General features: G+C 32.5%; 5 protein-coding genes across 5 annotated transcripts; 1 reads left to right on the top strand and 4 right to left on the bottom strand.

The window, feature by feature from the left end:
- The first annotated feature begins 41,018 nt into the window (after positions 1 to 41,018).
- On the top strand, positions 41,019 to 53,344 carry LOC139497130 (uncharacterized). Its single transcript, XM_071285220.1, has 3 exons — positions 41,019 to 41,325; positions 47,958 to 48,294; positions 50,806 to 53,344. Exons 2-3 carry the CDS (start codon positions 48,228 to 48,230, stop codon positions 52,833 to 52,835), a joined length of 2,097 nt encoding a protein of 698 aa, XP_071141321.1. The 5' UTR covers positions 41,019 to 41,325; positions 47,958 to 48,227; the 3' UTR covers positions 52,836 to 53,344.
- Positions 53,345 to 55,056: 1,712 nt separating this feature from the next.
- LOC139497129 (uncharacterized) lies at positions 55,057 to 59,710 on the bottom strand. Its single transcript, XM_071285219.1, has 3 exons — positions 58,861 to 59,710; positions 56,702 to 56,885; positions 55,057 to 55,208 (listed from the first exon to the last, which is right to left on the bottom strand). The coding sequence occupies exon 1, from the start codon at positions 59,639 to 59,641 to the stop codon at positions 58,892 to 58,894; it is 750 nt and encodes a 249-aa protein (XP_071141320.1). The 5' UTR covers positions 59,642 to 59,710; the 3' UTR covers positions 55,057 to 55,208; positions 56,702 to 56,885; positions 58,861 to 58,891.
- LOC139497422 (integrase/recombinase xerD homolog) lies at positions 55,648 to 56,592 on the bottom strand. Its single transcript, XM_071285642.1, has one exon. The coding sequence runs from the start codon at positions 56,590 to 56,592 to the stop codon at positions 55,648 to 55,650; it is 945 nt and encodes a 314-aa protein (XP_071141743.1).
- Positions 56,830 to 57,663, bottom strand: LOC139497421 (uncharacterized). Its single transcript, XM_071285640.1, has 2 exons — positions 57,165 to 57,663; positions 56,830 to 56,885 (listed from the first exon to the last, which is right to left on the bottom strand). Exons 1-2 carry the CDS (start codon positions 57,661 to 57,663, stop codon positions 56,830 to 56,832), a joined length of 555 nt encoding a protein of 184 aa, XP_071141741.1.
- Positions 59,711 to 63,259: 3,549 nt separating the features above from the next.
- On the bottom strand, positions 63,260 to 65,584 carry LOC139497420 (uncharacterized). Its single transcript, XM_071285639.1, has 2 exons — positions 64,351 to 65,584; positions 63,260 to 63,270 (listed from the first exon to the last, which is right to left on the bottom strand). Exons 1-2 carry the CDS (start codon positions 65,582 to 65,584, stop codon positions 63,260 to 63,262), a joined length of 1,245 nt encoding a protein of 414 aa, XP_071141740.1.
- Positions 65,585 to 72,089: the final 6,505 nt, after the last annotated feature.

The raw sequence follows: 72,089 nt of genomic DNA, 5'->3' as shown, positions 1-72,089 counted from the left end.
CATCAAACCAAGTTAAACCCGCCATTTTGTCTTCTTCTTAGTGCCACGTAGCGAGTCCATCTTCGAAAGCCAAGGATTATAAAACACTCCCCTCCTCTTGGGAGATTAAGTCAACATTTGTGATAACAATGTTGCGCCATCTATCGGTTAATGCCCATTCCGAATACATTATTCTTAATCAATGGAAGCATTTGAACTCTCTTCAGGGTAGATATGAAACACGGTAGAGTGTACAAACTTGACGAAGCAGGAAACGAATATATACGTTGAAACATTTGTGCAAGAAATATACATAGGAACCTCTATAAGTTAATAAAAAACATTTAAATTGTCATTAAATATCGTCGTATGTTTTGGGATGTTACGACTTGTTAGACAATCAGCACGTGGCAGTTGTTTACCTATCATGTTATATGCGCTTTTTGATTGAATGCAGTCAGTTACAACAGCAATCAATGACAATCTTTACCTTGTGTCTCCGAAATTCTATCTCACTCCGCCAAGGGTGGAGAGGAGGGGAGTTGATAGTATCCTTTGGTTCGCGAGGATATAAAAAATCATAAATATGGCAGTTTGTATCAAATAGTCTATTTCTATGTATGTTTGTGTTTGTGCTTTGTTGCACTTCAGGGTTGCATTATTTTCCCTTTAGGATTTGAGTGTTTCCTTCGGATTTTGTTTGAAACCCGGATTGTTTCCACCTCAATTTATTTATGTCTTTTGAACAGCGGTATACTACAGTTATTTTAATTTGACCTGGATCATTTAGATGATATTAAAATGCCACTCATTACTAGATAAAGAAAGATCATAATTGTCATGTCTCATTTCTGTAATTCACTTTGGACTTTTTCTTTAAAATCGTTTCTGTTTTATTAGACATGGAAACATTTATTGTTCGCGATTAAACAATCTATCAAAAAAGTACATTGCTCTCATATGTGAAAACGAAGATCGGCTTTCATTTTTAATTGGGATCTATATTTAAGAAATATAGGCGTATTAAACTTTAGGTTTTGATAGAATATTAAAAAAGAAGATATCGAATAAATCGTGACAAGGCAGCATCACAACGACACAAATAACATTAACAAAAAGATGCATTATACATATGTCTGATAACAAAAATTCCGCACAAATAATAGCAAATATACAGCGTGCATTACGATTGGTTACATTAAACGTCGTTTACTTGTTTTGCTATAATTGTATTTTCTGCTGGTCTTCAATAGTTGACTTTTTTTTATCATCCCTATAGTGCTTTTTGGAAAGTTTCACTAGAACATGTACATACTTTTCTTAACGTTTGATATCGTACTGCACAAGATACTCATTCTCACAATGAATGTCTATCTGAAAAAGAAATCAAAGTAATACATGATGAAGACACATTCTTATATCGATGCTTATTATGGATTTTTAATTCAAAATTTTGAAAGATAAAAAAGAAGTGGCTCTCTAAATCAGCCGTCATGAGCAGATTGCATTGGTTGTTGATTTGCACAACTAGCGAAAATATGATTAATTTTCATTTATTTATGTTGAGTATTTTGTCACTCTTGATAAAGAATACTTAAATAAATAATTATATCTTCTAATATAAATCATGTAAATCCAAAATGAATTTTAAGTGATATGATTGCATAGGTAAAACAAACACTCTGTCATCTAGGATCACTCAAAGATTGAACCATTAAAGCTCATAACGAAAACAAAATCGTAACAACGTGAATATGCATTCCATAAACTTTAGGTTGTTGATATCAATGAACAATGTAATGTATTGTGTAAACTCGATAGAAATGAGTTGCTTATTCCTAACTGAAAAATATGTAAATAACTTTTTTTCTGACAACCAAATTTCCGCTTGATAGCAGTAAATAAATAACGTGCCATTCTCATAAAACAATGTTAAATTTATTACGATTTAAAATTCCAATAAGGCCAACAAAAGTATGCTACAAAAAGTCTCCATTACAACGTTATTTGTCTTTTAAAAGGCGTGGGTGACTTTGATTTTGAAGTAGCAGATAGCGTTGGTCTAGATATTTGTTGACATGTGCCAATTTTGAGATAAGTATGTAGCTTATGTAAAAGAGGACTCATATCAAGTTACTTTTATATTAGAATGTGTTTGAATTTACCATTTATGATATGTAGCACAACCCCTTTATTTCTTTTTTTCTCATCGGAAAGCATGTTATAAGAGCTATATCCTCACATTTTATCTGAAGTTATATCAAATAGTTTAATTTTCATCACACAAAATTTTATTTTTCGTGCATACACTATACAAAATCTGACAATTTTGCACAACATGTAGCTTGAAAAAAAAGTCGGTGACCCATTCTTTATATTATATTCTTATCTAAGCTTGATAAAAGGTTTATTTTGACAAAATATAAAAAATCTATCAATTTTAATTAAGACACCCCAGCCATCTTTAGTAATAAATCCTCGAAACTTACGGAATGTCTAGTAAATGTTTATCTAACAAAAAAAGTTTTAAGTACTTTTACGCTTTACATTGCTTGCAAAAGTGTTATTCAGAAAAGAGTTTATCTTAAATTGTAGGTGATTTTTGAATCGTAGTAAAATTTCCCATCACACATTGGTACAAAGAGATTATATGTTATAATTTAGTAGCTGTTTTACAACAACGTTTACAAGTTTTCGTAGGTATACTGCATCTAGTATGGGTTATGTATTTTGCATATTTTCTGTGGTATTAGTTTATTGATTGAAGCCTCTGGATAACATAACTAAAAGATCATATATCAGCAAAACATCATTTTTAATGATAGACCAGAACTAGGCAAAGGGTGAATTTCGTAACAATGGCAGATTTAAAAAAAAAAAAAAACAACATATGAAATCTTTGAGCAAAATTTCGATTTGAATTTTTTGTCTTTCAAGTAATATTAAAGTATATGCACATTACATCATGAGAATGCTTCAACTGAACTTCGATGAATGATCGATACATTCTAATCGAATGACAATACAAAATAACACGACAGTTTTCATTTTGATGTTTTATCCCTTTATCCATTAATTCAACTTATTTACTTTTATTGTTGTATATAAAGTTGAAAAAAAGCTAACATTTCCTTTTTGTTAGAAAATAATAGAATAGATAGAAAGGTTGTTTTGTTTTCAGTTCGAAAGGGCTGTTTGTTGCCATTTTACTAAACTTAAATAAATATGGTGTGTTTTGAAGTGGAAACACAGTGGTTGTAACCATAGTTGAGATGCTGTGTTATACTTTCAGCAAACTTACAATTGTTTTGAATGAACGACAGATTTTTAGTGGCCAGAAATTGTTGCCACATTTGTTTGTGTTTGTGTAGTTTACGCTTTAAACATTCATTTAAGATACCAGTGAATTCGTTCTTTTGTATGTCAACCTTCTTCTGTAATCTATAATTCTAGTGTATAGGCCCTTCAATTAATTGCAATACTAAATCAGATATTACAATTTTCATGCGGAATCGATATAGCTGGCAGGCAATATGGTTCTGTTAATTTGTATAAAATGCTGATAGATGTTTTTAATGGTCAACTCACAAAATTAGATTCACTCTCTTAATTTGCCTTATTTCATGTGTGGATTACAACAGGATCTTTTGTTTTTCTACCTTATTGATTATGTCGTAAAGTAGATCTTGATCTGGTAACCAATGTGGTATTTTATTCGGCTTCTAGGTTGGTTTCTTTAATTTTTTGCAATTTTGTAGTTTCAGTTGTTCTACGATAAATGATTTTTTTTATCATCCAAACATTGCCTCATACTTCAGTTTTTTATATGGTTTCAATAGTACATTACATAATTACACCAACGCTCAAAATCTTGCTGCACCAGATACGCATTCCCTCAAATACATGATGATTTCGAATTTTTATAACAACATTTTGAAAGTTAACATATTAGTGGTTGTCTTAATCTGTCATTATTAGCCGACATACTTAATTGTTGTTGCTCACGCCTAGCAGCAAATATAATTATTTTTCTGGTTCTGATTTCGAAAATTTTGTTTCTTCTGATAAAACGAAAATACCGATTATTTCAAATATAATAAGATTTTAAAGCACTTCGAGAGATATCGTTTATATTCAAACATTTTTTTAAAGTATAGATCTAAAATCAATTTAAAGTGGTAGGTTTCCAAAGTAAAACAAACAATCTGTCAATTCGGATTCTTCAAAGATTAATTAATCAAAATTCATAACGAAAAAAATCGTAACAACGAGAATATACATTCCATCAATGTGGTTGGTATCGCTGACCAATGCAATATATAGTGTAAAATCGATAACAATGATTTAGTCAATGTCCCCAAAAAAATCTGGACCTTGATAAACCCTTTCGTAATCTGGATAAGAATATTGGATATGTTTTTCTAACGAACTTTTAAGTCACATACAAAACTCCGTTGGTCATTTGGTAAATATTAAAGTATTAAGAGTTTGAACATTTTTATTTGTAAATACCATTCATTGTTTCTTTCAAGATAACTTTGATTTCATTTGTGAACACCCATTAATTCTTTTATTTGTATTATAGAAAGAACTATAAGCATATATCATAAATAAGGTTTTGATAGTTGTTTGTTATCAGGAAAGGATATATCAAATAAGTGTTCCCGAAGCACCATCCATGCGTAACAAATAACCAATAGATGTATGATACAACCAAGATTCCCCAAAAAATAATTTCAAATTAAAAAACGTGCCATTCTAATACAAACAATATTGAGTTTTTCATTTCGCCCTAAAAAAAACATTATTTTTTTTCCCTGTGAAATTTTAATCGAATAGTAATTTAGATATTAAGTATTAACCGCAAAAAAAAAGTAATGGGAACTAAGATTTTTTCATAGAAAAATACAGTCATGAAGCATGTTATGACTATTAACATTTAAACATGAAGGTCTTCATATAACATAATGCAAATTTGTAATCATCTTTCTTTTCCTGATTAAGGGACCATTCGACATTTGGAAATTGATCTACATTAAAAAAAACCTCCTATTTTGCACAATGTTTAGACAAAATAGATACCAGAAATAGTTTTATCTAAATACGATATTATGAATAAACTTGTATAATGATAAACTACTTTAGCTAACAAAACATCTTTTACAGGTTATTTGAGCGAAATTTTTAATTACATTGGAGACGTATTAAGATTTGGAATAAAATTTTATCAGACAAAGTTTCAAGCAGGCTATTTCAATGTAGCATTGAATTGATCTGATATTCGTTCATTCGTTTACAGTCAAGGTATGTTATTGATATCTTTTGGACATTATTTGTTTAAGCAAACAGAAAACTAATTCATTACGTTGAAAAGATAGTTCAGATGCTGTAGAATATTTTGCGAAAATAAAGGCATGACGTTAAAACGACGAATACAAGAATTCAACCTAGTTTAAACATAACTAATATAGAACAATGGTGTTGATTAAAAATTACACCATTCCAAATCCTTTTGAAATCACAAAATAAAATTACCAATGATTAACAAATTCCGGGTATAATTTAATACCGGTACAAATATTATCTGGTATTCCTGTTACTTCTGTTTATTCCTCCTCTATTAGGAGAACGTGGAATTATTGCAGCAGCTGTTTTAAATTTATGTAACACTATCATAGAACACTATTTATGAAAGTCTGTTTTCTTACACCCCAATAGCACTATATATTTGTTTAATTTAGCCGAAAGGTCAATTTTGTTTATATTAAGTTTATTATTGTAAAAAAAACCAGGACAGGACAGAGTAACGATTATAAAATAACAATATGTATAAAAGTTAGTGGTGCTTAGTTCCTGGATATTTGTGTGCAACGCTTTAACATTAGTATTTGTGTCTGTATTTATCGTCACATTTGCAGTTTTGTTAAATCTAATTTGAATACATTGATTAGGAATGTTAGGAAAGAAGATATATTTAAAGATATATTTAAAGATAGCTTATGTTTTAAAATTTATTCATTTGAATATTAACACTGTATACATTCTTATGTACTATAGCTTCTGTTTTTTTTTTATATTAGTTTAATTGTTTTAAAGTAACGACGATTTAAAAGGTCACGTTATTGTTTGTCAATATAGAGTGGAGGAGCAGTATCGGAAAGTTGCAGACTCGTAGCACGAATTTAATGACTCTTATACAATTTCGACTACATATGCACCCGGATCGCTTCCAGCATATTTTTTGTAAATGGAGATTATCTACTACTACAATGAACTCTATCACTTTGCAACCAAAGCATTAGTCATTTTTGCCACATTATAAGCGAATAAATGTGTATAGTTTTCATATCAAACCACACAGAAATTCCCATAATTGCACTCACAAGATGCTCACAGTGTGAAACAGAAAACGTACTTATTTCTTATTAAATTTTGTCTGTTCACACAAAATGTCATACAAAAAAGGCAACTAACCAGGTCTATTTAAATTTTTGTTCCCACATTGTTGTCAAATATAATGGAATTTAACACAACTGTAACGGTAAGAGGTTAAGCTAGCTATAAAACAAGGTTTTTTCCACCATGTTCTACAGTAGAAAAATCCTGTAATAAGTCAGGAATGTGACCGTTGTTTTCAAGCCGTTTGATGTATTTGATCTTATAGTTGTACCATTCAATTAGATTAGGAAATTTTCCTTGGAGTTGGATATATTTGTTATTTGACTTTTTATCTTCATCCATTCACATTAACAGTTGAACTCAAATTATCAAACCTTTTTATTATTAGTGTTTCGCTTACGCAACCTGCCAAACAAGTTTGAAATTAGAATAGGTAAATTTCAGGGCTTAATTTTATGACGTTAACTAATTTTGAAGTGGTTTTTTTTACAAAAAAAAGATATACCTTGATTATATAAACTTTTTACAGTGTTAAACACTTGGAATATTATTTTATCATTATGGAAAGAAAACATGAAAATGTGGTATGATGGCCGATAGAAACCACTTCACAAGATACCAAATCACACAGAAAATAACAACTACAGCTCATCATACAGCCTTTAACAATGAGGAAAACCCATACCACATAGTCAACTATAAGAGGCCCCGAACTGACTTATGTAAAATAACTCAAACGAGAAAACTAACGGCCTTATTTATGTACAAAATGAACGATAAACAAATATGTAACACATCAACAATTGACCACAACTGAGTTACAGGCTCTTGATTTTGGACAAGCACATACATAATATGACCGGTTAAAACATTTTAGCAGACGCCCAACAATCCCATTAACATGGGACAGTAGTGTAATAGTACAACATATGAACCAACTGAATATATTCAATTTATAAAAGTACTCACAAACAAAATTATAAACAAAAAGGTATAGATGCTTATGCAGTTTTCAGAAATGTATTTTTGAACGCATACGAAACTAAAATAAATGCTAAAAACAGCACATTTTTAAGTGATGTAGAAAAACAAATATGATCATGAAAAGTAAGATATATATTACTTTTATGAATAGGAAAATTTTGTAAAATTTCATAATGTATCTGAACACATGGTAATTAACTAAAACAGCATGCGTACTTAAAACGAAGGTACTGTCGTTGTCTCCAAACTCAGTGATGCATAATTAATCAAATGAGTGTTCAATTAGAATGTCGAGACTTACAATATTTCGCTAAAGTCTAAGCAGATTTTGGAGAACGGTCAAAAAAATATTGTGTTTTTAAGGTTAAGGTCAATGATAACTAATTTCTAATCTTAAGAAACAAAACCGGATAAAACTACAATTCCCGTCATCAAGTGACAATATATTTAGCAAACCGCGTTTGTGTTAACTATGAGGTGTCAAACTAACTATGTCTCATACATATGCATTCAATGGTTTAAGTCCCTGGTTATTTAGTGACTTACCCACAGGGATACTTGGCCAATTGCTGAGTGATTTGTCATTACAGCAAAAAACGTTTACGAAAGATATTTTTTGAGAAAAATGAAAAAGAACCCAACTAAAAACAAACAAAAAACAAGAAACATATGAACAAACTATCAGTTAAAAAGGACTGAACTCATCATATCGTTACAAAGCAAAACACGATTATGATTTTTATATGAATTTGGTTAAATATACTTACCATGAAATTACATTTATATTATATAGAATATGTTTGCTTTCACAACATGTTCTCATCGCAATTAACTAGGTGATTAAAAATTACATCCATGAGATGTACTCACCTACGTCATAGTTCATCTGTGTAACATACACTAACTTTAGTTTTAATTTTTGCGTTCAAGAGAACGCATGATTCTCGTCGATAAGGATTTTTAACAGTTTACTGTTGAAAATCCTTATGTTTTATAAAAGACATTATTTGTTTTCGGAATATCGGTATACGATTAATTTAATGTGAATCAGAATATAGCGCTTCTGTCAAGTTTCTGATATGATCGTTTTCGTCAATTTTACAGCTTACGAGTCTGGAAATACAACGACCTAGAAAATTACCTTTGTTTAGCCGCCATTTTCAAACATTAAATCGGGTCCGAGGAAAGGCAGAATTTAGCTGTCAAAATCGGACATGTTACGTGAGTGCTACGTTTTTAAAAAAGATATATATATAAACGGATGTTTATTTATTTATTTATTTTTTCACGCTGGCCGGATTTTTCACTGCATTAGAGCAATGCTACGAAACGGGTCGATTGTTTACAATTTGCAGTCTGTACACGAGAATGTGTAAACACATCACTATATTAAAATCAGAATAGGTATTTTGACTAGATCTGATTATTTTAATGTGGATAACGTCCGTATGGGAGCGTATACCACTATTGTGACTAGAACCTCAATTGGTTCAATAAATTTCAATCAGAAAAGGGAATCTGCCCATTTCTGATTGTTTTATTTGGATAACGTTCCATACAGGGAGCGTAGACCAACAGTGATACTGTTTTAACAGTTGATGAATACATACAATCAGAATAGGGATTTTGCCCACAACTGATGATGTTTATTTGGTTAACCTTCCATTTAGGGAACATAAACCATATTTATTGAAAATAAAACGTGCTCAATGGATCACTATAGAATTAAAATAGAATAGGGAGTTTGCCCAAGTCTATTTGATTAATGTTGACGTGTTTCATAAGGAAACATAGGAACTAGAACAACATGCATGATTTGGGATCTGTAAGTTGCATTCTTTCTACTAAAATACAGATTTGATATCTTGCATAAAATTTAATCATAACTATTTATTGATTGCACATTGATATTTATGGACCATAGACGATTGCACGTAAATGATTGTTGCAAATAAAATAAATTACAATCAGACTAGTGAATTTTAGTGCAGGTCTATCTGACTTTTGTAGACATCCTTCCATCCAGGGAACATTATGTCTACTTTTATTATATTTTAAAACAACACAAGCATAGCTAATATTTGGTTACACATTGTTTTTTTTTGTGATGAACCAACAGTTCAGTCAATTTACATAATTGCTCATATTGATAATATATTGAAAATGTGTCTGGAAATAGTCAAGACAGATATTAAACACACTTAAATAATACATTGTTATCTAGTACAATACAAATGTGATTGCAGTTTAAGCATATCAATACATACTTCTTTTAAATAATTCTCCAATTCTCTAACAGACGTGGAGTCAGTAAGAATGGAAGACTGTTCTAGATACAGTTGATAGCTTGTGACATTTCTCTTTTAACTAATATTTAATTTTCAAGGTTACTTATGACATGAGAACATGAATATTATAAGTATGAACTGCTTTAACCAATTGTTTGTTTTTGTTGGCAGTAAGGAAACAAAGACTTTTATATGTTTTTATGTAAACATTAGATTGTCTATTAAATAAAGAGTTTAGGGGATGCCATGATGCATTTCACAAAGACTCATTCAAGATAATGGCTTATATTTTGATTACATAATTCAGAGTGTACATTGCCAATGCATATAATATAATATGTACTAATTCTGTTTTGTGTTGAGTACACAAAAGAGAGGTGGTAACATAAGACTTAAGGGACTATTTTACCCTCACTATATGGGAATCACTGTCAGATTATACATATATCTTCCAATCATGAAAGCGAAATGAGTTTGGATGCTCGTTTAAGGATAGAAAATTATGCCTTAATTTACATCTTAAGTTTTCTAAGCAATGCCAACAGATGGGCAAGTTTCTGCTATAAGGGATTCATTCATTGGGTCTGTTTTATTCTTAATGTGAGATTGGTAGAACCCAACAGTTTATACAACGGCTACACATTGTTTTTCCTAGAGTTACATATTGATTCAGAATTCTGAAATATAGAGGACTCAAATATGCTGATTTATAGAAACAAGATTATCATTAATTTAGATTTTGTAAAAATTAGTAAAATATTGGTAAAATAAATAAATAAGATTTAAAGCATTGTGGATGCAGTACTTATTTAAAATGCTAGACATGGTCTAGGAAATTGAAGTAGTTCACAAGATTTGAAAAAATGAACTATCTATTATACATCTCTTTATATAAACCTTTTATTTAGCCAGTCTTTACGAGATGCAGAAAAAAGAAGAGATATTTTGGGAGTAACACATGATGTACCAATATATACATATAATATATATGCATTTCAATTGGTTCTCAAATTTTAGCACCAGTGTAGAAGCAGTTAATCTAACAGCAAAATGCAGGAAAAGCATTTTATTTAAAAGACTGATTAATAGTTAGCAAATAACATTCAATAGTCTTATAGTACATGGAAGTAAAATATAATATGATAATTCCATGATTATATCAAATCAAATGCGAGACATTTTCTTAATACCTAAATTTAAAATGTCACTGTTTATTTTTATTTTTGCTCATTATAAGCATTAAGTTAAAAAAAAAATCTAGTCTGGTCAAGTCAAGTTATGTCTTATCTACATGCAGGAAGGTTTCCGAATGCATGTGATTTTAATCTTTGAATTGATGGTATTCACTATTCAATTTTCATATCAACAGCCAATTATCAAACAATATTTTTTAGTCCGTTAACGTTTTCTGCAGAACTTTGCAGAATAATATAAATATATAGCATAGAGTTAGTATCTTATGCAAGAATATGCTACACAAAATTGAAATGTGTTTATTTTTAACAATTACTTTGAATTTTGATTCAATACTGTTTTGAAAGATGTGATTATTTAAATCACATTAATTTTGTTTTTGTCAAATCTGTGGACAAATGCAAAATTCTTTTAAGTGACTTTTAGTTAACCAAATGACTGGGTTGAAGTCACAAAATACTACCAAAAGCTTTTTGGTTGATATATATTGAATCATATCAGAATGTACACTTAAGTCTGCAAGTTAGTACAAGTGTTTTCCATATTGCCAACAAGTGTTTTTCTTTAAATACAATTATAGAACTATATTTGACAAGTTGCATGTTAGTATTTCTGATAGCGAAATAATTTCTGAAACAAATAAAAACAATTGTCAAGAGCAACAGTACAAGAGTTGTTCATTATGTCAAATTTTTGTTTCTTTAAATTTGGAACATATAATTTATAATTGTTTTAATTCTAGACAGTTAACCATTGTGAAATGTTAATTAGAAATATCAAAACATTTTTTTTAGACAGATTTTTCATAGCTGGAGAAAATCATCTGTTAGCATTTTTTTGAATTATAAGGACAACAATCATGGCTTTAATTCAGCTTAATATCCAAATGCTCTGTGGAAGCAGTATATCATTGGAAAACATGTATACTTAAACTTTTCCACTGATTTGTCCATTTCTGTATTTTTACACTTGAGTAGTCCAATACGAAACAAAAATATTGTTCATGGTTGAACTGGTAGACATTGTATTCAAAGGTTCTACCACTCATAGAAATTTTATCAGATTTTTAAATTTAGTCAGTTTAGAAAATTGTCATTCTATAATAGTACAATACTTCTCTTGATAAAAATATTTTATTCTAAATCTATAAAATATCAAAGGGAGTAGTATATCTAGCAGAGAAGCATATTCTCAGGGAGACTATAACTTTAAAAAAAGTTTAAAGATTAATCCAGATTTAGCATAATCATGAAACAACTTTGGTTTGAGTCTTTATTGAACTTTGTTTGTATGAAGGACACTTATTTACAAAGTATATTTTAATTGATTATAATTCTTTAATTAAGAAGAAAAGAATTTATTTCGAAAGATGTGATATTGATCAGGTTATCAAAAGACGACAGCAATCATATATTATCTGTTATTACAGTAATATAGAGAAAACAATGGAAAGTTAAAGAAAGGTAATAATGTTTCCAAATAAACTTAAGTTTCAAAGTTGAAAGTAAATGAAATTAAGGTTGGATTAGTTCTTGTCGATTTGTACAAGCAACAAGAACAACCTATTCAGAAATAAATGCTTATTTACTGTTGCATAAATATTACAACACATTTAGCTCATAATGAAGGAGCTTTAATATAATTATTTCTATACTGACCTGCAGATTATTTTTTCATCAGATATAGAAAAATGGGGTATATATACATATGAGTGCCAATGAGACAACTCTACATCAAGTCTATTAATTTTGCATACTTGTATTTATACAATCTGCAAAGTTTGTCATTGATACATATAGTTATGCAGCATAGCTTCATTGTATAATGAATCCAGTAATTTCGGTTTTTTAACTAATTTCTGTATTTACAAAATTTAATGGAGTCACTTTTTACAAGAATTGACATAATTTTTTATATGTTAAAATTGTATATGTGTGAGAGAATTTATCCTCCACCAAATCACTGTGCTTAAACGGCTGTGGGTAACTTAAGTTACCCACAGCCCAAGATGGAGCCGCCTTGCGTCGGTTAGATACTTTTCTTCTATAGAATAACAATACCACGAATGCATCAATTAAACAACTGAATTTAAAAGTTGTATTAATCGTTTAGGGAAACCCCTAAACTGGAAAGGTGATTAAATTCTACAAAATAAAGGATCACAGCACGATTTTAAAAAACACTTAGGCTCTCCGTAACTTCAAAACAACTTGTCCGTAACTTTTTTCATCATACCAATAGAGATGTCCGTAACTTTCAAAGAATCGACATACGCGGATGTAATGTTTAAACTGATGATAGAGATTGCATCGAATACATATTCACAAAACGAAGTAGATGTCTAGTATGATATAATTCATTTTATCGATGGAAGACAAAATTAGGAAAAATATGAAAAAAATCACGATAAATCCGCAAAAACTCGGGTATCATTTTGTATAACGTCGGGGTACCCGAATCGTCTAGTTCGGAAGGTTGTTTCCGATCATAGAAGATAAACTGTTGAAACATCATTGTTCGTTTTTATTTTTGAACAAGTAGACTACACAAGTATTTTTTACACATACATGTAGCATGTATACACTTACTGATTTTCTGTTAGCAACGACAAGGGTAGCGTGAATCCGGGATTTTGGAGGGGAACCCAAATTGGCCAGGCATGCAGTGGATAGACTATACGAGACTTAAGTGCACAAACTTTTCCCGTCTTTTTGAAAAAGCCAAAAACACTTTTCTCTCATCCCCACAAAAACAAATCCCATCAGCATTGACAGTAAAATAAAAGGGGTGTCAATCTAGACACACTCGGACGTTGCGCACGGTGATATTGCGGCACCCTGGCCAAGATTTACAGTAAACGGGAAAACTAAAAAAAAGGACATTTTATATAAATGAATAAACCTAGTTTCACAGCTAGCTGCATATTTCATTTGTATGCAAGTTGCATTAAATCTCATTAAACTGAATAAAACTAAAAGACACAATAGGTAAAAGTCAGTGACAATAAAAGGAAAAGACCAGTCAACATAGTGTAAGGCAGCAACCATTTGATTTTCTGGGGGGGGGGGGGGGGGGGGGGGGGGGGGGGGGGGGGGGGGCTATGGTTTTTTTTTCTGGACAAGTCGAAAACAATTTTTTTCTTTCGATTTTAGCATTACATATAACGTAACGGTACCCAAATTGCACCGAGTACCCAAATTGCACCTATTTAGCAAAACTAGCAGCCAAAATCTTACAAGATTTTCTAGAGACTAAACAATTTGTTTTTTTTATGATTTGATACTAAGCACATCTTTCAACATAGGTAAAACTATTTAGATATGCACAAAACGTTCACAGTATCTATCAACAGATGAAGTATTTACTGAAAAAGCAAAATGTACTGAAACGTCGCCATGCGACGTCATCAAAACGTCATCTTTTTAAAATGAGAAAATACAATATGTTACAAGTATCCATTTAAAAAATAATTAAGAGTAAGCATGGACTAATATCCAATTGTTCAAAATATTTAAAGAAATTAAACAAAAAGCTCTGTTATTAGACTTTTGACTATGTGAATTTAAGCATGGAAGCAATTTGGATACTCCTCATTTCAGAATCATTGATGGTTTGGAGGTCAGTTTAGACCAATTTTTCTATGATTCCATATGGAATAAAAATCAAATTGGTGTACCTTTATAATAAAGAAGGATAGGGCTACAAAATAAACACAGAATGGACATTTTTGTTTTCATCATAAAAAAACGTAGATGAAAAAACTGTCAAAATAGGTGCAATTTGGGTACCGTCACGTTAGTGGCAGCTGAGGGTGAAACAAACAATTTTTTTTTCTCAGAATCAAAAACAAATTATTTTTTCTCCAAACCCAGAAAATCAAATGGTTGCTGCCTAACAATTCGACATAGTATATAAAAATATAAATAACTACGTAGGACAACAGGGTAATTTAATAGTCTAACAACCCCTGATAACATACAAAGAGAGAAAAAAAAACATACTAGGAAACATATTCATAAAATCATAACACTATAACTAACTGGTGGGATGTATAAATAGCCGCGTCAAAGAGTATTCATCAAAATACACATAGAAATAAACAGAGGTGAAGGTAAACCGCAAACATATAATTAAACTCAAAACATTAAAGAGTATGGAAAAGCCTTGGTCTGACAAGCGAAAAACGTCGATAAGACGCACATCAGTAAATAAAAGTTCAAACCATAACCAGGATGGAGTACCACAAACCCCACATAAAACGTCTGTGGTGTAAGTATGATGCGTTAATAAAATCCCATTTGGTGGTGAATGAGTAGTATAAACGGCCGCGAAGGTTACAAATATGATGTTAATTGTCTTCTAATTGTTGAAATTATAATTCTTAAAATTTTAAATCAAAAGTTACCCACATCTAAAAATAAAGTTACGGACAGTCTTCTTAGTTTCGATCAAAAAGTTACGGACATCTTATGCATTTTTTAAAGTTGACCTTGCGCTTTAGTGAACTCTATATTAACAAATTTATGGTAATTGTTAGTCATTTCTTTATTCAATAATCCTATAAATATTTACATTCTGCATGAAAAACGTCGCAAAAGGTACATTTTGTATGAATTAAATATCAACGAGTTTAGAGTCCGCCATCTTGGGCTGTGGGTAACTTAAGTTACCCACAGCCGTTTAAGCACAGTGCAAATGAAATACTGCTTGTTAATCAGTAAATATTCTATATAATATAAATGTAATTTCATGGTAAGTATATTTAACCAAATTCATATAAAATGGTAATTTTTGAAATCTCAAGAAGAGATTTTATATGAATTTATAGTGTTAAATATACTTACCACAATCCACCACCACCCCTGGAATAAATTCAGTTTTTTGTTCACTTAATTGAAATTAATCAATTAAACGACAAATTAAAACTAAAGCTAGTGTATGTTACACAGGTGAACTATGACGTAGGTGAGTACATCTCATGGATGTAATTTTTAATCACCTAGTTAATTGCGATGAGAACATGTTGTGAAAGCAAACATATTCTATATAATATAAATGTAATTTCATGGTAAGTATATTTAACCCAATAAATTCATATAAAATCTCTTCTTGAGATTTCAAAAATTACCATTTTTTTCAAAATAATGAACGGAAAAAAATATAATACATGTATACAGAAACGAACGACAACCACTGAATTACAGGCTAGGCCTTTCCAATTGAAGGTTATCAATAATGCATTTCGAATGCACACAATAATATTTTTTTTGAACAAAAAAATATCGTTTCTGAGAAAATCTACAGTGGAAGTCGATAAGTTTTAATTTCTTCATGATATTCATTATCTAGATCACTCGAATAAAAGATATATGTTAATATTATCATGATTATTGCGCCCGTCTGTCTGTCAATTATTTCTTTTACGAAGCAAAATCCTACTCTATTTTGATCCATTTAGTCGCGCCATCGCATGTTGTGGTTTTTGTGAGACAACCGTTAACAAGAATTGCAATGAGTATGTCTGCTGTAAACAGTCAAAATTGGAGCAAACATCAACATCAATAACTGTCTTAAAATGTCTTCAGTTTCACACGGAACATTTTATTCAGTTTTACAAAATAACAGACTATTTGACCTTACTATTAGAATGGGTGTTTTTTCCCTTTCTTTCCATATTACAAAATTAGCTCAATCTACCTTTCCAATATATTTAAGAAAGATATCATAAACAAATCTTAATGTGATGTGGATTATAGAGCTTGTTGATTAAGATTCATATAAACAAATTGTTCCTGTAGATAAAAATTCATTCATCACAATTATCAACTTAACATAGTACAGTGTAACAAGTGTAATCCGACACACTGGTGGACCAGAAAAAAACCAATGTTGGATTTAGCAGGGTTTCGGAATACTAAGGTTTTTTCTACAATGATAGGCATATCATTGGACCATGAAAATGTGTCGGTTAAAACTGGATGTTGGAATAAAGGCAACAGTTCTATACCGCTGTTCGAAATTCATAAATCGTTAGAGAAAAAACAAAACCCAGTTACAAACCAAAACCGAGGGAAAGGCATCAAATATAAGAAAACTACGACACAACAGGAACACAACATTGAAATGCAACACACACAGAAACGAACTATAATATAATAATGGACATTTCCCTGGCTTGGTACAGGGCATTTTAAGATAAAAATGGTTGGTTGAACCTGGTTTTGTGGCATGTCAAACCTACCGCTTTGATGGCAATGTTAATTATACAATAAAAATGACAACATTACATGATGGGACTAAAATACAAATAAATTGGAGAAAATATAGGAAAGAGAAACACAACGAGTTGGGATACTCAGGTGTCGGATTAGGCAGGTTACACTGTAGCAAGATTTTTAAGTATTGTCCTAATCAGTACTTTTATCATTACTCTTTTATGATTTGAATCATATCATAACAGAAACTGATGGCCTACGTCCTGTCAAAATACCAGTTTGAGACATTTTTATCACAAAGATCGGAATAAACATAGAAACAGATATTTTATTCGCCATTTGAATAAGGACTTTCCTTCTTGAATTTTCCTAGGAGTTCAGTTTTTTTTGTAACTTTACATTTTTGTATAAACCAGCTGAGTCCAAACAATATGTTTTACATCATGTTCTCCAAAACAAACAAGAGAATATAAAACATAGCTAAACCGCATATGCACTTTCATTACAAGATTTAAGGGATGCAAGATTAAATGAATTAAATACTTGCTCTTAGAACGAAAATAACCGAAAAAGAAATTGATGATGGTATAGCAAGAGTAAAATCTTTAAGCTTACAGGAATTTAGAAACACTAAATCACATTTAAAATCTTCAATAAAACGTTAAACTGTACACATTAACCCACAATCCCAGAAATAACGAAGCGTTCAATACAATAAATAATAATTTGCCATTTTACAGAGCGGTCAGAGGATCTTGAAAATATTTCATTCGCATAAGATAATTAAACGAACACGGCAACCGAAATCGTTAAAGCAGTTGCAGATCCACACCACACTGCAAACCGAAAATAATCAACCGAAGTTACAGAAATGAGGACAACCGTGAAGCGTTTTTTCCCTCCCCTATACCAAAAATAGGAAATGTGGTTTGTTTGCACAAGAGACCAAACGACACAGAAATTTACAAATATAGGTCAATGTAATGCTTCATCAATAAACAAAGCTCATACCGCATACGAAGCAGCTTTAAAAAGCCCCGACATGACAAATGTAAACTAATTCAAATGATAAGTAACGGCCTGGTATTATACAAAATAATAGACGAACACAACTATGTGACACAAGAACAAACAACAACAAGTAAATCATAGGTCTATTTGCGGAAACAATTGATTGTTCTTCCCTCGCCGGGATTCAAACTAATTTGATAAATAATTTAGCTAATCTGCAATAAATTCCTTCTTCATGCCTGATATATCATGTGATACAACTCTAGATTCAATTTATGTCACTTCCTTCCTTATGTCGTAACTAAAACCTCCTACCTTTTTCACAAATGCGACCTACCGAACATCTTATAACCGGGTTTGTAATAATATGAGAAACACGACGGGTGCCATATATGGAGCAGCTTGCCCTTCTGGAGCACCTGATATCACCAGTTTCGTGTTGCGTAGTCTTTAGTTTTCTATGTTCTGTCTAATGTTCTCTTATTTGTCTGTTTGTCTTTTCCTTTTTTAGCCATGGCTTTGCCCGTCTGTTTAAGTTCTACTGTCCCTTTGGTATCTTAAGCCCGTCCTTTGTGTTGTTATTATTACCTTATTTATGTTTGTAAACATGTCAAAGTAACGTAAACATCAATACGTGAAGTTTGTATCATACTCATCCAATACTCCGTCTTATAAACGTCGAAGGTTTGCATTGTTAATGAAAAACGAATGTAATACTAAAGACAATATCGTGGTAAATATGAATAGTTAAATTATATAAGAAACACATCTAAATGAATATTGTATTTCTTGTGTGAAAGAATACTTTTCTAATATAACATGTACTCTAATGGTTTTCTGCTCTACATGTACCGTTTCTTTCATGATAATGTTATATATATTTGAATTCAACATGGTTGTACCGAAACTTGACATCAAATATTTGATTGTTTGTGTCCATTTCCTGAATTTATAAAATACATCTGATTTATTAAACCATAGCGTGTCAGGTGATGTCGGCCACTTTAACGTGTATGTGGCTTTTTCTTAAAAGGTAAACTCAACCTCTTCGTCAATTATATTGTAACTTTCTATGAACCACTACTCTTCATCGTTTTTATTTTTCTTTGTCTTTCGTCGTTGACAAATTTGTTTGATTTATAGTGAGTGAGACTATAACTCAGAGTTTACTGCTGTACCCATATTTGTCACTATAATGTCTGTTTGATATGCTCACATTTTGTGCCAATATAATAAAAAGTATCTTCTTTTTTATTCCTTCTTTGACAATCTTAATCACTAAATAGCAATTTGTTGGAGTCAACATAATAACCAAACTTAATTTCAATAACTGTCCAAAGGGAAACTATTTAAACTAAAAAGAACATCAAAAATATATATCCCTCATGTTTCACTAGTATATATATTGCTAGTATTTGATTAGTTTCTAAAGACTAGCTGATAGTATAATACTGCTGATATATTGAATTGTAGTTGCAGTGTTTTGTTATGTATATTGTATCAGTATGTACTGTAGGAATAAAATAACAGCGCGAATAAAGATTCAATCGGTAAATCGCACAATAAAGACTTCTCGGATATTTCCCAATTTACACAGCTACATCATTTTAAATCAATACGTTATAGTTTTTTTTAGACGAACAATTATCAAACCTGCCTTGATTTTATTATAGACCCTTTTGTTTGTAAACAAAATTTCTATGAGGTAACAGTTAATTCCTTTCATTCGTATGCAACGATACTGAGATAATTTTAATGAGGAACACAGCTCCTGTGAAAACCATGACACTGGTCTGTAATCATAACATTAATGAATGAACTGAACATTTTTATGCAAGCTGATTACGAGATGATTACGAGAATGTCCCTTCTCTTTTACGTTATGGGGTGACATATTATACCCTGTTTCGTAGGAAAAACTATTTTGGAGTCCGAAAGTTTGACACAAGCTTCAAACTCGTTTCCATGTCCATTTAAAACCTACAGGACTACTCAAAGGACACTCAGAGTTCAGATGAGGACAGGAAAAAATCATACCTGTTGTGTATGTCACCTTGTGCAGCTAGCACTATTTTGGTTTGAAAACAACTTGTTAATTGTAACAAAATGTCTTATTATTTACCCACTAACACACGAACTTTAAGACTTTCAACTTTGATTTTGAATGTATAAATTGCACAGTTAGTTGCAGGGAGTGATATTAAAAATTGGAAAAAACTCGTTTATGCTGGACAACCTAAATGATTGATTAGCCTGGTATTATTATATTCATGCCCTCATTTGAATTTCATACTCACCGCTCTGTAATGCTGAGCCTCAATGTAGACATAAACAAATATATTTTGAAAATAACATTCAAAAACATACATTGTTTTCAAATTAATTTCACATCTAAGAAAAGCTTTGTTATAGTTGTAAGATGACATGTTTCGTCGGATACAATTTTGGAAGCATGCCCTCGTTGATATTTTTTCAAATGTACAATAAGAAAATCCACGCAACTTTTCATCTCGCGTATCTGGATTTATACGGAAAGTTTCTGCTGTACATTGCTCAGTAGACACTTGCTGGAGTTTATAAAGTAACAACAATCTTTGGTATATACTTAAATGACTTAGACGCATTTTCGAAAATCACAATTCTAGTAGAATCCTCTCAACTCCTCTAAATTTTAGGGATAGTAATGGAAAAATTATATACATTAAAAATAAAAAAATATCAGTATTAAGTAAGACAGATCACTTTTCCATGGAGAAATCACCTTTGATTGTTTAATTCGGACAAGAAATGAAAAGTACAGACCAATTTTAAGATTATTAAATTATAGGTATTTTGGGGTCATTTTGTCGATTTGATAGATATCCAATTGTTGGACATATTACGAGTAAATTATTCTACAATCAAAGAGGGTCAATATAATTTGTTTTTACTGTTTTTGCACATGGTTAGATAGATATTTAAAATTCTGAAGTTTTTTTTAGATAAAAAATGTATGATGAATTAAATCTGAAGTCTCAAAAGTTCATTTTTTTTCATTTTTTACCCAAAATCTTAACTTTTAGACGTGCAAAATTGACCAATTTAAGCATAAAATCATTTGTAACATGATTTTCTTAGGAAAATATCATATAAAATCGGTATCTTTTAACGTATTTCTATCAAATGTGTATCATTCAAAGTCTCAATTCAAATATTTTTATTAAAAAAAAAATTTGTGTTTTTTTTCACTAAAAATTGCATAAAATTGTCTTTATTTTAAGGGAAATCTAAGATTTTTTTTTTCAAAATTTTTGAGTTGATTTTTTTATCTTCATATGTTATTACAAATATTTTGTGACAATAAAATGAATATATTACTGTAAAAATAAGTGACAAAAATATTTTTTTGTTACCATGGCAACCAATATAATGCAAAAATAAAAAATTGAAATTTCATATTTTTCCAGGACAGCAATACTTTTTCTTTAATATTTCTACTAGTTTTAAGATACATATGACACGTCGACTTGATTGACTGTATGGAGTGCACCTAAATATGTAACAGAAAGAAAAAAACAGGCTAGAAGGGTATCAATGGAAGTGAATACAACTGTTGTTCTAATACTGTCAATATGAACTCATTAAATAAGAGAAAAATACCAGTGAAAAATGACACAGTTGAATTTTGATAACAAGAAGTAAAGAAGTTATGACATTATAAGTCAATATCTAAGAATGTTATAACATTTACGATAATCAGAAATGCTTCATTTGTGTCGTCTAGGTTTTCTCAAAGGGATTAATACCACATCTCCTTATTTTATAGGTTAAAGAAATAACAGCTCAAATATTATATAATTAACTCCAGGCATCAAGCTACGGCATTGAACTATATTTTATTCTTCAAGAACACTTTCAACAGATTTCTTTTGATTAGAAAGCAGATTGTCTTTCTTCTCTTTAAGCAACTGTTTTCTTCTTTCATTGGATACTAGTTCATTGTCGTCATTACAGGCCAATAACAAATCGGTTTTTTTATTCAGAATTTTCACAAAATTCTACATTAACTGTTCTGAATTAAATTTCTTTTTATCTTTAGAAAAGAAAAAGAGTTTGTGTTCAACATTTGGAAGGATAATCACAAGTTTGTAAAATGTAATTTGAGCTTTTAAGGCGGATTCTTTTTCATTTTCAGTCCTACATTTCTGGAGCATTTCAGTTACATCTTGGACTGTGTTGCATGGCTGTAAATTGAGCATTTGAAGTGTATCTAATGCAGTCTGTTTATTTTTTATACTTTGAGCATCTTTCCTTGCCTTTTCGGTTTCCTTTTCTTTTAACTTTTCAAGACGGTTTTGTTTTAATTGAATTTTACGCTCATGCCATTTACTGATAAATTCAGGCGCTCGTTTCATAGCTAAAGTAATTTTAGCATTTTTAATTTCAGGATCCATTAAATCAAGCCATTCGACAGTTTTGTTGTTAACCCACATTAAAGTAGCCTCTATGTGTTCAATGGATGCATTTGGTTTAAAGTGGCGAATCTGCTTAAAATCGGCAAAGTTCTTTTCACTTGTACGATTGTGTTTTGGAACCGTTAAAGATTCTTCACGTATTGTTTCGTTATCAGTACCATGACAACCTTCGGGTAACTGATTTTTTAAGAGGCGAGACACAGTAAGATACAGATGAGTGGACATTAAACTGGCTGATTCTGAAATCACATCTGTATCTGGTAATACATGGTTTAAAAATACGGCATCAAAGATGTCATCTTTGCATGGCGGAACTTCAGGGAACAAAACAGTTTCACCTGATATTAAGTCACTTGGATCTTTTGACCACTGTTTTAAATTTATTTGTAATTGTAGAAAATGTTGATTTAAATCCAAAATGTGTGTTGCAACTGTTTTGCTATCAATAAGCCTCAGAAATGGAGTGGTAATAATTTGTCCAATAGTTGCCACCGATAAAATCTCCTGAAATATCGTTTTATCTTGAAGATCAGATAGCACAGACTTTTGAAGCATATTAAGGGATGATGATGACGATTTTGAGAAAAAATCAATAATATCATTTCTGTGATAAATCACAGCACCTGCATTTTCAAAAATGATATTGAATCTAGTATGTTCAAATCTTTTCAATCTACAAGTTTTTCCTTTCGAAAAGAGATAAGTTTTTGAAATCTTCTGGGCAGCCAGACGATGCATTACCACCGGACACCAAAGCACTGCAAACAGTACGTATGCATCTAACAGCTGCACTGTCCTTGTCAGACCAACTTGAAAATGTTGGAAGTTGACTTCTTCCAAGTTTACCAGTGCCATCTGTTATAATTTTTTCGTATTCTTTTAAAGCTTTATTGATACTATCTCCCATATTCGCCAAAAGGTGCAAGTGACAAAACCATTGATGTATTTCAGCCGCTTTTTCTTGTTCATTTTCTGACATTGTATCCCAGTTACTTTCAAATTTTTGCAAAAGCTCACTCCTCATTTTAACAAATTCATCATAGAAATTTTTATTAACTATATGTTGATCAGACATCATGTTTTTAATACTAAGCATTAATTTTGCATAATTTTCTTTTTTTTTTATATCTTCATTTGATTGTGAAACTAAATTCGCTATCTCCAAAAAATTTTCTTTAATTGTTTCGACCTGAGTCTGTGTGTCACCTCGCACGTTTTCATTCATAGCCAACGATAAGTTTGCCTGGGGAGTTGTAATTTGAAAGCCCAAAAAGTGTCTCTGTGCGTCCGATGTACCATCAAAATGTAATGTGTTCGAATTTTGACTGCGTAATAATACTTCACCAATTTGCATTTTTGCTAGTAAGTTAGATTCCAAAATCATTCTTCGATTAGAAGATTCAGACGGAAGTTTCAATTCATCAACCCCCAATAAATGTTTTAGCACTGAGTTTATAGTTTGGCCGATATGTTTAACTCCTACACCAAAAGAATGCAAGTCTTGAACCACTTGACGGACAGCTGGAAGGTACTTCCCATCGGAAAATGTATTAATAGAAATTTGATCATCAAGAAGAACAGTGACCTGTTCCGTCAAACTAGCAATGTTCCTGTCTCTTTCGGAAACTTCTTTTGGAGTTTTGATATCAGTTGTTTTTGTTCCGAGTCGTTTTGTTTTAATTCATTATTTTGTCTCTTATAGTAAGTTAAGTTTTTTACCGTCTTCCTTTTTTCGGCTTCAACAGTTTTGGATTTGTCTATATCAAGTTTTAATTAAGGTCTTTCCTTTTACTAAAGGGAAAGACCTTACTGTATTTCTTCTGATTATTATTATTCTTCTTGTTCCGCCAAACTTTGACAAAATTTCCCTCCGTAACCGTAAGACGTGTCGCTTTCATGTTCACACTTTGTATCGGTGTCATGAATACCTATCCGGAACTCACCCTGTGAGTCGAAATATTTTGTCGGTTCGGAGTTATCCCTCCGAAACCCAAAAACCTTGTTATCGTTCCAACACCGTAACCGTAATAGGTAGAAAAAAAATGAAGGGTGAAATTTGTTCAGGACCAGACCCCGGTTCTTCTTTACATTTGGATCGAAAAGATTCAACGACTCATTGGTAGGGTTATGCCCCTATGAAAATTAACCGGTGTCGGTTGGCCACCAAAACTCAGAAACCGTAAGTCGTAGACACCTAGGATCTTCACCAATCATCATCAATTTATGTATCTTTGAAAAATATCTCAAGGTCAAATTTGTATGTTGACCTTGACCTTTGACCTAACACCTTGTTATGGGATAATCTCAGAAACCATTATACTTACAGAAGTTTTAAATAGTGGAAAATGTTTGGGTCATTACGGCGCAACTTTGTTACATTTTGACCAAAGAGATTTGACCTTTCTATAAGGGGCATAAAACCTGTTTTAGGTTTCTGGAAAGACAAAATCATCTTTTACTATATAACCAAAGGTCCTAGACCCTTAAGGTCTTCAGTAATGGCATTGGGGACCAATGACCTTGACAAAGGTCAAAAGGTCAAAGGTCAAGGTCATGTCCCAGATAGCGAATTTAGTGTTTTTAACCTTATTTAAAGGATTTTTAGTGTGTTTTCGAGCTTTTTAAGGTTGACCTTGACCTTTTCAATACATTCTACGTCTGTTGGAACATGTATTTTACATTAAAAAAGGAAAGACCTCTCAATTGTTCAAGAACAATTGACAGTTTAATTTCTTTATTTCATTCTTCTGTGAACAAATTACTTTTTTGTGGTAGCTTTCACGTTTTTGAAATTTTCTAAGTTCGTGATAGTTGAATCGATTATCAGTTTCCTCCAGCTTAGCACTTTGAGTTTTGTACTTTGATTCAATTCGGAATAACTTTGATTTTAACGAATGTATTGTATGATCATTGTTATTGCATTCTCTTACAAGAACATCTATTTCTGTTTGCAGTTCATATATTTCGTCAAGTGCCATTTCATATTGCAATTTAAAGTCAGCAGCAATTTCAGATGAAATTTCTAATTCAGATTCCATATTTTGCATTTCAGTTCCTACTTTTGATAATTCAATTTGAAATTTCTTAAATGTGTCTAACTTTCTTTTCGTGGCGTTCAAGTTTGGTTGTTTTGTACTGCTGGTATTTGTCGGTAGAATAAAATTTGAATTTAAAAGGTGCTCTAAGTCATAATTTTTCTGATTTTTTTGTAATTTATCTCGCAGTTCAGTGAGTTTCTTATATTTTTGTCTAAGAGCAGCTACAGATGATGGTGGAGATTCCAGTTTGAAGTTTGGTAAAATGTGCTTGTAAATTTCATGTATAGTATGGTGCTTGGACATAGCAGTAAACATGGACAAGAAATCTCTATTTGTCATTCGACCATTAACAGTAAATTTAACATTACAGTTTGTATAAAGTAGGGATACTTTCTGGTTCAGTAGGTCAGAAGATTTGTCACATCGGGAAACAACTTTTAACATGTGCCGTTTCAAAGAATCAACTCTGGGAACATGTATATCTGGCCAAATAATCTCAAGTGCAGTAATAATATTGTTTGGTGACAAATTCAAAAATTCATTTCTCTCGAAAATTGCAGATAATAGTAAATAGGTTATTTCCATTTTGTTTGTGCAAATGCCTATTTCATCTACTTGTAAATCTGTCAAAGCAAAAGAAATGAGAAAATATTTAGATGTAATATATTTTGGTTTTCGTATCTAATAAATAATTGTTATTCAATTTTTTGCAGACCAGATTATAATTATAATTTATTTTATCGCATTATATTTTACTTTCTAACAAGATGCATGCAGAATTGAAGATTCTATCCTGTCTAGATTTTACATAGGATAAATACGGATTTTATTTTCATACCATGCAAGCCAAAAGCCTGTCCAGATTATAGCACAAATACCAATACCAACAACAATGAGAATTGGGGGAGAGTTGCTAGATTTTAAATCAAACACAATTTTCAACGCTTTAGCAATTCATATACATTTAAAGATTTTTCGTTGAAAAGGACATATTACGGACACATTATCATTTCAAGATAAATCTCCAGCAGAAAGTGTAACTTTTTGAAAATAGTATTTTTTAATTTTATTTTGTTGGACTGCTGCCATGTGTTCCTTTTTTATTGATTTTTTTTATGTTTTTCTCCTTGGAATTAAGTTGCTTGTCTATGATGAGTGTAACTTAAGATTTGATTTTGTTCATAGTTTATTCTCATTATTTTCATCATTGACTGGTTACAGATATATTAGCATGCCTATTGACAGACATTGAACTGAAAAAAATCTTTATTTAACTGTATCTCCAGCAAAAATTGTAACTATTTGCAATTATAATTTTTATACACGTTTATTGTGTTGAACTATCCCCATGTATTCTTGGGGGGGGGGGGGAGGGGGGGTGATATTAGTGTGTATATTACAGGTGGCTGGACGGGAGGGGTCATTACATTCGTTAGTATTTTTTATTTTGTTTGCTGTTTTTTTTTCTCTCTATTATATAACTTTAGATTTCGTGTCCGTTTTTCTCCATTCTTTTGAGTTTTTATATTTCAACACCCCATTATTCTCTAATCTTTATTTTTTGTTTTAGCTTTTCCCTCTTTTCTTTTGATTCACAAATGTTTTAAGCCCTTTATTCTGCATCGAAGATCAACCAGTTTTTTTGAGGGGTTCTTGTTGCTTAGAATTTTTTTTGTGAAATATTGTATGTCTGTTGTTTTTTTTTCTTTTTGAGTCATGTGATTTTGATGATTTTGAATGTCCACCTATTATCTTTTGGAGTCATGTCGTTGCCAGTGTTTTGGTGATTTTGAATGTCCACCTATTATCTTTTGGAGTCATGTCGTTGCCAGTGTTTTGGTGATTTTGAATGTCCACCTATTATCTTTTGGAGTCATGTCGTTGCCAGTGTTTTGGTGATTTTGAATGTCCACCTATTATATTTTGGAGTCATGTCGTTGCCAGTGTTATGGTGATTTTGAATGTCCACCTATTATCTTTTGGAGTCATGTCGTTGCCAGTGTTTTGGTGATTTTGAATGTCCACCTATTATCCTTTTGAGTCATGTCGTTGCCAGTGTTTTGGTGATTTTAAATGTCCATCTATTATCTTTTTGAGTCATGTCGTAGCTAGTGTTATGGTGATTTTGAATGTCCACCTATTATCTTTTTGAGTCATGTCGTTGCCAGTGTTTTGGTGATTTTAAATGTCCACCTATTATCTTTTTGAGTCATGTCGTTGCCAGTGTTATGGTGATTTTGAATGTCCACCTATTATCTTTTGGAGTCATGTCGTTGTCAGTGTTTTGGTGATTTTGAATGTCCACTTATTATCTTTTGGAGTCATGTCGTTGCCAGTGTTATGGTGATTTTGAATATCCACCTATTATCTTTTGGAGTCATGTCGTTGCCAGTGTTATGGTGATTTTGAATGTCCACCTATTATCTTTTGGAGTCATGTCGTTGTCAGTGTTTTGGTGATTTTAAATGTCCATCTATTATCTTTTGGAGTCATGTCGTTGCCAGTGTTATGGTGATTTTAAATGTCCACCTATTATCTTTTTAAGTCATGTCGTTGCCAGTGTTATGGTGATTTTGAATGTCCACCTATTATCTTTTGGAGTCATGTCGTTGTCAGTGTTTTGGTGATTTTAAATGTCCATCTATTATCTCTTGGAGTCATGTCGTTGCCAGTGTTATGGTGATTTTGAATGTCCACCTATTATCTTTTTGAGTCATGTCGTTGCCAGTGTTATGGTGATTTTGAATGTCCACCTATTATCTTTTGGAGTCATGTCGTTGCCAGTGTTATGGTGATTTTGAATGTCCACCTATTATCTTTTTGAGTCATGTCGTTGCCAGTGTTATGGTGATTTTGAATATCCATCTATTATCTTTTGGAGTCATGTCGTTGCCAGTGTTATGGTGATTTTGAATGTCCACCTATTATCTTTCGCCTCTCTAACATATTATAAACAAGAATATGTTCCAAGTACACGGATGACTCATCCGCACTATCCTTTTCTATATTCAGTGGACCGTGAACATAGGGGGAAAATCTCTAAGTTGGCATTAAAATTAGAAATATCCCATTGTCGGGAACATGTGTACTAAGTTTCAAGTTGAATAGATTTCACCTTCATCAAAAACAAGCTCGACCAAAATTTTTAACCTGAAACGGGACAGACGGGCGGACGAACGAATGGATGAACGGACGGACGGACGGGCGCACAGACCAGAAAACACAATGCACATACATGGGACATAAAAACGTTATAGTTAACCAATGAACTATGCAACGACTTTCTGCTCAAAGTATCGAAACGGACTTAATTTGCAAAAAAAAGCACAATGGACCATTGAACTATCTAAATAACGTCATATGGCAAAATTGCTGGATTGACATGGCCACGTTACTATTATTCAAATCAAGAGATTAAGTTCACCTGTTTAAAGTATCAACAATATACCACATGAAAAATATTTTATATTGAACAATAGACCATGAACCATGAGCAGCAAATAAAAGCTGCAAGACGGACAAATGTACTTACAAACACTCCTTGGATGACATTGAGCTATAGCTTTTCATTATCTAGCATTTGAATTCACTGCTGTATAAAAGTGAAAGGTATAGCTAGCTACAAAATCATTTGTTTTCCACTAATTTCGAATTTGAAAGTTGTTTTCCATTCATTTGAAGTTTTTGTGCTTTGGATTTTCCCATATGATAACAGACTTTCTATTTTGAATTCGATTTTCATTTCATTTCATTTTGTTGTTGTTTTTACTTTTGCATGATGGAACCCATGCAAACCATAGTTTGACAAACATATTTTTCTTCGACTTCAGGCTTTGGGTCAACACTTTTGTCACCCTTAGTGACGATAAGGCATAAAGATTTATTCAAACAATTGCTGTCTAACAGAAAATTTTATTAACTTAATATTCAAACATGAAACATTTGTACAATCAATACTACAGTACATATTTATGTAGAACAATTTTAACTTATATTCAAAATTAGAATTGATTGGGGTTCATGTGGCTTATTCATGTTAGTCTTAAGTTTTTCTTTAATATGTCTTGTGTAATTTTATATGCATGTTGTCCTTTTTTAAGCCATGGTGTTGTCAAATTAGTTTTGATGAGCTTGAATGTCCCTCTGGTATCTTTTGCCAATGAGACAATTCTCCACATGAAACAAAGACATGGACATTTAGAGGCCACCATACGGACTGCAACAAAAAGCAAACCCCGTATTGCATCGTCAGCTGTAAAAGGCCTAAAAAAAGCTGATATAAAACAGATCAAACGAGAAAAGTAACATCCTACATGTCCTAGATTATGTACAACATAATGTACGAAAAACGAATTTTACACAGCAACAAACAAAAATAACTGAATTACAGGTTCCTGTTGTTTGACAACCACATACATATTGTCACGGGGTAAAGCTCGATTGAAGGCGCAAGCCCTTCCCCTAAATTGGGACACCGGTGTAACTGTTCATTATAAAAATCAGTTTAAAAGGCGTAACTTATCAGATGAATACACACGAAATACATCTAATAAAAACACAAAACAACAGATTGTTCAAAGTCAATAACACCTAAAACAATTTACTATGCAACTTAGACAATGATATCAATCAGTACACATTCAACATCCAATGGATTTAGTGTTAAGACGTCACAAACAGTCAGAGAAAAACATAACAGTGTTCAATACCAATTATCAGATTGTAGAGCCATGCATGTGCATATGTATATAAAATGAATATTTATTTTAGTTTGAATTTACTGAAAACGAAATTGATATTAATAACAATAAAAACAATATTCAAAGATATAATTACAATGTTAAATCGGTTACTCTGAAGAATACGTGTATTTCCGGGCTCGGTTCACAACATCTCATTAAAATAAGGATGTACTATCCCGTTTGAAATATGTTTGTACATGTACAACTAATCTTACAAATTAAATCTGTATATTTCTGGACGAATAAGATACAGTTTTGAAGTATTTGTAATTTGTGATAACGAGATCACTGACTTTATAATGTACAAGAAATATATTACGTTCACTGAAATATCAAACTCAACAACAATCACTTGGCATAGTGATCGAGTGCTTAAATATAATCACCGGAAATTATTTAAAAGAGTATAGTTTGTTTGTTTAGTATATAAAACTAAACATATATGTTGCTTTTCTTTTTTTCTCAGTATAAATGTGCTTTATTATAGGAAACACCTATATTGATATTTCGTATTATAGTAATTGTTTTTTTGACAAATTATATCAATATTCAAACATTAACTTTTCGGCTCTTTAATTTTTCATTATCTTTGATAAATTTTTAAGGAAATACATGATATTTTCAAATCTATATGAGTTAACCACAATTTGCAGACAAAATAAACATGAATTTAAAAGCAAGTAATACACATCTAAGGAACACATTAAACGTAGCAACCTCTTTAAAAAAAATAGACAAAGTTAAACAACATGTACATACACTTATTATACGTTATGTTAAACTGTCAAACTCGAATTATAGAGAACAACTTCGAAATTACGTAGACCTGGGTTTGAAGTCATAAAACTTTGCTCAGTGCTCGGAGTACAAAAATCATGCTCGAAACATGAAATCCAGCATTTTGAATGGTTGATTTTGGAGTACGAGTACAACAAACTGACTCGAAAGTTTAATGACTTCAAGGCCAGAACGATTAAAAAATATGACAGCAACCATTTTGACATTGTACTATAACCACATGAATTACAGAAAAGGTTTGTCACATCAAAGTTAAACTACAATGTTATTAGATTTCACCGTTAAATATCTATATTTGTTACATCATTTATCACTAAACTATATCCAACATTTTCTGTATCCCTCTTAAATGTTACCATTTATTTAAAGAGTCATTGGCCAAGTCTTTATCAATATCATGATAATTAAGGGTACTCGTTAATCAAATTTGTGACCAACAAATCAACTATTTTAAAAACAAATTTTACAACCAAAATATGATTCTTTTAATGTTTTATTTAAGTCTTCAATGTTAAGAAATCGCTCAGTTATGCGTCAATTTCCATCAAATGTGCGTGTCTCCCGTATATTTTACTTCGTCCAAGTGGTACGGAACATAAAAGTAATATCTATGATTTCAGTATCTTTGTCTTATAGTTTCGTATGCACATTGGATTTTACACGTTCTTCATATTCATACTATTGGAAAATATAATTATCAAAACAAATCGTTTAAAAAAAACCCAAATAAACAGAAACATCTGACTTCAACAAAGCTTAGGAGTTGATCATGTGCTTTCATTACACCAAAGTATTTGCATGTTTATCCGTCAATTTCGAAAACTAGTTACAGAGACATAAATATAAGATAGATTGTTTTATACACATGCAGTCATGTCCAAGCATGTAAAAACGACTAATCATAAATGACATTTCAAAGACTGAAACTTATGTTATGTTTTTAGTATAACATCTGAAGATGATATTTTGTTAAAAGCTTTTTGAAAGGCACATATTGCAGATGTCGTTAGTATTACTTGATTTATTACACTTGACTGGGCGGAATTTAACCGGTTCGCTAAATAGATACAAGTCTACCTATTGACTGTTGCTTTAAGATAAACTCATCAACAAAATGTCCACTAAATCGTCCTATAGCATACAATGAGTTATTTTCATTTCCGTTTGGTGACACTTATATAGGTGATTAAAAAATCAATAATAATTATAACGGCAATCATCCTTATCACACACATCTTCAAATAGACTGTCATTATGCAAATCAAAACGTAAGCTCCGCCCGATTAGCTGAAATAACATTGGAAGTACAGATATAGATTTGCCTATTTTGCTTAATGACACTGACATTATTTGTCAACAGCAATTTAAATAATTACCAATTGAAAGCGAGTCGATTAAGTCTAAACTCTTGTTGCGCAAATCAACTTTGGTATCGGTTGTTTTTACGCGACTTATATGGTTAGATTTAAATGAGCGTGATGGCAGAATCTTGATCATGTAAGAAGACATTTATCAATAATGAACAATATTGGAAATGACAAAAATGTAACACATTTGCTTTAAATAAGATAATGAAGAAAGAAAATGTCAAATGCCAAAAATCTAAATAATCAGTTTTCTAAATGGTGTCTACTTTTTAAATGAATAGTTAAATTTCATAATATCATCTGTGTAAAAACTGCAAATGTATATCGTTGGTATGGATTTCATAAAAACTTAAACAATACAGAAAGTTACATCACCATTACTATTCTGAATACTATGCAAAGCGTCATAACGTAGCACAATAATGATGGCGTCCTTGAAATATTCGAGTTTAGGAATCTCACCTTTCAGGCTAAACATTTAACTCTCTAAAATACTGCAACCATTTACCAAGGAAATTGCGATAAGAAACACAGGATCTAAAATATCGTTTCTACTGGGAGGTAAGGATTCAGGACAAATCAATCAGACCTAAGGAACCATATAAATATGGAAAATGTACGATGTTGATTTAAAATATGAACAATCAATACACGATGTGTGATAAGCATTACACAGACAATGAACACACGATAAGTGAAAGGCATACAAGAGGGGCGAAATATACCAGAGGGACAGTAAAACTCATCAATAAAAAAAAAAATGACAACGCCATGGCTGAAATTGAAAAAGATAAACAGACAAACAATAGTACAACTGACACAACATAGAAAACTAAAGAATAAGCAACACGAACCCCACCATAACATGTACAATGAACACATAATGAGCGAAAGGTTCAACATGGACACTGAACACACGATGAGTGAAAAGCATTACATGGACAATGAACACACGATAAGTGAAAGACTTAAGCGGATTATGTAAAAGGTGAATAGTTAAAAAAAATATTTTATGGTTCAATAAATTCAAAATAAATTAATGCCATTCATTATAGATTATAAAAATGAGGCCCAAAGAACTTTTTTATATTATTTATATTAAAAATAACAACGTACACACATGTTGGTGTATGAAATCACAACGTCAGAGTGGGCGTGTGGCCATAAAAATTGACAACATTGAAAATAAAGTAATACTTTCAACCAATCAATAGACAGTAAATACACCAAATTTATTTACAATGCTATCATCAGTAATGTTTTCATACCTACCGTCTGATACACAAATGGTGTCTTGATTCTTTAGGATTTCACATATTTCACCTCCTTTACAAAAATTGTCTCTACACGGGTTGAAAATCGGATCCTGAAATTTGTAATTTTATGTACCTATTACATAAATAAGCTAATAGTCAATAAATTGATAACATTCCTGTGTACAGTATATACCAACTCATAAGTTGTTTAAGTTCTTCATTTGTATGGTTTATAATCAACCTGTTTACAGTCTTTATTGGGATGATTTATGGTCATCAATTTCATATTGGATTGCTCCTCAAAACTTGTTGTGGTTTGAGCGGTTCTAATGAGTATAAAGGAGCAACCATTTCAATTCAAAACTGGCGGGAAGGGTTATCGTTTTTTGTCTGAGTCATGTTTATCAACAAAAGAAATATAACAGCAGTAGAAATATATAATATAATAGAGAAGGGCAACGATGAATGTATCAAAAAGACAACAACCTACCATAAATAAAAAGGTTAAAGGCGTCTAATGCGTCTTCCACGCACTTACAAATCTTCTTCTTGAATGTGTACAATAAATGATACGTGTTCAGTGAAATGGACGCAACACAAACGTCGGAAACATACTAATTAACCAAAATGAAAAAAAAACAAAACAAACACACAACATTATCAAATGCTAGGGGTTCCACACTTGGGACTGGCGCAAAAACATGCATCGCTAGTTCATAATCTTCCTATAATTCTCTATCAACTGTTGAATAAACAAATACACAGCAAAGCTCACCGTTCTACTCTATTTTAAAGACACAGCTACATGCCTCTGTAATCCTCTATTGGTGGAACTTGCAGAATGTGTTATATGTGAAACACGACTCAATATCGTAAATAAGAGCAGTTCTTTAATAATAATCAAACACAACACATCAGAGTCAAATTGTATTCAATTGAATTTTAATTTACCAGTGGCTTATAATGTAAATAACTTTTTTTATTTATTTGATTTTTATTTATTTTTTGTATACATTTCAGCGCTTTTCGTTTATTTGCCATAATAGTTATCAAAGGTATAAGTATTACAAGACGGGCGTTAAATTTTGGGTACTAGTAGAGACAAAGCAGAATTTTTATCGATTTTCATGATTTCTTTTCAGAAACATTGTCATCTACAAAAAGATCAACTAAACATCAGGTTGTTTTCTGTAAAAGTGTTTTTATTCTTCCACGTTTCAGAACATTTATCTGACAGATTTGTGGACATCAGAGTCGAATTATTTTTTATTCAATTTAAATTTCCCAATGGCTAATGCAATGAATGTTTTTTTTTTATTTATGTTTCGTAAACATTACATCACTTTTCGATTATTTGCCATAAAGGTTACAAAACGGGCGTTCAATTGTCATGTGCGGTACTAATATAGCTAACGTATAAAAACAATTTCTTTTAATGAAAACTTTCAGAAATATTGTAATCGATCAAAAGATCAACTAACCATCAGGTTGTTTTCTGTGATATTGTGTTTCTTCTTTGATGTCGGAATGCTATTAAATATTGGAGAATTTTTGTTGGTGGTCGATCTTTTGTATTTCTTGTTGAATTTATTGAAAAGGATTTTCTTATTCGACATGAACTAGAAGTGTACATGTTGACTTACCGATATCATGATAATTGTTTTAAATCTGGTTGACATATTTCCCTCGTCTCATTTTAGTAGGATATTATTATAATGATTTCGTAATAACAAAAGCCCTAATTTTAGCAACAGAGACTTTTTATAAATTATTCGTTGAATATTTATTCAGTTTAATCCATTAGAATAGGCTTGTGGGGTCTTAAATCAAAACAAGTGAAATAAATGTATTGCATGGCATTCATTTATCTATTCATTTATTTGAATGTTTAACTCACCCCTCTGTAATTTTGAGTCTCAACGTAGATGTAACCGTTTTGAGTTATAAAATTGCCTTCAGAGTATTCTCTTGGTTTCATATTGATTTCACATCTAAGAGAAGCTCTGTTATAGTTGTAAGAATGACATCGTGTTCGCCGGATACATTTTTGGAAGCATGCTCTCGGTGATATATTTTCAAATTTGCGATAAGTAAATCCACGCAACTGAACATTTCGTTTATCTGGATTTATCCGGAAAGTTTCTGCTGTACATTGCTCAGCAGACACTTGCAGGAGTTTATAAAGTAACAAAATTCCTTGGTAAAAACTAATATGCATTGTCTTCAATATGATTCGAGAAAAGCCCTCTGAAGTCTTCAACTTTCAAGACCTTCTATGACTGTGCATATCTATCAAGTAATGATCTGTAATATAAAATTTGAATTTCAAATAACGTATCACATGCCGTTATATTTATCAAATCATTTGTGTTTTGTGAAACAATAGCTTAGAAAATAAATAATTCACAGAAAATAAGAATACTGGAACAAATGTCAATATTCTAACATATAACACTTTAATTAATTTTACGAACAGAGCGTTCATCATAGAAATCTTATCAATCATTTCATTTTCAAACAAATTCAATCGCATTCAACCGACTCGCTCATAAACATAAACTATATCAGATCGATTCGATAATTCTTTCTCTGTGGTCGCAAGTATGAGGCAATATATGAAAATGACAACCTAGGCTTACAACATCAAATTGTATCTTTTTATAACTCGTCCAGTTTTCCAGCATTTGAAGGTTTATACTTGCACTGTTCAGTGTAGTGTTCCGTCATAATCCAGAATTTTATCAAATACTAATAAAACGTCATAACCGGATAGATGTCTGAAAGTACATGTCACGCATGGGTGACTAGTTACATATTCATCAACGGTGTTTTACATTCAGTCCAAAGTAACTTCATCAATACGTACATTTGGTTCAGAAAAACTCTCACACGCCATTTGACCTGCATTTCACGTCACTGTACTAGTTGACGACTAAACATTTATGACCTTTAAAATCTTAGATTCCGATTTTCGAGCATCGCAACAATCATTCATAATGTAAAGAAGAATCTTAGCAAATCAGATCTGACATACCATAGAAATAATTAGCAGGAGTTTCTTTTTTTAGTATATCGGCACTTTTCATTGTAAAATATTTCTACTTTTTGAGTGTTGATAGTATCAATATTAAAGTTGCATAATCTGTGAAATTCAGATTTACCGATTTGACTTAAGTTTGCATATTTTGCAAAATATCAAAAAGTCAAAAATTAACATCAAACAATGGATTCGTTAATATATACCAGAATTTAGTAACTATTCTGTGACTGCCAATTAACCACCGAGATAAAAATAATCGTATCCCCAATTTGATAAAAAAAAAATTATAAATGCAAAGTCCCCTCTACCTATTATAGTTTTAGATTTAAAAAAATATGTGATTGATAGCGACAAAAAAAAAAAAAAAAAATTTCTGACAAAACGAACAAAACGAAACGAAAAAGCGAAAACACGAAATACAGCAAAATGAAAAGAAATTAAACGAAATAAATATTTATTTTCTAATTACATGAGTTATGAATTGAATATTTGCCAAATTTCTTATAATGCAAATTCTCGACCATTATAATTTCAAGAGAGGGGGAGAGTCTTTTTGCATAAAAAAATGTAATTCTCAATATTATAGGGGTGAAATCATAGATTGTTTTGTAAGGTCAAATTCAATTATCTATTTTCAATTGTATTTTATTTGGGTGCAACAGTATTTGAAGGTAGATTTCTGGGGTGGAAGGGCAAAAAAAGGAAAAAAGGGGGAGGGTATTTTTGGCGCGATCAGATCAAGTGATGTCCCAGGTAAAACTCTAATTAATGAAAAAAATACTTCCCGAACGTTTATCCCAAAACTATCTATTTTCAATAATATTTGAATTGAAATAGTTTGGCTTTGCTTCAAAAATAGATTTGAAAAAGCCATGTTATAATCTGATAGTTTTTAGATCTTATTCAATAACATTCACTGTTATATAATGTCGATAACATTATTTTCCAACCTCTGTTTGAAGAAAGACAACTCCGGATGGATGTGTGTTCATTTTATTCCGTAACAAATCAATGTTATCTTCATTATGTTTTTCGTTATTTTTTTGTACATGAATTAGAGCTTTATTGATTGTAACATTTATTTTCTCGTTAATGGCTTTGGATAGCTGTGCTTGTTGGCAATGCAGTGATGTAAATCAGTTTGTTTGTGCAACAGAACAATTTTTACAAATCTAATCACGCTAAGATATGGATAAACTATTCTGGTCTGCCATTGCACATATATCAATAGGTCAAATGTATCATATTGAAAGTGAACTCAAAATCAAGGTTTGCTAACAATTATAAACAACGAACGAACATCACAAATCAATTGTGTAAGCTAAATGATGTAATAAAATAGAAGTATCGAAGTTTATTTTTTTATGTCCAGTGACAAATGTAAAACAAAAAAGAATGATGTAGTATACTATAATTGCAAACTAGACAACTCTTCCACAAAGAACAAACTGACACAGAAATTAACAACTGAAGGTCAGTGTACGGCCGCCAGGAATGGGCAAAGCCCATAAACCATAGTCAGCTATAATAGGTTTGGAGCTAGCATGTCAGTTAACTGCTAGTAGTCTGTTGTTATTTATGTATTATTGTCATTTTATTTATTTTCTTTTGTTACATCTTTTGACATCAGACTCGGACTTCTCTTGAACTGAATTTTAATGTGCGTATTGTTATTCTTTTACTTTTCTACATTGGCTAGAGGTATAGGGGGAGGGTTGAGATCTCATAAACATGTTTAACCCCGCCGCAATTTTGCGCCTGTCCCAAGTCAGGAGCCTCTGGCCTTTGTTAGTCTTGTATGATTTTAAATTTTAGTTTCTTGTGTATAATTCGGAGTTTAGTATGACGTCCATTATCACTGTACTATTATGCATATTTTAGGGGCCAGCTGAAGGACACCTACGGGTGCGGGAATTCTCGCTACATTGAAGACCCATTGGTTGCATTCGGCTGTTGTTTGCTCTATGGTCGGGTGGTTGTCGCTTTGACATATTCACCATTTCCTTTCTCAATTTTATTGATATACCTATTTGTGAATAAAAGGTGTAAACTTAATTACTCTTTAAAATGATTTTGTTTTCCCTAATGTATATACTGTCTCGTAGGAGGCATTTGTCCACTAGGAAATTGCTCCTAAACGCACATCGTATCGCATTTTAATGTATCCTATTGATATTCCAGTTTGTTTTACTTTATTTAATAGATAAATCATTTTATTCTGAATTGGAGACGCATTTTTTATCGATACAGGTTAGACAATACTTCACATATGAAGTTACAACTCATGTTACGCAGTGGACATTTTGATGAGCTTCGTAGTTGACACAACCGTTTCGTCAGTGGACAAAAAGTTTCGTAGTTGACATCAACACTATTCTATGATGATAAAAACATACTAAAAATTACAAGAAACTGGCACTTGTTATTTGTTATTTATTTTGCCCGAATATATTTGAAAAAAAGAGTAAAAAAAGATTGCATTGTTGTGGTAGTGTCTACTACGAAACGTTTTTCTCCCATATTTGTTTCGTAGTTGACCGTTACGTAGTGGACATATTCACATATTTCATTTTCTTTCCCCACAATCCTTATATTGCTATAGTAACAATGATATTCTTCATCAAAGCACATACTTAGCTGTACACTGATATTTTTTCATAATTTTAAAACCCGATTCTCAAGGAGATTTGACTTGTTTAGTAGTGGACATTAAAAAAAACCGGTATCACTCTAATGCATTTGATGTGCTCAATGTTAATTTCCAACAATTTAACTGCCATTATAAAAGCATCACTTCTTTTGTAAGACCCTAATGTTTATATCTCTTGCAAACTTTGATTTTATAAAACTGGTTTATAGCAAAATGTTATGACTTCGTTTCGTAGTGGACATTTTTTTCAGGAATGTCAGGGACACACGTTCTAAAATTAAAACTCCTTTGTCAAAACTGTTTAATTGGCTTGGAGAAGAAATCAGGTTTTTATTGAAAAATGACCAAATGTAAGTTCAAAGTCGAGCAGTTAAAATGTTTAGACTCAAATTGAAACAATCGACTGTTAGATGTAATTGTAAAAGATAGTAACACAGACACATACTTACACATTAATTTCGCAGTAACTTAATTACCTAAAAGTTACGAATTTCAATCTGCATACAAGTTATCCCCCATAGATCTATCTTGATCATTTACAACCTAATAAATATGAACAATGTGAATTAGATCACTTTTAGGTAACTCCATTTGATTGTTTGACATTATTTTATTCCGGGGCTTTTGTAGCTTTATGGGATTTGCTCATTATTTATGTGCTATAAGAGGCCAAGTGTGACCTGTATTTGCTTATATTCATGTTTGTGTCTTCTTGTTTTCCATGTTTGCCGTTGAAAAAGTACAAACTGCATAGTATACAATTTATAAGTTATAGTAACTATAGATATATTTTGAAAACACCTAAAATGGTAACAGGTTAACCAAACATCAGGTATGACATCAGGGCGTCGCCGGTAAACTTCTGTGGTCTGGTCGGGACATTTTAAGGTTTGATAATAGTACTCCGATCCCAGTGACCGGCAGTTCCGAAACCGGTAGCAGACAAAACAATCAGGGAAAACTATTAGAGTAAACTGGAAAGTAAACGTTTTTAGTGTATTGGGTATCTGAGAATATTTAAGACAGTACCAAGCACTCCCGTAAACTTGTTACACTTTGACTTAATGTATTACAAATAATCCATTTAAATGATACGTCAAATAAATCTTTATCAAAACTTTAACGGCTTGATTCGTTCTTTCAAATCAGAGAACTCGGGAATAGCTGTTCCCATTAACATAGTTTATTTGACAAAGAATGCACTTCGCATGTGAAGCAGTATATGTTCACCCATTAGGAGCTCTAAACATCGTTTTTATGATAGAACATGTTGGCGTTGAGTTGATCAGGTTTAACACTTTTTTTACTCTTATGACCGTTGCAATTGGTCCATGAACTAATGTTATTTATAGACAATTTGATATTATAATCTATTGCTATGATCTACTTTTTAAAAGTTCATTTGCAAATACGAAATACTTAATGATAGACAGGTGTTATACCGGACCTCATTTTTATATAACATGTATAAATATACTTGTTTAAAACTTTGTCACGCGTTGTTGTTTAGTTCTAGATACAAAAATAGTCAAAGTATCTCCGCTTTTTCATCCGTGAACACTTTACCTGTATGCAATTCTTATTTGTAGCCGATCATATTACCACAATAGGTCGATGTTTAAAACTAGTTTGCACACGTAGCATAAGTAAAAAATCAGCGATATTGATTCATTTTAAATTAAGCGTATTTCATATGATTTACAAGCACAGGACTTTCACGTTCAATACGGATACAATTATTGTTCAAAAATACAATATCTTAAGTGTATGCCCACTGATAATTTGTTTTGCCATATAGTGATTAAAAAGAAAAACAGTGTTACATCGGCAATGGACTACTGTTCACTTAATTTATAAATACTTTAATATAGACATGGTAATCGATATCCTCGCAGTTTTCCGCTGAACAGGTACGTATATGTTATAATAATCAAATGTATATGTAATAGTTTAAAGTCAAATAATATATATACTATCACTTGAGTTAATTAATCATTATCACTTAAAGCAAACAATAGACATTCCATGAGCATGCAATTTGGAAACAAGTTTCCGAAATATATAACCTACAAAAATGGAAGTAGTTATAAATATCATAAATAAAAACAATAATCCAATTCCTTTGTTGAGCAACATGGTTGTGTCCTACGCACACTGATATTTTTAGATTGAAAAAATACAATTGTCGTGCAAGTATTAGTTTTCTATTAAATCATGACAATGTTTAACATTAATTTGATAGATATATATCTTGCCTGTGACTTGAATGTGTTATCGTTTACTTGACCATTGTCTCCAAATAGAATAGTTTATTAGAATCCAATACTTAAAATAATGATCGTTGACACAAGGGTTGCGTTCAATATCGTATCTGCTACGCAGTGCTACGTAGATTTTTGTCTATTGAACAAATAGCTAGCCTAGCTGCTATCACTATATATGTAGCAGCTAAGCTATCTGTAGTTCAAAAGTCATAAATCTACGTACCCCTATGTAGCCGCTACGATATTGAACGCAATCTAGGTGTTATTGCATTTCGATCAGTTCCAGATATATACTTTGGTACAGATGCTTCAAAAGATATGTACTTTAACGTGTTCTATTAATTATGGTATATATAAAATTGAAGTTAATAGAATATTTATTTGAGATTGCATATTATTAATCATAAAGAAACCAACTCATAGATATTTACGCCAAAACTAATATAAATACAAACGAAGATAATTGTCTTATATAAAACATTGGTCTGTATTTACCCTCTTCCTGACATGAGATAAGGCGTCTTTACTATCTGGTGACATGTCATGAAACCAGAACGATGCCTAATGGCCAAATAAGATCATGCTCTGTCTATAAATTCGGAATGATGACATTTACATAAGTCACAAAATCAGATCAGACAGAGGCGAAACAATTGAAGTCAAGATCTAATTTGTGCAAATGTAAAACGCAGATTAAGCAAACCAAGTCATTGATAATCAATCATTTGAAGAAAGTAATCATACACCGGTATTCATTTAGTATTTTTAGTACTTTTATATTTCTATGAGCTTTTCACTGACTTAAACAGGAAAAATCAAATCCGGGTTACAAGCTAAAACTGTGGGAATCTACTTTAATATTATTTATTCATGAATTTCTCTGTTTTGTGTGTTCTGGCTTTTGTTTGTACTTGCTATCTGTCAGGAAGTGTTTTAATGTAAGCTCCGTTGTTTCAACACTGCAATTTAAGCGGTCGGTATGGCTAGCGGTAAACTACTGTTCATGACAAATGAAAAAGTTGAAAAATTTTGATTTTGATTTTTTCAATTGATCATGCTACTTTGAAAAAGGCTCCACATTAGACATGTACGAATATTTTTAATTTTAATGTATTTGAGGAGTTTGCATTTACAATTTGAATGTGAGAAGAATCAATGCTTTAATTTTTTTTAATTTTCTAATTCTAAAAGTCAAATAAAAAATCATTGTATTGAAATGTTAGCTAGATATAGAACTAGGTTTACTTCATCGTGTTGCCTGTACTAAGTCAGGAATATGACAGTTGTTCATTTGATGTGCTTGCGCTTTTAGTTTTACCATTTGGTAAAGGACTTTCGTTTTGAATTTTTCTCAGAGTTATAAGTCCGGCGGCTACAAGCATATTTCAGACGAATTGTAAACATTCTGCTACAAGCATGAAATTTGGCATAGACCTTCCTCAACTAATACTCTTTTATTATAGATAGGGAGGCATTTGAAAAAAATGTCTCACTTCCGGTAAAATCCAAAATGGCGGACGTCATACTTGAATCAGCCTAATATCGCAGGCTAGTATTTCAAAGGTGTTATTATCATGCTACTAGCATAATATTTGGTACAAACCTTTGTTATGTACTACTTTTGGTATATTTTATAGATAAGATGTCTTCAAAAACCCTACTTCCGGTTAAAATTCAACATGGCGGACATTGTACTTAAATAAGCTTATTTTTTAGGGAGGTTAATTGAAATGTGTTTTAACGTATTGCTACTATCATTACATTGTGCAGGAACCTTTCTTTGGTGCTTTTGATGGTTATAATGTATAAGACTTATGTCTTAAAAACCCTTACTTCCGGTAATATCCAAAATGGCGGACATAGAAATATCAATTAATTATTCAAATATTCAACTTTTTTTAAAGAAAATAAATTTTTTTTTGTGCTGGTCATCAATCTTTTGGCTTTAAGTTATCCCCAAAACCACTAATTTTATCATGTTGTAAATGTTTAAATATAAAGTTGACACTTCCGGTAAAAATATGACGTAATTTTCAAAGATGAGTCCTCAATCCATTTCTTCGATGTAGAGTTTTGGATAGATTGGTTAAAACAAAATAAAATCACTATAGTACTAAAACATATTTAAAATTACTACAATTTTCGGCCAAAAATAACGATCACCACGACATGCACACATCGCAGTGCACGGGAGACCTGATTTTCTACATTAAAAATGACCGCGGCATCCTTTTTTATATCCACAATGTTCAAGCTTCTGACAAAATGATGAGGCCTCAAAAAGAGATTTTTAAAAGTTATCCTCTTTGTCCCCGCCTGGAGTGGGTAGCATAAGAGCCAATCCATAGCTCGTCTCGCTAAACACCTACCTAAGTATATTGCATGATTTGCATGCTGGAAAAGACTGGACCAAGTTGAAGGAATAGCCTCACTTATAATAAGCCTTCCCTTTTGTGCAAAAATGATTTTCTTGCTTCGTTAACCATGTTATACCCATCTGTTAAGTTTGTGCGATCTTACAGTAAAACCCCGGTGATTTAGTTTGACAATCACCATTCTTTATGTCACATCTTCAAATGCAATCAATGTCTCCCACATAGTTTTTTTCCTTTCAAGCAAAGAGAGAACCATATCACAACAGGTAAAGGCATGGATAACAATAAGTGTGTCAGATCACTCATTGCCTAGTGCATTTGAAAGGTCATTGATAGATATTAATCCAAAGTCTTTGGCCCTCCCAGACACAATCCATAGTTCGTATACCCCTATGTCACGGAATAGCGAAACAGTAGTGACAGCATCATCATTAACGACTGTTCGAATCATGACTCGTTTAAGTTCATGTTTCACTGCATCAGACACATGCACCACAATTCTAGCGTCTGCCTCTAAATGTGAACTTGGTGCTAAACTTGAAACACATCACGTGGTGGATAAGATAGAATGTCCTGACCATTTGTTGCTATAACTACCACACATATCCAAGACTTCATCCACTCGTATTAAAGTTTCAATGTATTTTATTAAGGTAAGGACATAATACCCAATCAGCATACTCGTTAGGCCGCAATTCATAATCGGAGAGCTGATTTCCCACATTTACAAAGACTGTGGTATTGGTCCTCACATCCATAAATTCCAAAAACACATATTTTCCTGCTTTGTTAACCCAATCTGATAAGTTTTTTTTCGATCTTACAACAAAACCACGTATCGTTTTCAATGACATTAAATTTATCAAATCCATATGGTGGTGTTGGCTGGTCAATCATCATTCTAAATGCTAAAGTCACATCTTCAAACGCCATTAACATGATTATTGTCACCAACGCAGTTCCTTTTCCAGCAAACGTGTTATCTTTTAATGCCTAGTACATTTGAAAGGTCATGGATAGATATATATCTTAAGCTTTTTCCCCTTCCAAATGCAAATCAAAGTTTGTCTGCCCCTATGTCACGGAATAGCGAAACAGCAATGACATCAGTATCGACTGTTCGAGTCATGACTCAGTTAAGTCTGTTTTTACTGCATCAGACACATAGATCTTGATTATAGTGTCAGTCTCTTCGTGTAAACATGGTGCTAAACTTGAAACATCATCAAGTGGTGGATAATATTGAACATCCTGAGCATTTGTTGTTACAACTACCTTGTACTCAAAATTGTATTGAGCAAGCCTCTGTGAATGAAAACTTAAAAGTTCTTTCTTATTGTCGTCATCTCTAAGAAAACTTTGCCAATTTTGAGGATGTTTTTAACCCTGGATTCGTCTGTGTATTCCCTTTCCCCTAAATGTTGCTCTTGCTTCTTTTAGCTTCTATGTTCGCATCCGACACTACATCCATGGTGTTACAGTTTCAAGGTGTTTCCGAACGAGTATGATGATTGGGTATTATGTCCTTACCTTAATAAAATACCTTGAAACTGTAACAAGAGTGGATGAAGTCTTTGATGAGTATTGTAATTGTAGCAACACATGCTCAGGATATTCTATCTTATCCACCACTTGATGTATTTCAAGTGTAGCACCATGTTCACATAAAGAAACATGCACTAAAATCATGGTGCTTTGTCTGATGCAGTGAAACACGAACTTAAACGATTCATGATTAACAGTCACCGATGATGCTGTCACTACTGTTTTGCTATTCCATGACATAGGGGTAGACGAACTATGGATTGTTTTTGGGAAGGCAAAAATCTTTGGATTAATATCTATCAATGGCCTTTCAAATGCACTAGGCAATGAGTAATCACACACACTTATTTCTGACCCATACCTTTACCGGTTGTGATACGGTTCTCTTTTGCTTGAAAAGGAAAAAAACGACTGCGTGGGAGACATTGGTGGTATTTGAAGATGTGACTATAATATAAAGAATGATGATTGATCAGCCTAAATCACCGGGGTTTTACTGCTAGATCGCACAAACTTATCAGATGGAGCTAACATGATTAACGAAGCAAGAAAATCATTTTTTGCACAAAAGGGAAGGCTAATTATAAGTGAGGCTATTCCCACAACTTGGTCTAGTCTTTTCAAGCATGTAAAACGTGCAAATATACTAATGCAGGTGTCCAGTGAGACGAGCTTGGGATTGGCTCTTATGCTACCCAGTCCAGGCACTAATGGATTGCGAAGGGACAAAGAGGGTCCCTTTAATAAAAACTCTTTCTGAGGCCTCATCATTTTGTCAGAAGCTTGTACATTGTGAAAATCGGGTCTCCCATGCACTGCGATGTGTGCATGTCGTGGAAATCGTTATTTTTGGCCGAAAATTGTAGTAATTTTAAATATGTTTTAGTACTATAGTGATTTTATTTTGTTTAAACTAATCTATCCAAAACTCTACATCGAAGAAATGGATTGAGGACTCATCTTTGAAATTTTCGTCATATTTTTACCGGAAGTGTCAACTTTATATTTACATATATATATTTATATAAACATTTACAAAATGATAAAATTTGTGGTTTTGGGGATAACTTAAAGCCAAAATTTTAATGACCAGCATAAAAAAAAAATCATTTTTTTACATTTTAAAAAAAAGGTGAAAATTTGAATAATAAATTGATATGTCTATGTCCGCCATTTTGGATATTACCGGAAGTAAGGATTTTTAAGACATATGTCTTATACATTGTATCCATGAGAAGCACCAAAGAAAGGTTCCTGCACAATGTTATGATAGTAGCAATACGTTAAAACACATTTCAATTACCCTCTCTAAAAAATAAGCTTATTTAAGTACAATGTCCGCCATGTTGGATTTTAACCGGAAGTAGGGTTTCTGAAGACATCTTATTTATTTCATTTATCCAAAAGAAGTAAAAAACAAAGGTTTGTTTCAAATATTATGATAGTAGCATGATAATAACACATTTTTACACACTAGCCTTCGATATTGGGCTGATTTAAGTATGACGTCCGCCATTTTGGATTTTACCGGAAGTGAGACTTTTTTTTCAAATGCCTCCCTATCTGAAATAAAAGAGTAATAGCTGAGGAAGGTCTATGCCAAATTTCATGCTTGTAGCAGGATATGCACAATTTTTCACAAAGCCGCCGTACTATATGTATTTTTTGGATTTTACAACACCAAAGATTGAATAACTCAGCTATATGTCACCTTGCGGCTTCAACCTGAAATTTCAAATGTAAACAATTCATACATAATAATAAACCAAAAACACTATGAATTCAGCGACTAAACACATTCGCAGCTGACTAATGGATTCAGACCCAAATGAATATCGTGCGGAGCTACATGTTTCGAGGTCACTCAATCCTTTACTCATTTTAGACAGATGTACAAAGGTACAAAATGATAAACAACTATCAAACAAAAAGGCTTGAGTCGTCAGTTCTACATAAAGCACCTAGTTACACAACTGACAAAATGACAAAGGTCACAACGTAATGATCTAAGACTACTTATAGTTACTGAAAGCAAACGCAAAGACTATTATAACAAATAAATAAATCATGTTTTCCAGACTTAGTATCTTGAAATAGGTTCAGATCTTTGACTTTTGACTTAAAAATATTTGATAATACGGCAATGATACAAAGGGAGAAATTTCATAATATTCCATTCATTTTTTTAGGTTTATCTTCCTATATACTATTCTTTTTAAGTTTGCTAATTATCTGAAATAACTGATTTATTTACTAAGCTGAACTTTGCATAAATTACTGTCAGATAAAACTCCTCAATTGGAAAGTGAACGAAAAACTTTTGTATCAAATATTTTATTATGTCTTTATCTCTTTCAGTTTAAGCATATGAAGAACAATGGCCCAAAAACCTTTTCTACGAATTCCCTTATAAGATAGTTTATGAAGATTATTACAAAAGGGGAAAGTAGAACTACGATAATGACTCCTCGAATAGATGATTGAAGAAAACCTCAGAACTACTTCACGAACAAGTGGGTTGCGATCAGTAAAACAACTAAAGAAAGGCTTGTGTAACTCAAATTTAAATGAAGAGTGTTTAGAAAAGACAGACACTGTGTTGATTCACTGTCTTTAAGCGACAGCAATATGTCAAAACATTCTTCCGAAGTGGTAGTAACAGACAAATTCCTAGATAGTTTGAATATTCCTCAAGGTTTGTTGCTTTTCTATAAAAAGTTAATCATAAACATAAATTTCATGTTTTGGGTTATAATACTTATCAATGTATGAAGAACCACACGGATTCTATCAAAATATATACTGCAGATGATTTAAAAAAAATGCTGGAGCTTAAATTGACAATATATTTGTTGAGTTTGAGTATGATGTCATGTAAATATCCCAAAAATTATGAAATTATTAGACATTTAATTGTATTTAACATGTTTAACGCTAACGTTTGTCCTTTCATTGATTTTTCTTAAGCTATATAAATGCTTTTTTAATGTCATTTGTTTTCCTCAGTAACACTAATGTCTTCAATAGAATCCGAAAAACAGAATTTCGGAAAGGCCGATAGGCCAAGTGAGCTTTTCTCGTCACTTTGCGTCAGGCGTCCTCGTCCATCGTTGTCGTCGTCGATCTCCTCGTCTTCGTCCGTCGTCGTTAACTTTTTCAAAAATCTTCTTCTCTGAAACTACTGGGCCAAACTAAATCAAACTTGGCCACAATCAACATTAGGGTATCTAGTTAAAAAAATGTGTCCGGTGACCTGGCCAACCAACCAAGACGGCCGCTATGGCTAATCTTAGAAGACAGGGGTAAAATATAGATTCTCTGAAACCAAAGCATTTAGAGCAAATCTGACATCGGGTGAAATTGTTTATCAGGTCAACATCTATCTGCCCTGAAATTCTCAGATGAATCGGACAACCCGTTGTTAGGTTGCTGCCCCTGATTTTGGTAATTGTAAGGAAATTTTGCAGTTTATTGTTATTATCTTGAATATTATTATAAATAGAGATAAACTGTAAAAGCAAAAATGTTCAGCAAAGTAAGATCTAAAAATAAGTCAACACGACCAAAATTATCAATTGACCCCTATTTCCCTTTATAGCTAATTCTTAACCATTTTTCATAAATTTTTGTGATCGTTTAAGAAAACTTTGCAGTCTTCGGTTATTATCTTGAATATTATTATAGATATAAATAAAATGTAAAAAGCAATAATGTACAGCAAAGTAAGACCTAAAAATAAGTCAACATGATCAAAATGGTCAATTGACCCCTAAGGAGTTGTGGCCTTAATAGTCATTTTTTTTTTACAATTTTCATAAAATGTAAATGTTTACACTATTTTCCACTGTAACTACTGGACCAATTTCATTACAGATAGAGATAATTGTAAGCAGCAAGAATGTTAAGTAAAGTAAGATCTACAAACACATGACCATCACTAAAACACACATTTGTCATGAATCGATCTGTGTCCTTTGTTTAATATGCACATATATTAAGATGAGCGACACAGGCTCGTTAGAGCCTCTAGTTTAATAATGCGAAAAGTATATAAATAACAATTATCCCTTCTTTACAATATTCAAATACAATCCCTTATGCACTGGCTTCGTGAAAATTGTGAGATATTTTAGGAAACCGACTTGTTCTGTACGTATAACATGTATAAGAAATAGGTTAGATTGATTCGTGTTAGTGACTTTGAACTAGCTGTCAGATAACTGCGAGTACTCTCAGATCTGTTCATTGTGTCTTTTTTGTCGGGATGTATAAGTACCCGGCCACGTACACTTGTATTTTTGCCCATCTGATGAGTAATGCCTTTTTCAACTGATTTGTATAATTCGTTCTTAGGTTGTACTGTTATACCACTGTGCCAGGTTAGGGGGAGGGTTGGGATCCCGCTAACATGTTTAACCCCGCCACATTATTTAAGTATATGTCTGTCCCAAATCAGGAGCCTGTAATTCAGTGGTTGTCGTTTGTTTATGTGTCACATATTTGTTTTTCGTTCATTTTTTTCTATATAAACAAGGCCATTAGTTTTCTCGTTTGAATTGTTTTACATTGTCTTCTCGGGGCCTTTTATAGCTGACTTTGCGGTATGAATTTTGCTCATTGTTGAAGGTCGTACGGTGACCTATAATTGTTAATGGCTGTGTCATTTTGGTCTCTTGTTGACTGTTGTTTCATTGGCAATCATATCACATCTTCTTATTTGTAGTGTAGGTAATATTACACAAAATCTATGATTTGCATATAATGTGGATTGTGTCAAATTTTTATTTTTTAATTTTTTGTCTGTTTGTTCCTGTAATCAGTTATGATCCCTGAAATCTAAGTCTCAAGAAACAAAGTTTGGCAATGTAGTGGTTTTGCTAAGTTCCTATTGCAAGTGTTATTATTATTATTACTATTATTACGCAGCGATTTTCAATTTTGAACACCGCAGCAGTTCTCCAAAAATGTTGCAAATGCTTTAAAAATTGATGATTAATAGAGAGTCTTCATCGGTTCACACTTATACAAATTTTGCTTAGGAGACTTCATTTTAGCATCCTGTTAAAATGATGTCTTGTTTTTTTCTAGTGATTGTGCACAATTCGCGACAAATTAATACCCTTCTTACACAATTATACATTTACTGTAACATATATTGATATATACTGTTCACATTTCACTTCGACATTTTTTTTTCATTTTGAAGGTAAAAGAGAGGAACGGATAGCTATACTGAGGACACAATCCGAATTATTTTCCCGTTTTCTAAGTCTTCATATTGGGACTGCAAAAATAGTGAAACTTCGTCGACTATTGATTAATAAATTTCATAATAAAATAAATCATCCTTATTCAGCCCAAATGGAAATTATCGGTAGTACATCTGAAGGTTTAGACATGTCTAGAAGTGACATTGATTACCTTTTTGTAGCAAATATACCGGTGCATGAAACGGGAGAACAAAACAATGATGCAATGTTTGTTGTTGAATATGATTCATTGATGGATATTATACACCCTGGATATGTGATGTTAAGAAACTTTGTACCAAGTAATGAACTTCACACTTGTTTGAATGTACTTAATGATATATTAGGTATAAAGAATTGTACTAAGTTAAAACAGCATGGACCTGCATTTATGCGATCAACACGGGATGTAGACTATGATCAGATCTTTTCACTAAAAAGTGAATCATGGCCAAAAATTGCAATGGAATGGATACATCGTAATCGGAAATTTGGATGGCCTTCTCAGGAAATGATTTATTCTATTGTTCAAAAAGGATGTCATATTGTTCCTGTAGGAAGCAGCAGAAATCATGCCGTGGATAAAGATTGGAGATTATCGTTTTGTACAGCGGAAAAACAGCTAATAGAAACGTTCAATCATACCCAGATATTAGTATATGGGGTTCTCAAACTAATTTTGAGAGAGATTATGAACAAACCAAATGTTGCAGAACTACTTTGTTCCTACGTTATGAAAACGGTGATGTTCTGGGTAATAGAAGACACTAGTTCATCTTATTGGATTCCTCAGAATATACTCCTTTGTTTTCATCTTTGTCTCAGACGATTAATACAGTTTGTGAATGCCATGAATTGTCCAAGTTATTTTGTAAAAGGTAATAACTTGTTCCGTGAAAGATTCAATACTGCAGAAAAAAAAGTTTTGTTACAAATTTTATGTGATATTGCTTGCCATGGATGGCAATGGGTGCTGCAAACAAAAACTCTTGAACGATTTTCTTACTTTATGACAAGACAAAAGCTTGATATTGACATTTTAAACCATACTGTCTACAAAAAGGAACAATTAGACATTTTCAAATTAACTTTTGATATAATTCAGCTTTGCAGGGAAAGAACGTATTATATTATGTCTAAAGTTATTCCTATGAACAAATCTTTCTTATCAACAATTTGCAAAGTGCCAGTCATTAGACATAAAACTATTTCACTGGTTTGCCATTTCATAGACACGGATAATTCAAATCTTGGACAAAAATCACTGTACACATTACGTAAATTGGAAATGCATTTGTTAACAATGGAATCTTTAGACAGTATTGTATCTGGTAAAATACTATTATCCTCATGGTTATACACTCGCGGGAGATATAATGAAAGTCTACAAGTAACCAATGCAGGTTTGAAGAACTTAGATTTGTGTATGTTTCATGAAGGTAAAAGAATAATGAAGACTGGTTTATTTTACAACTTCTTAAGGACTACACGCGATTTCACTGAAATGTTATATTTAACGTCGTCTAATTTTGAGTTCCCGATTACATCATTAATAGTTCCCCGAGAATTACTAGAAGTATTTAAGGGAAAGAAAAAGAATATGTGTTTTCAATATGGACTGACAATTGCAAAATATTGTTCAAGAAGTTATATTTACTTTTTACGGTGTTTGTGCTATTTTAGACTTGGAGACACACATAGATGTGAACATGAATACAACGAAATGAAGTCAGTGTGTAAAACTTATTGTGGACAGTTTGAGAACCGACACCAAGCAAGCAATTTTGACCTTAGACTTACGTGCAATAGAATACGACATAACATTGATTTTGACGTAAGCAATAGATTGGAATGGGAACGAGTTTTAAGGGAACACCGGAAGAAATTTGATTTTACAACAAAAGAATGTGTTGATTTCCTAAGGAACTTAAATAAATTTCTAAATCAAGCACCAGTAAATTTAATCGAAGACTTCTTTAAAGACTGAATTCTTTCGGGACGAAGGACAGAAATGATTAAAGTTATGTTTATCATGTTTATAACCTTCATATGCCATTTCATGATCGTTTGACAAGTTTTAAGTATCAGTCAAGTAATGTCGCTTTATATCAGTTTGAAATTGACATCTGAAAACCAAGTGAGGTCCTTATGCTATCTTGATTTACTTTGTAGACATATATTGTTTGCTATGTAATTAGGATTCTAACACATGTTGACTTCTAAACTCCTAATTTTACCATTTTACATATGATATCGGTTTGATTTGATCGAAAACATACTGTGAAAATACTTATTTTCGTTGGTTACAATTTTCGTTAATGAAGGAAAACTTGCCCGTGGATATTTCATTTCATGGTTTTGTCCATTCTCCAAACAAGCTTTATTTTGTGTTGAACATTTATTTTCGTGGTTTACCTGTACCCACGAAACATACGCAAATCGGTGTCCAACGAATGACAGAAGCTGTTTTTATATAAAATATAAATTCAAATTTGATTTCATTACTGATATAACTCAAAAAGGTGGTAATATAAGAGATTTCATTAAATATTTTGATCCTTAGTTTATTAAGTTCAAAACATATTATGATAAAATATAATGACAGACTAAAGTAAGCAGAAATAATAGGGTCAATGCAATGTTAAAGTTCGTGTCCAGTTTTTTTCAATTGTTTAACCAGAGTATTTCGACAACCTGTACAAAACGACACGATTCTCTCGTCCCTTAGTGTTTCGGATTAGACAGGTTGCACAGTACATGGATATTCATTTAAAAAAAAAGGTACTGTTCTGTTTTTGTTTGTGTGTGATTATGTGTATGTGTATACTAAATGTAAACGATTTTTTAATATCGTGACATTTTGTCGCAAAACATCTATCAACTCGACCCTCTAGCCGTGGCCTGGCCTATAAATACAGATTGTTGCGACTCAGAAAACGAAAAGAAAATGATGAGGACTCAGTTTAGAGCAGAATGAGGCGGTAGAAGTAAATAAAAAACAAACCAAGAACAACCCCTTATAGCAGAAACCTACGGAAGCGTGGAAGAAAGCGTCATTTGATAGACAAAAGCCAGATATGAAAAATAGGATTACTACTTCTTTTTTTTAAATGTTAGTTTTTGGAAATATTAATTTAATGCGTTTTGGGTCTACATCTAATAATTCAAGCACTAATCTTCTTATTGCAGCAAGTACTGTTACAAATGCTCAAACGTTAAATGTGTATTGATACGAATACAATCGTGCACCATGAATGCGTCTCGCCAGTTGATAGATCAAGGTCAACGTAGGTCGATGGAAATTTATTACAAAAAAAACCAAACACATTATTGACGAAATTGAAAACGGTTGTATATACCAATCAAAACCTAGTCTCAATCGTCAGATCCACAGATCGACATTAACCATTAAGATATTTGTTCAAGCTGAGATCCGCAATACTTTACAGAAAAATGTATTTGTGAGGTACAATGGGTTCCACATTTTGTTAACCCTTTAGTTGTCGCAAACAAATCGAGCAAAGATAGACTGGTACTAATTGAAGACATATAAACATTCATTTGTTCAAATTCAGTTTACAAAGCAGCCAATGTTTCAGAAAGATGATTTTCTGTTTAGCTTTGATCTCAAGTCTTAGGATGGTACCTTTGATAACTATTTAACATCATACTGAGAATTGTCAAATACATTAACGTTTTTTTTTAGATTTTCCTTGGATTTGGAGGAAAAGTAATATACTTTGTTTTCAATGTACTGCCTTTTGACATTTTTTGCTACGGCTGGGTACACTTTGCTAAAAGTACTATGAGAATTAGTCAACCATTTGAGGTGTGAAGGCAAATAGATCATCATGTTTCTTGATGATGGTTTAGGTGGAGATCGCGATTTGAGCGCGTGTCAAAAAACTAGAAAAGATATAAAACATAAGTTGGAAGTTCTTGGATTTTTTTTATTGCACTTGAAAGATGTTCTTTGTTCACGTCTCATAATGCGAGATAGTAAGGTAAAACTTGGAACACAAAATAAGGAAAAAATTGTGTCAGTGATAAATGAATTTATTTTCTAAATTCTCTTCGTTCAAACGAACATAAATTATTTATGTACTAGACTATATAATTTCTATATACCTCGGCCCAATCTTTTTCTTATCTCATTCATATATAAATAACTAAAACACTAGTTTTAGAACTTGTCAGGCACGATGACCATTCTCGTTTATCTAATACCAAATCATTACAATACATGTTTATCAAATGAACAACAAATTACAAATGTTTGTAATTTTGCAAATACAGTCCACATCACAGAATATATATACGTCCTCTGTTTAAATAAACTTAAAAAGGTTGTCTCAACAATCTACAAAAAACAAACAAAAAATGTTACAAAAAATACATTTAATACTGTTTTCGAATCTATATGTGCTTAAGTTTAACTAACAAAAACTACGTGTGTACATGCGAATGGTCAACGCCCTTATCGATAATTTCAATTCGAGTCCACCGTATTTAAATACACTCGGGTTCATAAAACCTGTTACAATTCTATTGTTATATTAATAGAATTATCATACGATAAAATTCTTCCGCCACGTACATAAATATATTTATTTTCTAAATTCTCTTCGTTCAAACGAACATAAATTATTTATGTACTAGACTATATAATTTCTATATACCTCGGCCCAATCTTTTTCTTATCTCATTCATATATAAATAACTAAAACACTAGTTTTAGAACTTGTCAGGCACGATGACCATTCTCGATTGTACAAAGAAAGAAATTGCAGTAATAAATCTTATAAACCTAAAGATTTTGAAACTAATAAGCGTTTTTTCAAATTGTCGCTTATGTAACTGTCTTTCGCAATATCAGATTTCCACCTTCCGTGAATCTTTAATAATCTGTCCGATACACCAGAGTTACTAGCGGCTGAGCAACCGCCTGCCCTAAAACTATGTGTACCAAAAATTCTTGCGTTTAAACCTAACTCCGACAGAGCCCCTTTTAAAATCTCTCTAGTCCTAGTATAAGATAGTTGTATATTCTTTTTTCTCAGCTTACAGTTGTTTGTACTTTTACAATACGATAAAGCTCTGAACACAAAATCATCTGAGGACCTGTCTATTTTAGCTTTATCTAAATAATCACTTAAAATTTTAACAGGACAGTGAGCTTGATCAAGTTTAGCTATCAAAACGTTTTTTCCTTTTCTATAACAATCTGTTTTGCTACTCTCAATATATATGTCAATATGATCGTTTCCGAATGTAATGTTCTTAGCTCTAATCTGGCATAGTTCACTGTACCTTAAAAATCCGGAATAAGCCAGAAAACACATAGCTAATAATCTAAGATTTTTTAACGAACTATTAGCACCGCCAAATTTCTTAAAAAGACTAAGCATGATGTTTGCATTCATCGGTTCTTTTTTCTGAATAGGCCTATTAAGCTTTCTTTTAGATGCCTCAACAATACATTTAACTATATCCGAGGCACATGGGTCTTCAAACCCAGCTAAACTGTGAGCCCACTTTATAGCGTAACATGCAGCTTCTATAGTACTGTAATGTTTAGCACTTTGCATTAAATATTGAAGATATAAACTGACATAGATTTCGTCTGCAGGAAGGACAGACTTGATTTCTGTATACTTTTCAGACCACACTACAAAACGCTTAAAACTGTATGCATATTTAACAGTTGTATTTCTGGCTTTTGAGTCAATAACTGAATTCTTCATCTTTCTGAACAAAATCTTAAGTTCTGTGTGCTTTACTTGTGTGTCATTTTTCCAAAATCCCGTTGAAAATATTTTCTGTAAAATAATTATAAATTAAATAAATATTTACCTTGAAATATGCGTAACTGCTCAGCTTACAACAAACAGAAAAAACAGGTCCAGTGACCATAACTATACCCAGTGGTATCTACAGACCATGTGGCCCCAAAAATATCGTCAAGTGACACAACATACACATTAATCAGCTTCTGTAAGCCAACATCTCTGAATAGAGAACCTCCAGTCAGTAAAATCTGCAAAAAATAATAAAAATTTTCACAAATATCAATCAGAAGCTTTTAATCGAACAGCTAAAATTCTACCTTTGAATTTTCCGTTCGCGAAAATAGAATTTAAATTGTTTCCAGAAACTAAAATTCTGTCTACCTCGTTAAATTCGAGCACATCTAACACGTAAGATCTGTGTTCTGTGTTTTCATCAAAAATTAATGGCCAGTAAGGAGACGACGGCCAACTCGGAACTATCAGTGTTCCTTCTGCTTTGCATTTAACCAAGTGGTTTATGCACTTACAAACTAAAGACACAGGTGGTACTAATAGATTGTTTTCTTGTGCCCAGTGGCACGAGAAAGCGTCTACTGCCGAGGAACCAGGGTTCCAGTACAACGAACTAAATTTATCTACTTTGTTATTGTCCATATTAGCAAACCTATCAAAGGTATGAGGACCCCAGAGGTCGTCTAAAAACTGAAAGTACTCTGGAGAAATACCCCAGTCATCAATATCTATAATCCGACTTAAAAAATCAGCCTGCTCGTTCTCTTTTCTGGGTAACCATATAATGTGTAATGTAATGTTTTCATGTAAACAACACCTATAAATTTCTAAGGACAACTGTTGTAATTCTTGTACTTTGCTACCTTTATTTATGATGCTAACAGCATTCTTGTTATCTGTGTGAAAAGTCACGATACTATTTTGTAAGAGTTTTGAAAAGGCACTGACACATAACTGAATTGCTTTTACTTCTCGCCAAGTAGAACTCCTACCTCGCTCAGTTTCTAACCACATTTTGTGCAAAATGTTTGTTGAATTTTGTATGAAACCAGCAGCACCCGTATCGCTAGCATCTGTGAAAACATGAAAATTTGAAATGTTCTTTACCAGATCAACCGCCTTTAATAAAGGCAAATTATCTCTCCAGAAAATAAGCTCATTGATACAACCTGGATACTTGCCGATGTTTACATATTGATCCCAATAGTCTCTTATATTAATGACTGAAAAAATGTTTCTCGTCATTATCTGGGTAACATTACCTACTGCTGGTGTTAAAGCAATTAACTTACCACATATTTTGGCCAACTGTCGTACCTTTACCCTGTAACTAGAATTTAGTATAAAAGCTACCAAATTCAATATATCATCTATTTTTCTTTGAGGAATTTGCAATTTGCAAGAAATTAAATTCCATGAAAAACCTAACCACTCAACGTGCTGTGCAGGTAACCATACACACTTGTCTTTGTTTGGCACAAAACCAGAAGCAATCAAGTCTGCTTTGATTCTTCGAGCGTGCTTTTCACATAGTTCATAACTAACTTCGACCCCAAAACCGTCGTCTAAATAAACAGCTACCTTTATGCTAGATTTACGCCAGTGCTTTACCAATTGTCTCACAGTTTTAGTAAATATATACCCGCTTGAACTTAAACCAAATGGCAACACAGTAAAAACATAAAATTCTCCTTCCCACGAAAACCCTAAATACTTTTGATGTTGTTCAAAAATGTTTAAGTGGTGATATCCCGCCTTCAAATCAAAGACATATCCATAACAATTCAAAGTAACATATTGTGCTAAAGTTTTCCAATCTTCGAATTTGACTTTGTTTACAATCACTTGTTTATTTACATGTCTTAAATCTAAAATCAATCTGTGTTTACCTTTACCGTTAACTGAAACAGTTAAAGGGTTCACAACGTGTGGCATAATTGATACACGTTTTACTAAACCGCCCGACACAAGCTCTTTAATTGCACTTGAAACAAAATCTGAATGCTCTAACGCAGATTTATTATTTTTAGAAACCATATTTTCGGGCTCTTTTAACAAAGGTATTTTGTAACCATTTTCAATAATATCAACAATAAAACTAGAAGCGTTAATACTTTTCCAAAAGTTTACAGAATTTTTAAGCCTGTCTTTAACAAAAATATCTGAACGACCCTTTTCATATTCAAAATAAGTTTCATAAACATCTTGTACCTGTAAAGTGTCCGTATGAGCGCTGAAATCCTTATGAATTTCCTCTGGGAGCTCCAAATCCAGTCTTGGTGTCTTTTTTGCAATCGGATGCCCAATGTCCAAATAATCCACACCTGAAACACATATCTCCTTCCCTGGACCTTTTGACCTGGTTTCCGTAACCAGGTCTGCTCCCGCGAAAGGGCGGCATGCTGACAGAAACTGGAATTGCGTTATGCGCTGTCTGCGATGTAGAACCGGATGCTTCGGCTGGTCTTTTTCGAACGTTCTGCTTCTTGTCTGCAGATTTAACGGACTTTAACTTTTTCACCGCCCGGGTATCAGCTGCCCTTATCTTCTTTTCATCCTCGGAGTCGCTGGCTAAATCATCGGACAAATATTCTTGTACGGTCTTCCACCCTCCCTCCGACTTGTCAGCAATTCTTATGAGCTTGTTTCTTTTCTTTAGCGTGTTAAGAGCCTCATTCAGAATAGTTACCGCTTTATCCGACTTGTTTCTCCCTAGATAATCCAACGCCCTCTGTACCAAATCCTGTAAATCTACGTTCAGCTCGTACTGGACCTGATGACCCTTGAATTTGAACGAATTTTCAGCCTTTTTAACCTTTTTCTCCAAAGTATGCGTAGTATCTGTGAAAGATGTTTCAATACCCGACAGTCTAGTATCCATATACGTCTTGAGAAGTGAAAATAAGTCTGCATTAGACATTTCATGCGGATTTCTAGTAGACGTACCTTGTTCACTCGGTAAATCCAAGATTTCCTCCTCCATATCGGACATTGTCAACGTAAGTCTACGGCAATACAGGTTTAACTAACAAAAACTACGTGTGTACATGCGAATGGTCAACGCCCTTATCGATGAATTTATAAAGCAGAGCAAGCTTCAAATGACATTTAAAGCGATATTGGTAAACGAATACATTTGTTCAGTGCTCGAACATTGGTCAGTTTTATTGGTCAGCTGATTTCAGTGCAAATCGTTTTAGGTGATATTCTAAGACTGAACACATCATTGTAATATGATTGTGTTCAAGCGCGTGCTAGTTTGAATGCAATTGTTAAAAAAAAGTAGATTATTGATGAGCTTGGTTTTTAGAAAAAAGATTGCAAACACTTGATGTTGTTTTTCGAGCAAATTATCTGACATGCATAACATGGAGTTACTTTGTGGAGATTTGTCCACAATTTTGGATTTTGGTTTGCGAGTGAACAATTTGGAAGTTCTATCTGACGTGATTTAGGGACGACAAGAAGAGTTTTGAACACATATGACTCATTTCATGAAAACAGAACAGTTAAAGTAAATTATGATAATAAGATAGTGACACATAGGTAGGTAGCAAAAATTATAAATTGCAGGTTGTGACAGATATTCACAAATCTTGCTCCCGGAAGAGCATACATTTGAAAAGGAATTGAGTACCAAGAACTGGGAATAAGCATGCTGATTTTTTAAGTAGACACATTGATACTATGATTGGAGTGTTAAAAGGAATGTTTTCCAAGATCATAGTTGGTTCTTTTACTATTAACTTATTTTCTATGAATTACAATGCCCGGTGCTCTCGATTTAATTCAAGAATTTGGTTCCCAGGTTCTGAGGCAATAAACGCTTCCAGTCAGTTAGAGGAGGTGATACTAAATGGCATGTGTCACCTCGATCGTTAGTTGACATGCCAATAAACAAGATCATTAAGGACAAGGCCAAATGCATGTAAGTTATTCCTGAATGTAAATATGCACATCATTGGCCACTTTTATATCAAAACGGACGATTAAGAGATTTCATACAAGAGATTATCTATTGGCCTAGAGACAGCAGTTGTGTAAAGGATACAGGAAAAAATGTGATTTTTCGGTGAAAAGATTTAGAATGATTGCTTTATTTATCAGATTAGAGAACGATCGCCAAGAGCGCCGTTGAGAGTGCTGGTGTTTGAGAAAACAATGTGATGAGATCTTTGGCAAAAGGTGAAAAAAAAACGTCAAAGAAGAACATCGCCGGCTTTAATCGTTGGAAGTCATTTATTGATGAACATGTTTTGTATATTTAACATTTCTTATTTACGTTAATAGTAAACAGTCTTCACCAAGTGTATTGAAGTCCATATTTATTCTATGAAATTGGCTAACGAATTAAACGTTTACATAGATCATATTAGAAATTCTTTCATAACGTTTCTATTAGAATTTTACATGTTTTAGTGACTTATTACAAATTAGGGATTTGACTATCATAATTGCATCTTATGCAGGTTTTTTTACTTTTTGACGATTTAAGTTCAATTACTCGTAAGGACATTAAGATAAAGCAAAACTGATGAGTATAACCAGGGTAACTAGATTTTAATTTCTAAAGGGAGGTCTCAAGCATGTCGCCTTTTAATCTACCAGCTTTTTTTGGTTTATCTGGTCTGGACGTGCATTCTGATCACTTTCTTTTCAGACCCATAATTATATCAGTAGGTGCATCCAAGTTAATTAAAAAAAACCTAGAAACTTAGTTATACAGTGTCCAGTCAAATTATCGTGAAAAAATGGTAAAACGGGTTTCTCCTCAACGAAACATAGGTTTAAACTCATTGCATTTAGGAGGTGATTCGACTGCAGCTAAGTCAGATGTTAATTAGAGATGTATAAAGAGGCATGAACGTTGGAGATCTGAGTAAAGTAAGGACGGGTTCGTTGCAGATTTGTTTGATAATAGCATTTCAGATTATTACAGATTATAGTCATATCATTTTATCGTTTCAGCCCTTGCTTTGAGTTAGCTAGTCTTGTGGGCAAACGGCAATTGTAAAATGTGTTTAAGGTATTTTATCCCTAATATTAATATAGTGTGTACTAATACATTTCCGCGTTTCGAAATATTGAGGATTTTTGTTTGTACTAAAGGTTCTTTCGTATATATGTATAGACACGTGATATAAACTGTAGTATCACGGGAGTGGTCAACAATTACGTACAGTTGACCAAATAAAGGAAATGACGTATTAAGAAAAGTCTTACGGTGTTCTGTAAACAAATGTATAACTTCATAAGTCGTCCAATATATACTGCTTAAACCCTCAGATTGATAGTTTGTTGTTTGCTTTACGCCGCATTAGCACTAATAGGCTATATCGCGGCGAGTGAATCTTCAGAGGTTAATATTAATTCTTGTAACGTGTAAGGCATGGAGATGTATTTGTTACAGATCAGCTCAATTATCTATATTAAAGGATCCTACACATTAATGCAAGATACAGTCACAAAAAATAATTATCTTTATAAGTACGTCTGAGTCAGTGACAACTCTAAAACAGATTTATCCATCGGATCACCAGCAATGATGGTGATACATGGCTGTGTACATTATGTATATACAACTCGTCTAAACATCAACCTAACAATGTTAGATCTGGAAATTTGCTTTCGCAAATTTTTTTGTTGTTCTTCCCTTGCCGGGATTCGAACCCATGCTACTGAGATATCGTGACACAAACCGCCTGCACCGTATCCATCCCGTTAGACCACACGACCACCTGGGCTTCACAAATAATAAAGCTTTCAATGGCCGAGTGTTACCTTTCCTCGTCAGTTTTAATCTAGCGTCGTACTACAGTACATGATATATAAGGCATGGAGATGTTATAGTTACAGATCAGCTCAATTATCTATAGTAAAGGATCCTACAATTTAATGCAAGATACAGTCACAGAATATAATTATATATATAAGTACGTCTGAGTCAGTGACAACTCTATAACAGATTTATCCATCGGATCACCAGCAATGATGGTGATACATGGCTGTGTCAATTATGTATACAGTGATGTTAGGGATCGAAACGGTATTTGGAAGGCCATATAAAGTACCCTCAATATATATATATATATATATAAAATGACTGAATAAATAGTCAACGATCAATCTTACAGGGCGATGGATCATGTAATATGATTCTGTACACTACAAAATATAATATATAACAAGTCAAAAAGGGTACAACATCACCATTAAATAACTATAAAATACACAAATATTAGATATTTCGGATAACAGATATCCTTCTTCGGTAATTGCACAATGACAAATGAATCATGTCAATTCAAATTGAGACTCTATCAAAATCTTGATTTATACAATTTAAGCGAACGCTGGAACAATTTTAAAATTTCCAAACACACCGCAAAGACTACAGAAATATGCCAAAAATAAAAATAGTTATTTACGATGTGAAATGGCACAACTCTAGATTTCCAAAGGTTGTGACAGTTGAGATGTTATAACTGCATTGAGGGCAGTCCTCAAACAAAAAAATCAAAAATGTCCTAACCGATCAAGGATGGTATAAATTAGACAACGGTAGGGCAATTACAACAGAAACTACATATTTAAGCCTCCCAAACGAATATCAGTATAATACTGATTGAAAAAATAAGTATTGTATAATGAGGTAAAATAATTGAACGTGGCAACGTACTTATACATCATCCCGAATCAATGAAAACCTGTAATTTAAACTGTTATTTTAAAAATAATTTCGAACTGTAAAGCCAGTACTAAATCCGGCGTTGTTTGAAACAGGTAGTCACAGGAAAATGAGGGACTCGTTCTATGTTTTTTCATTTATACCCTCTGGGGAGACTGTCCGTAACTTTCTTATCCAAAATCTTTCCCGAGCGACTCTGTCGACCTTCGACCAACCCTCGTTGTGGTCTATGATCGTGATGGTAAGGTTTTTGAGATCAGCTTGTGTGTGTCCAGGTGATCTCAAATGACGACTTACGGGTAGGTCGGGCTTGCAAGTGTAGTCACTTCGATGACCATTCATGCGTTTGTTAAATGGCTGCTCTGTCTCGCCAACATACTGCATGCCACATCGACATTGAAGGAGGTATACAACATTCTGGGTTTTGCAAGTTACATTGCAATATATAGTGTACACAGACCCAGTCGAGTGGCAAGTGAATGTTTGAGTATTCAGTATTTGTTGACAAGTCAGGCAACGTCTGTTACCACATGACTTGCACCATCCTGCAATTGAACAGCTTTTATTTGAGGAGACGTCAGCTCTAACAAATAAGTCTTTCAGACTTGCTGGTCTACGAAAAGCTAAGACAGGAGGATTGGGAAAGATCTTGGATAATTTAGGGTGTTTGGCAATAGTTTGCCAATTGGCACGGATCAAACGTGAAAGGTTATTAAAGGCTGGATTGTATGTAAGAACAAACGGGACTATTTTGCTGCGCCTCTTCCGTTTGTACTGTAAGAGGTCATTGCGGCTGTTATTGTTAGCGCGCGCAAACCCCTTATCTATGTCCAATTTCTTATAACCTCGTTTTTTCAAAAATCCGCGAAGTTCCTGTAACCGTTTCGTGACAGCCTCCTCAGAGGAGCAAATCCGCTTGACTCTGAGAGCTTGACTGTACGGGATACTTTTTGTACAGTGTTTGGGGTGACAGCTTTGGGGAGAAAGGTATTGATGTTTATCTGTGGGCTTACAGTAAAGGTCTGTTGATATGACACCGTCCTTTATAGATGTGGTTGTGTCTAAGAAAGATATCTTAGAGTCGGAAATTTCATACGTAAATTTAATTGAATGGTGGGCGTTGTTTGCATGTCTGATGAAATCATCCAGTTTTTGTTGAGATTCAATCCATTTCATGTCAACATCATCAATGAAACGGAACCAAGACAAAGGTTTGGATAAAGATGTTGCAATAATTTGTTTTTCTAATTTGCCCATGAAAATATTGGCGTAAGACGGTGCCATTTTCGTCCCCATCGCTGTCCCGTTAATTTGAAGGTAATGCTCACCATTAAAGGTGAAATTGTTGCATTTCAGGACCAGAGTAAGTAGCTGGACTAAACATTCAGTAGGTGGTTCTAAAATGTTGCGCGAGTCCCATATTTCCCTACAAGATTGTATGCCGTCATCATGAGGTATGTTGGTATACAATGAGGTGACATCTAAAGTGACAAGGAGGGTTTCCGGAGGAAGAGGGTTCATGGATTCCATTTTACGAAGATAATCTGTAGTGTCTTGAATGTGGGAAGGAAGATTTTCTACATGAGATCTTAAATGAAAATCGACGAATTCCGAGATTTTCTCAGTCGGATGGCCGTTTGCGGATACAATGGGTCTACCAGGGTTGTTAACCTTGTGTATTTTGGGAAGAAGATACAATCGACCAGGCTTGGCATTCTCTGGCTTTAAATAACCAATTGTATCCTCATCTATATGACCGTCATTGTACATGGTTTGTACCGCAGTGATAATTTTGGAGCTAAACTCGGAAGTAGGGTCATAGTCTAGCTTTTTATAAAATCTCTCATCAGAGAGCTGACGCACTGCTTCCGCGATGTAGTTAGCTTTGTCCATTATCACAACGGCACTGCCCTTGTCTGCTGGTTTTATCACAATATCATCTCGGTTTCTTAGCGATTGTATGGCTTTTTTCTCGTCAGGAGAGGTGTTGTAAAATGACGAGTACTTGTTGCTAGCTAGATGAACAACATCCGATTTGATTTTGTCGATAACATCTTCCAGTGTAGCAGATTTACTAGGTTTTGGAATCCATGAACTCTTCTTTTTAAAATGTGGAATTATGATTTCTTCCTCCGAGTCGGACGTGTCTGTGTCTTTCTCATTATCCACCTCTTTATCCTTGTTACCAAAATATTCTTTGATTCTGAGGGTTCTAGCAAAGTTATCAAGGTCATCTCCCAGTTTCATATCATCTATTTTATTGGGAGTAGGGCAAAAATTCAAACCCTTGGACAAGACTTTAGTTTCGTCGAAAAAACATAGAACGAGTCCCTCATTTTCCTGTGACTACCTGTTTCAAACAACGCCGGATTTAGTACTGGCTTTACAGTTCGAAATTATTTTTAAAATAACAGTTTAAATTACAGGTTTTCATTGATTCGGGATGATGTATAAGTACGTTGCCACGTTCAATTATTTTACCTCATTATACAATACTTATTTTTTCAATCAGTATTATACTGATATTCGTTTGGGAGGCTTAAATATGTAGTTTCTGTTGTAATTGCCCTACCGTTGTCTAATTTATACCATCCTTGATCGGTTAGGACATTTTTGATTTTTTTGTTTGAGGACTGCCCTCAATGCAGTTATAACATCTCAACTGTCACAACCTTTGGAAATCTAGAGTTGTGCCATTTCACATCGTAAATAACTATTTTTATTTTTGGCATATTTCTGTAGTCTTTGCGGTGTGTTTGGAAATTTTAAAATTGTTCCAGCGTTCGCTTAAATTGTATAAATCAAGATTTTGATAGAGTCTCAATTTGAATTGACATGATTCATTTGTCATTGTGCAATTACCGAAGAAGGATATCTGTTATCCGAAATATCTAATATTTGTGTATTTTATAGTTATTTAATGGTGATGTTGTACCCTTTTTGACTTGTTATATATATATATATATATATATATATTCATTAAATAAAATAATAAAATAAGTTATCCTGAAGAGTCCCAATGGAAGGATGAAATCGATAGAATGGAACTGTTAACTTTTTACTTATTTTATTATTTTATTTAATGAATATATATATATCTGCACATGTGAAAATTATTTTTGACGCCTATATATATATACAACTCGTCTAAACATCAACCCAACAATGTTATATATATATCGGTATATTTTTTTTTATAGATGTAAGCACTCTTTTGTCTAGTTGTAATACAAAAACAAATATCGTTTCAATCTCTCAGCTCCTGAAAAAACTATCAGAAAGGGATGCATCATGTGCATGTAAGATGTGCAAAAAAAAGGTAGTTAAACTTGTTTTCCAACTCACTTGTTATATAATTGAAAACACGATTTGTTTGCACTATTAAAGTTTGAAGACCCTAATGCAATGAATACAATATTTTATTACTTTTAAAATAAATATTTAATACCGGAAAGTTGTATTTAATGACAACCTTTACTTGAAAGGAGCATCATTTGTGTCTTACAGACAGCGACCATATACAATTGTATGTCAACATCACTGTTCGTCAAATATAAAGTACGCGGTACTATGATCATATTTATGACATAAATTGGGAAAACATCGTTCATGTGGGTGTTTTTTTTTATGTAAAGATAAATTTCAACAACGTTAAGACTGGCCCAAATAAGTATTTAGTTCTATATCTGTGAAAATAAAGACTAACCTCATTGGTCAATTTACTTAGGCTGAAGTACATTTGATTCTCTCTCATTTTTTTAATACCCACTTAAGAGGGCGGACGTATCCTGACTGCTCAGGCCAGCGTTGATACTTTAATTCATAGTGTTTATTTCTTATTTTAAATGGCAAGAGGCCATATTATATTATAATGATAAGAGGTCAATAAAAATGGCATGGAGACATATGATATTAGCAGAACAAGAGGTCATATAATTGTAGAATGGCAATTGACTATATATGTTTTTTAAATAGACAAGAGGATTTTGGAAAATGGCGAAGGCCAAGGAGATTACATTTATTTGGTTATAGTAATTCTTATTTGAGAAAACAAGAGTTCTGGGGATTTAATAAAAGAACAATGGCTAGAGCCATGATGTATAAAACAGAGAATGATATTGATGATACACATGTTTTTATTTTCAAAGCAATATTTCTGCTTCACTCCAATTGTTCTAAAATAATATTTATTTTCGATCTTAAGAAGTCCTTTAAATCAAATATGGACTTGTTCATGGAATTATTTTGGTTAAAGGGTGTCATTTTTCAGTTTATTTCAATTAAAAAGGATGACTTAACACTGGTGATCATAAAAAAGTACCCTCTCACCCCCCTCCAAAAAAAAATAAAAAATAAAAAAATTCATCAGTACATCAGATGCACTGGATATTTTATGTTTTAATTCTTTTTTAATGATTGGTTATAAGTACCTTTATACAACATGTATTCGATAATCAATATTGTGACGCATTTGTGTTTCATTTAAAAAGAATACAATCATACTCGGAGATAATTTATAGATCTGTAGTAATAATTTAATTCGTTCATCCATGACAGTCCTTCCTGTGTTTGTGTCTTGCAATTGTAGCATTAGATTAGATAGAACACAGACAGAATGGTCTGATATAATGTGTACGCGCACACATTATACATAAAACAGACGACTTAATCCTTGTGAAGCTTGTCTGGTTCAAAAGAGTTAAAACCATGTGATATTCAAGTTAGTTCGGAACTGTGTTGTTACTGTGTTGAAAAGAAGTATATACATATGTAAGGTATGCATTTATTTTAATATTATGACCCAATTCGTTGATAAACAGTTAAAATGGCATGTTCTTGCAAACATTCAACAGGAACACATGTTTTGTATTAAAATAATGATCCATTGTTTAACCAACGATTGTAGACTGTAAAGATGTAGTAGTTTAATTCAATATACGCGAAATAAAATACCAGAAAGAGGTCAATTTACATGTATACATGTGTAGTAGGACATTACAGTTAAAGGTATGCTTGTGTACTTAAAAACATTATTGAAATTTTATCGATTTAAAATACGTATTATATAAAGAGAAAAATATAAAAGGTTTCATGGCTTGGTTGCTTAAATAAATCAAATAACCTGTCGAGTTACGCCTCAATTTGCAACTGGCTTTTCATATCTTAAACTTATTACATGGACCGATGGAGCTTGAACATAAACCAGTTATGTTCAATTGATTAATAGTCACTGTTATTGAAATTGCACACCGGTATAAGATGAATAAATTACCATTTTTATCATATATGGACAAAATTGGCATATTCATGCTTATGATATTTTTTGTGGGGTATAAATAAAGCAAATTATCAATTTCCAGTATTAGAGGAAAAAACCGTCTAACTAAAATACATGTACACATAACCGTGTTTTATAGAAAGTTTTTTTTTTGAATTTATTACATGTTCAAGTGCCACATATGCTTGACTCTCTTTATCTATCAAATTATTATTTTAAATTTTAGTGATAAAATATGACGTATGATGACACAAAAGCATTTAAACGAATTCTCCTATAAAACAGTTAGAAATTCAAGCAACTTTCTGCATTCTGTTTGGCGTCATAATCAAAAGTGTGACATTGAAGCTAATGTGTATCGTGATTACATGAAAAACAAAATTGGAAAATTCAACTTTGTTAATGATTTTTTGAGTAAAAGTTGGAAGAAAACTTCTGAATTATCTCATGAGCAAGTAATTTGCATTCACGAAGACAACAAGATAAAGGCATTCGAAGGTAAATCCCGATTTATTAGAAAAGATCTTGGACATGATGGAAAAAAATGCAGGACCAAAAAAATGTTCGATTCACCATTTACAGATATGGAAGTCACAGATGAATTCTTAGATTGTTTGCAAATAGCTAAAGGTATGTGTTTTTTATTTTGTAATGATACAGTAGGAAACTTTACTCAAGGTGCTAAGTGATTGCCATAGAATTATATGATTTACATTTGTTTCTGCATATAAGAAATACATATATCATTCAAGATTGCAATCATATAATTGTAAATTAGGAAACAGGGAAAAGGTCATAATATTAGTTCATGATGAACAACAAAACGGTAGAAGAATACATCAAATGATTCACACAACACAACAGTAAAAGGTATACAGACAATATAGACGAAATATGAAATACTTTTATTTATCATATGTTAAGTAGTAAATGCAGTAGATTTGAATATTTGAAAAATAGCCTGCTGTTTAATCAATATCGTGCAACTTTGATGCGCACCCTTTATCACACCCTTTAGCATACCCTTTATCATACCCTTTATCACACCCTACCCTTTATTGCACCCTTTATCACACCCCTACTTTTTTTTTTACAGTTTTTACTTAATATGTAAGCTTTGAAATATTTTCCCTCAAAATATGTCCTAAATAAACGGTCTTTCGGGCGGGACGCAATTTGTTGAAATACGTCATTGTTTGGCATGTGACGTCACGCACGTCAAGTTTTCATATTTATTAGTACACTAAATGCATCTATAAAACATACCAAACACACAAAAAATACAATAAACAAAATATTTTTAAAACAACAGCTTGCAAATTATAAGGTAACCCAAGTGCTTCGGATAAGTAATTGAGCAGTTCTTTTAATGCTTTTTAAACAAAACAAAGGTAGAACGGAAAGCTGTTACCCAGTGCCGTATCATCCTAAAGGCCCTTGGGCTGATATTGATGTCTCGGGATGATACGACACATGATACGGATTTTTCCATGTATTATTCTCTATATAATGCAATTTCATAATATCATTTAAATATAGGATCAAAGGGAATTTGTCACTTTTAGCCCCTAGTCAAATCAGACATTAGAGATAACAAACAAAGACTACTCAGTATAACAACCAGAGTACAAAAGAAATGAGAACAAGCTCTCATTTTTACGATACCTCATTTTTTATTCGCCAATGTCTTTTGAACTACACATGCATTGATTGAGTTTTTGATCGATGGAGAATTCAAGTTTTGAAACGTGTATTCTCGTGTTCCCATACACATATCATACGTTCATAACATCTTTTTATGCATTATCCTTCGATCCGACTGGTACTAAGCAAACAGTTTTTGTTTAATACATTTATTATTATAATAAGCAAATATAAATTGAGTTTATCAATTTTGTGCAGCGTATATTTGTATCAAATGTGTACAGATTTTTTGGATTTTTTTCTATTTTGAGAAAATACTACTATAATATAAAAAAGAAGATATGATTGTCAATGGTACAAACCTCCACAAGAAACAAAATGACACAGAAATGACCAATTTTAGGTTACCGTACACCATTCAACAATGAGCAAATCCATACCGCGTAGACAGCTATTATTGGCTTCGACATGACAAATGTCAAACAGTTCAAACGAGAAAACTATCGGCCTAATAATGTTCAAACAAATAAACGAAAAATAAACAGTATTTAGCACATCAATAAACGACAACCACTGAATTGTAGGCTCCTGACTTGGGATAGGCAGATACATACATAATGTGGTTGGATTAAACATGTCAACAAAGATCCTTACACTCACCTTAACCTCGGACAGTGGTGTTACAGTACAACATATGAACGAATTATAAAAAAACGTTTATAAAGGCAAATGTTCGCACCTGTCCTAAGTCTGAAATCTGATGTACAGTAGTTGTCGTTTGTTTATGTAATTTATACGTGTTGCTCGATTCACGTTTATTTATATAGATTAGACCGTTGATTTTTCAGTTTGAATGGTTTGACACTAGTCTAGTAATTTTAGGGCCCTTTATAGCTTGTTCGGTGTGAGCCAAGGCTCCGTGTTGAAGTCCGTACATTGACCTATTATGATTTACTTTTATAAATTGTTATTTGGATGAAGAGTTGTCTCATTGGCACTGATACCACATCTTCCTATATCGATTAACTCATTTTTGTACAAATAGAAACACATCAGTTTAAAAACTCAGAGTGAATCGCATATCCCAACAACAAAAAGACACTAAGTACAGAACTGAGAGAACTTACAGTTACTAAAAGCTAATTCAAAGCCATTAACAACTAATAAAAAAAGTCATGCATCTAAGACTGAATTATCAATCAGTACACATTCATTATCCAATAAAATGTAAAGACTTGATTAACAGTCAGAGAAAAAACATGATCTTGTAAATTACCAAGATACAGGCATCGAACGATTGTAGATGATAGATCATGTACAAAATGTATATAACAATACTATTTTAATTGTTTGCTTTAAATTTACCGAAAAAAATCAATATTAGTACGAATAAAAAATATATTCAATGATCTAATTACAGTGTTGAATCGATAACCGTTTAAATTAAGTTTATTTAAAGGATCGATAAGTTTACCAGGATCGTTTCAAAATTTCAAGGCACGCAAATTAACATGTCCGTAAAAATGAGGGTGTTCTATCCCGTTTATATAAGTGTTCTACAGGAACAACTAAACTTCAAAACCAGATATTTATATGTGTGGATGAACTTAATATAAAAAAAGTAATTTATGGTAACGAAATCCCTCGCTTGATAATTTATTAGTGATTCATAGATTACGTTCATTAAAATCAAAACGTCCCAACAGCCATGGACATATTGTGAAATATAAACACCGTTAGCTGGTTTGTAAGTGTCTACTTAAGAATTAAGAATGAAAACGGTAAGAATTATAACTAAACAAATAAATAAACCAAGGACAAGTGTTCTTC

Source organism: Mytilus edulis, chromosome 12, assembly GCF_963676685.1.
Source record: "Mytilus edulis chromosome 12, xbMytEdul2.2, whole genome shotgun sequence".
Lineage (NCBI taxonomy): Eukaryota > Metazoa > Mollusca > Bivalvia > Mytilida > Mytilidae > Mytilus > Mytilus edulis.
This window is presented reverse-complemented; position numbering and strand designations above follow the sequence as displayed.

What these genes read in the sequence shown, in the direction of transcription:
- LOC139497130 (XM_071285220.1), top strand. Translation starts at nt 48,228, where the DNA reads ATGTCAAAACATTCTTCCGAAGTGGTAGTAACAGACAAATTCCTAGAT. An exon ending in TAGTTTGAATATTCCTCAAG is followed by an intron (nt 48,295 to 50,805) that starts GTTTGTTGCTTT and finishes TTCATTTTGAAG; the next exon opens with GTAAAAGAGAGGAACGGATA.
- LOC139497422 (XM_071285642.1), bottom strand. Translation starts at nt 56,592, where the DNA reads ATGAAGAATTCAGTTATTGACTCAAAAGCCAGAAATACAACTGTTAAA.
- LOC139497421 (XM_071285640.1), bottom strand. Translation starts at nt 57,663, where the DNA reads ATGTGGTTAGAAACTGAGCGAGGTAGGAGTTCTACTTGGCGAGAAGTA. An exon ending in ACCACCTGTGTCTTTAGTTT is followed by an intron (nt 56,886 to 57,164) that starts GTAAGTGCATAA and finishes TATTTTTTGCAG; the next exon opens with ATTTTACTGACTGGAGGTTC.
- LOC139497129 (XM_071285219.1), bottom strand. Translation starts at nt 59,641, where the DNA reads ATGTCCGATATGGAGGAGGAAATCTTGGATTTACCGAGTGAACAAGGT.
- LOC139497420 (XM_071285639.1), bottom strand. Translation starts at nt 65,584, where the DNA reads ATGAAACTGGGAGATGACCTTGATAACTTTGCTAGAACCCTCAGAATC.